At 38.7% G+C, this 72,089-nt stretch overlaps 1 protein-coding gene across 38 annotated transcripts; it reads left to right on the top strand.

Moving 5' to 3' along the window:
* Positions 1-5,275: 5,275 nt before the first annotated feature.
* ZDBF2 (zinc finger DBF-type containing 2) lies at positions 5,276-55,885 on the top strand. 38 transcript variants are annotated; one of them, XR_013519071.1, is made up of 8 exons: positions 5,276-5,517; positions 10,056-10,108; positions 11,153-11,231; positions 12,366-12,474; positions 26,918-27,045; positions 45,927-51,631; positions 51,990-52,143; positions 52,562-55,885. XR_013519071.1 is itself a non-coding variant. In XM_078328300.1 (8 exons), exons 5-8 carry the CDS (start codon positions 21,689-21,691, stop codon positions 52,951-52,953), a joined length of 6,279 nt encoding a protein of 2,092 aa, XP_078184426.1. In that variant the 5' UTR covers positions 5,276-5,517; positions 10,056-10,108; positions 11,153-11,231; positions 12,366-12,474; positions 21,637-21,688; the 3' UTR covers positions 52,954-55,885. The 38 variants fall into 38 exon arrangements, 36 of the variants coding, with proteins under 36 accessions (XP_078184426.1, XP_078184425.1, XP_035161328.3 ...); XM_078328300.1 differs by lacking the exon at positions 51,990-52,143 and adding an exon at positions 21,637-21,742; XM_078328299.1 differs by lacking the exon at positions 51,990-52,143 and adding an exon at positions 21,640-21,742.
* Positions 55,886-72,089: the final 16,204 nt, after the last annotated feature.

Here is a 72,089-nt window from a genome sequence, read left to right on the forward strand (position 1 = left end):
CAGAGTTTCACTATGTTGGCCAGGATGGTCTTAATCTCTTGACCTCATGATCCACCTGCCTCAGCCCCCTAAAGTGTTGGGATTACAGGTGTAAGCCACGGTGCTCACCCAGCCTGCATTTTTTCATCAACATTTTTGTTCCAACCATCAGTAAGATAAGGACATTTAACACTACCATCTTTCCCTCTACCATGCAAATGAAACTTTTGTCTGTCTTGCAGGAGAAATCAACAAGACAAATGGAGTTCACATTAATTTTATTCTGAATTATTTATTTATTTATTTTTGAGACGGAGTCTTCACTCTGTCACCCAGGCTGGAGTGTTAGTGGCGCGATCTCAGCTCACTGTAACCTCCACCTCTCTGGTTCAAGCGATGCTCCTGGCTTAGCCTCCCGAGTAGCTGAGACTGCAGGCGGAAGCCATCACGACCAGCTAATTTTTTATTCTTTATATTTAGAAGAGACAGGGGTTTACCACGTTGGTCAGGCTCATCTCAAACTCCTGAGCTCAAATGATCTGTCTGCCTCGGCCTCCCAAAGTGCTGGGATTACAGGCGTGAGCCACGGCGCCTGGTCCACATTAATTTTAAAATAATGATTTGGATGGGGCATATGCGTGAATCTCTTTATGCTTAAAGAAAATGTTTTACTTTTTAAAGAGCTAACGTGGAAGGCTTAGGAGGTAAAAGCGTTATAATGACCTCACCCGACGGTGAATAGGTAGAACAAAGTACACAGTAATAGAATTTGGGAAAAGAAATGGCCCATACTCTAAGCTGATGAAATCTAAAGTCTTTTATGATTCAGCTATGAGATCTTGCTTTTCCCAATAGCCTTTCCTTAAGACATTAGCATAATGTTAGCCTTAATGGCTTACAAAATGTTAGCATTATTGGAGTGCTTTCTAGACACAAAAGAGCTGGTTTTGTGTCCCTTAAAAGAGGAAGAAGATGAAATAACACATACATAGCACCTTTTTTCTCCCTGGACCAAATATGCTTGAGGAGGAAATGGGGTACATACAAACCCAATCCTGATCTCTAAGCTCCTCTAAAGGTGTTTAGATGTGTAATATGTTTAGATCTGTAATGGGTTAATACAGAATTGAGGAGGAAATTACAACTTGTGGAGCTTAACCTTATGGATAACTAAGCTCTCCCACAAAATGTGCCCATTGCCACTAGAGGGAAATTTTGTTTGTGTGGATTGCTGATCTGATGCAGAATGGCACTCCCTTTGATGTGTTATGATAGTATCATGTTGGAAGAAAAATTTTGCCAACTAAACTATAACACAATAATTTCTTGTAATTTAGTGTTTTTCTTTCCTTTTTTGTTTTTCTCGAGACAGGGTTTCACATTGTCATCCAAGCTGGAATGCAGTGGTGTGACTGTGGCTTGCTGCAGCCTCTACATCCTGAGCTCAGGTGATTCTCCTGCTTCAGCCTCCTGAGTAGCTGGGACTACAGGCATGTTTCCCAAGTTGATCTTGAACTTTTGGGATCAAGTGATACTCCCACCTCAGCCTCCCAAAGTGCTGGGACTACAGGTGTGAGCCACTGCACCTGGTCTATTTTTATTTCATACTCAGTAAAAGAGCACTCTCAGACTTTGATACATTTTTATCCTTTTTATGCATCGATCTTGTGCATGCATAAAAAGGGAAATACAAGTAAGATTGGTTTAGGGATTTCAGAAACTAATTCATATTCAGAACTCAACTTTCATTTAATTTTAATTTTTTTTTTTTGAGATGAAGTCTTGCTTTGTCACCCAGGCTCAAGTGCCTTGGCGCGATCTCAGCTCACTGCAACCTCTGCCTCCCGAGTTCAAGTGATTCTCCTGCCTTAGCCTCCCAAGTAGCTGCGATTAGAGACACATGCCACCACACCAGGCTATTTTTTTTTTTTTTAAGTAGAGTTGGAGTTTTGCCATGTTGGCCAGGCTAGTCTCAAACTCTTGACCTCAGGTGATCTGTGCTGGGATTACAGGCATGAGCCACTGCGCCGGCCAAGAACTCAACTTATATGAATCGATTTTTTTTTTTTTTTTTTAAGATGGAGTCTCACTGTGTCGCCCAGGCTGGAGAGCAGTGGCGCCATCTCGGCTCACTGCAACCTCTGCCTCCCGGGTTCAAGTGATTCTCCTGCCTGCCTCTGGAGTAGCTGGGACTACCAGTGCCCCCACACTTGGATAATTTTTTGTATTTTTAGAAGAGACGGTGTTTCACCAGGTTAGCCAGGATGGTCTCCATCGCCTGATCTTGTGATCTGCCTGCCTTGGCCTCCCGAAGTGCTGGGAGCACCCAGCCATGAGCCACCACGCCATGAATCGCTTTTTGAACCAGTTGCCCATGGCTGTGGTTTTCCACCAAAGGTGTATGTGATGCATCTAACCTTACGAGTGTTCCAGCCAGACGCAGTGGCTTGTATCTGTAATCTCAGCACTTTGGGAGGTGAAGGTGGGAGGATCCCTTGATGCCAGGAGTTTGAGAGCAGCCTGGGCAACAAAGTGAGAACCTTGTCTCTACAAAAAATAAAATTAGCCAGTCATAGTAGCACAAACCTGTGGTCCCAGCCACTTGGGGGACTGAGGCAAGAGGATCGCTTGAGCTTGGGAGACCGCGGCTGCAGGGAGCAGTGTTTTAAGCCACTGCACTCCAGCATGGGTAACAGAGGGAGACCCTTTCTTTTCTAAAAAAAAAAAAAAAAAAAAAAAAAAAAAGAAGAAAGAAAAGAAAAAAGAAAGCATGCTGCACTATTGTATGCAGGATTTTCTTTTCTTTTTAAAAATTTATTATACTTCAAGTTCTGGGGTACATGTGCAGATTGTGCAGGTTTGTTACATAGGTATACACATGCCATGGTGGTGTTTTGCTGCATCCCTCGCTCCATCATCTACATTAGGTATTTCTTCCAATGCTATCCCTCCCCAATCCCCCCACCCCCTGCTATTCCTCCCCCAGCCCTTCACACCCCAGGCCCGTGTGTGATGTTCCCCTCCCTGTGTCCATGTGTTCTCGTTGTTCACCCACTTATGAGTGAGAACAAGTGGTGTTTGGTTTTCTGCTCTTGTGTCAGTTTGCTGCAATGGTGGCTTCCAGTTTCATCCACGTCCCTGTGTATGCAGGATTTTCTTCCAGGCCAGCTTACCTTATTTTGCAAGTTTTGATGCTGGCGCCTGCTTGATCTCAACTGAATATATCAATTATGAGTTTTCTTTCTCTTTTCTTTCCTTTTTTTTCTTTCTTTCGTTCATTCATTTGTTCTTTATTTTTAGATGGAGTCTTGCTCTGTCGCCAGGCTGGAGTGCAGTGGCACCATCTCGGCTCACTGCAACCTCCACTTCCCAGATTCAAGTGATTCCCCTGCCTCAGCCTCCTGAGTAGCTGGGACTACAGGCACGTGCCATCAGGCACAGCTAATTTTTTGTATTTTAGTAGAGATGGGGTTTCACCATGGCCAGGATGGTCTTGATCTCTTGACCTTATGATCTGCCCACCTTGGCCTCCCAAAGTGCTGGGATTACAGGCGTGAGTCATGGCGTCCAGCCGAATTTCGAGTTTTCATGTAAAACATTCAGGACTTGTTTTCCTTCTTCAATGGTGTTATTGAATACAATCTATAGGAGTTGTAATTGACTAACCAGGCTATCAAGAATAATATCCAAGTTATTTCATTTTTTTGGGGTGCAATTAGGCTTATTATTTAACTGTTCAGATATGGGTTCCCAAAATCCATCAAGAATGAATGTGCTTGGTGAATAACTCATGGCTCCAGGAAGACTACTAGTTCTTAGCCAGTACCATCTCCTTTTCCAAGGGCTGGAGAAATCTTTTTGGTCCTAGGAAAATCTTCTTTTCCAGAAAAATCTTCTCATTCCCTAGGAAAATCTCTCTCCAAGTTTGAGTAAGTTTTGCCTGTTAATTCCCTTCCTCCTAGGGTTGTGGGTTTTATTAAACAATGCGCTTATCTCAGTGAAATGAGAACAACCTGAACAGCAACATCCACGTTGTAATACGTGGAGGTAATGACAGCCAGGTCTGTATTGCCACCTGGTCAACATGAGTTTGTTAGATGCATCCTCATTTCACAGATGTTAAGCTGTGGGAAAAAACGTGGTTTAGCATCTGTGAAATACAGAACATGTATAGTGGTTTTTCTTTAATTCCAAGGTTGGGATGTGGGAAAAAAAACTTGCCTTAAAAGAAATCTATACTTTTTGGTATGTTAAATCTAAGGGAGGTTATAAATCGAATGGTTGCAAGAGCCTAAAGCGAGAGAAAGCGAGAGAAAGATGTAGCAGGGGAAGAAAGAGCTGAGAAATACGGAAAGAATGGAAACAATGGATGTAAAAGCAATGGGCAAGTTTTTTTTAAAGGGATAAAATCACAAGCTTATTAAAAAGGGCAATGACAATTACAGTTACAGCCAAAGAGCAAAGTAGCTCATTTTAAGATTATTTTTACATTAGATATAAGCTTCGCAGCAGGGCTCCTCTCCATTTTAGATAGTAAAATTAGGTATTTCAGAAGCTCTTATCGCAGATTATAATTTCATATTCACTAGTGTGATTCATTTAAGTTAGTGACCTCCGTTACACGTAAACTGTTTTTCCTCACGACTATATTCGTAGTGGACAGCGCAGTGAATATAATTTCATGAGCCAATGTTGTTTGTTAATATTTGTAACCCTTTCATGTGCAGGGTAGATCTTTGAATATCTAACTTCCTTAAGCCTGTTTTCTCAGTAGTCAAAGGGGGGCTAATTCAGGATTCATTCAGAGTTACTCTGAAATGATATGCAAGAATGTATATCAACCTTAAACAGTGTCTAGCACAGAGCAACGTTCATTGAACAGCAGCTTTTGGGAGATGCACCTCACTCTGAAATAAGCGTGGAAACAGCAAAAACGACTAGCTCTCTTAGCCCCGTTTTTTTTCTACATTCGTATGTTGCTTTGAATTGGCAAGCAGTTTTTATTTGGACCCTCAAACGCTAAAACCTTGGTCTCTAACTGTGCTATGAGTCTAGTCCTTTTCTTTGGATCGTGATGGATTTCCCGAGCTTCGGAGTGGGGCCCTGACCAAGGAGGAAGTGTCCGCTTTAAGAGCTCCTGAGAGGAGGAAGGGGCTCCTCCGCCGGGGTGGGAGAGCGAGGGGGTGGGCGGGCAGGGGGCGGACCCGCCGCTCCTGCGTCAGAAGGGGTCCGGTTTTCGCACCTTCCCTGACGTCAAACCTCCATCAGGGTTGCAACGCCACGTTGCCTTGGATGCATGCGTGAGTCCAGTCGCGAGTCGGGGCGAGCGTCCTGCGAGACGCGCTCCCGCCCAGCTTCTCCCTCCCGGCCGCAGGGACCGAAGGCGCCTATTTTTGGCTCTGCGGGCAGCGGGGCCGCGGCGCTCGGACGGCCTGGGGTTCGGGAGGCGCCACGGAACCGGAATCGGAACGGAGAGTGCCCGGCGCGGTCCTCGGTCTCTACCGCGGCCCGGAAGGAATCCGGGCGGCCTCCGCGGAGGTGAGTGCCGCGGCGGGGGCGGGGCGCGGCCGGGGCGACGCCCGCGGGCGGGGCCTGCTCGCCGGGCGCCCGGGGCGCCTTCTTTCTCCCGGGGGACGCCAGAACGGCTCGCCGGGCTCCCGCGGCCGCTTCGCAGGTCCTCGGCTTCCCCTCATCCCGCGTCCCTTTCTGCCCCTGCTGAGTGAGAGGGTTCGGCGGCTCCAGGCCGGGATCGAGGTGGTGGGTCGAGGGGAGGAGGTGGGGCGCGGGCTGCATTGCGCTTCGGTCGGGGCCCTGGGTCCGAGGGGCCGGCGGACGAGGCCTCGGGCCCGGGCTTGGGGAGGAGGAAGCCTGCGGGGTCGGATTGAGGGCCGGAAACCCGCGGAGTCTTGCCTGGGCACCTGTGGGGCCGAGATCCCGAGCCACCTGTCTACACACCCCTTTCCCCCAGTGCCCTGCGTTGGGTCCAGCTGGCCCCAGACCTAGGCCTTTCCCAGCCGCTGGCGATGCTAGTTTATTTGGAAACGTGTGATTTTTTTGTGTCAATGATCGTTTTACTACTGCCGTGCAACAGTTGTGTAAATCTGGTCTTGTTACGCCATCGTTTTTACTTGCTCCTAAGAAGGCCGTTTCTAGCTCCTGCGATGATCCCACGCTTTGATTCTGGGTAGCTCGTGGAAGAGATGCATAACAAGATACTGGTTCTCAGGGGACCAAAACGCCACCCCCCCAATCTAAAGGAAATAGCTTGTTTTTGTTTTTCTTTTTTACAGCAATTTGCTGTGTGTGGGGAGGGGGAGGGACGGCGGAGACAGCCTGTGGCGATTTCATCCTCGAGAGAATCTGCTCACAATTTTGGGGATATCTTTCCCTTCTCTTTAATTAATACACAAACATACATGCGTGTGTCACATAAGGGTCGTTTATTTGTCTGCTTTTTTCACTTAATGCATGGAAGATCTTTTCTATATCGTTTGAACCCAAAGCGTAGAAGGCAAGAAAGCAACTCGTTAGAGAGTTGAAACAAGTATCACTGCAGTGGCCAGTGATTTGGATAGAAAGAAATAAGCTGAATTCAGAAACCAGTAACAACTGGTTTCTAGAAAATATTGTTTAGAAAATATGTCATCATAATTGCAGGCAGTGTGTCTTCAAACTGCATTTTTTCAGCCTGTGCGTAAATTGTGAAATTAATTTAGTGGGTCATGACTAGCATTAAAAATCTAAAAAATTAAATAAGATCGCATAGAAAATATCAGAATGCTTTACATGTAAAGAGAGTGTTGTTTTGTGAAAAATGTTTTGACTGTGCGTGTGTACCTGTGCGTGTGTGCTCGGTTGTAATTCAGAGTGTATTGGTTACTGTGTGTCGTGTTAAATAATCTTGGAAGTCACTAACGCAAGGTATTGTCAGCACTCAGATGAGCAATGATGCAATTAAACATTAGGTTTTAAAATTTGGAATAGTGATGTTGAATGCAGCAAATAAGAGTCCTAATGATTTGTTTTCACCTAACATTCAAACAAGCAGTATTCCTGAAAATACAGAGAAGTGGTGTCGAAGTCGTTAAGAGATTATAGCATAAATTGCTCAAATTGACCAGTGGTCACAACTCAGTTAATGCTGGTTATTGGTGTGAGACCTGCTCAGGGGTATCTCTTTTATCTTAACCTTAGTTCCCTGATTTGCTAAATGGGAATTAATCATGGCAGCTACGTTATAAAGCTGTTTTGGTTTTTAGATGAGATAATGCACAGGAATCTGTTGACAGAGATCCTGGCTCAGATTAAGTACTAAGTATTAGCTATTATTATTTTACTAAGACTGAATAGAGATGTCTAGGATAATGCTTGTCACCAGAGGAAAGCCAGCATAGCGTGGATAATTGAAAAAAGTGGAAAATTGAAAATCAGTAGTGTTGTGTGGAGGAACTGATACTGAATTGGTGTGGTCTTTTTTGTCATTCGGCCATTGTTTTGTCATTGTTTCTCAGTTGTTTCCCTATTGCTGGAAAATTTAGACTGTCTTATTCAGAAAACCAAATGCCTTTCTATTGTCTTTCCATATGTTTTTTTAAATTAAGTTGATGTGTCTTTTGTCAGGTACTTGAAAAATCTGTTTTATGAGGATTGTGGGTTTTGTTAGTTGTTACTACAGTGCCACACTCAGTTTGAGAAATACACGACAACCCCAAAGTCATTTCAGAAAATTTTTTTTACCGATGTTTACCTCTGCAGCTGGTGCAGATCTCAGGTGTGCAAGAAATATTTCTTAACAACAACAACAACAACAAAATGCTGTTTTCTTTTTATTTTGAGACATTTCTGCTATGACATTTCAGTCGCATTCCTCATTTCTGCTAAAGTCATCTGGGTAGCTCAGAAATCTCTGTTCACTCCCCGGGATAGGTTTGTGCAATTTTAAATGTCACCTAAACGAATAAAATAAGAAGGTGAACATAGTCATTTTAAAAATAGCATTATTATTTTTAGGAAAAATAAATATTATGCTTCAGATTCATAAAAAGGCTATATTTGCAAACATACTTAAGTGGGTATGACAACTGTGAAAGATTGGGGAAAAATGTTTAACATTGATCATAATTCTGCTCTCAGATTTGAAACTGCCTTCAGATTTTTGTTCTCCTTTAGAGGAACAAAAATGGAAACTCAGGGGTGAATTACAATATAGTTTATTAAAAGACGTGTCTTGAGACTTTAGCTAACCTGTCCCCCAATAAAAGCAGCAACACCCATACTAAAAATACCAATGAAACAAAAAAGCCCGACTTGACCTTAAACATATATACATTTATATGTTTTAAGTTAAATATTAAGATTATGTGTGTATTTAAATTATCTTGCTGGTTGACTTTCAGGTTAACTCACCAACTACTGGTTCTTGTCAGGGCTTTTATCTTACACTGACATGATGAAATACTATGCAATCATTAGTATTAAAATCATTCTATTTTAGTTTAATTTATTTTCTTCTATTTTATAATAGCATTTTATAATGGCATATAAAGGTGCTCATTATATGTGGTTCAGTGAGAGATGGTGGCTATAGAATAGAATGTTCTATACCATCCCATTTTTGTAAAAATATGTTTAGAATAAAGAAGACTATAACACAGGTTAATGGTGGGTGGTAGTATTATAGCTGATTTTTATGCTCTTTATAATTGTACTATTATAAATGTTTTACTTTTGTAGTAAAAATAAAATCATTTTTTAAAGAAAAATGTGTGTTTTCGTATTTTGTAAACATACATGACTGTGCTTTAAGGGATGCTGACTCTTAGCTTGGAGATTTCCGGCATTAACTAATTCTCCGGCATTTCGGAAATGGTGCAGAGTAGTTAATAGTTACTTTCCTTACCCTTTGAAAAGCTCCTTTGAGTAGAAGAGTATCATTGTTTCAGAATTTTCTTAAACCACTCTAGAGTATACCTCTTTACAAAAAAACTTCCACCGTGCCTAAAGGCACAGTCTAAATTCTTCAGTTTGCTTTTGAATACTAACAGGTCAAAATCCAATCCACTTTCTGTAGTTTTTTGCCCCATGAATACGTAAAAGTATTTGTTAATAAAAAATAAAATATTGAAAAAAAATTCTCAAGTGCAACCTTAGATTTGCTGAGTTTGTTAATTTTCTTGCTTTTGTACCCTGGCTTGTTTGTTAATTGGACTATCATTTCCCAGCCTTTGAGTGAGTAATTCCTACCCATTTTTCAGTATCTGGTTAAAAAACCATACCCACAGTGGCATCCCTGGCCACTCTAGCTAAAACTGAGTTTTGCAGTTGAACTCATTAGCAGTTCTCATTTTTACTGAGGCATTTCTTAGGCAGCACCTCATTCTTTGGCTCTAATTTCCCAATTTCATTTTAAATTTTTTGAGGGCAGGAAAACTTGTCTCATCTTTGTCTCTTAAAGTTTCTAGCATGGAACTCTGCGCAGGGTGGGTGCTTACTAGTTATTCTTTGATTATACTGTGGTGTCACTGGCTCTTTTGAGCCCAAGTGTTGGAAATTTTTCTTAACCAGTGATCCTGGATAAGGAGCAGTATTTTGCCCACAACAATACGGAGGAATAAAAAACATGCTTCTGCTTAATAGTGTATTGATAGAGATAGGTGATAAAAGAATTGACAGTATTTTTCATTAAAACTAATGTGATACCTGAGCCTCTGGAAGTTTCTCATGAAGCTAATTTTGTTTCGGTTTGACAGCATTTTTGTTCTTAACCTTACTTACCAGAAGCACAATTGCGCCTTCTATTCTTTTACAGCTACTGTTCCAGGAACGCAGGGACCTTCAGTGTTTGATGGTGGGTTAGATGGGCCATCACAGTTACTGCATCAGAACTTTAGGAGGTCATGTGTGAGGTTCAGTGAGTTGTAGTATGTAAAGTGCTTTGGGTTCAAAAGTTAATATTTTTTCTTATATTATTGGAAACATGTCCCTTTTCAAAATATATCCTGGTATACTTATTTGGTCTGTGGTAGATACTTATGGAACCTAACTCTTTTAAAAAATGATTTTATTTTAATTTACAGATATTTGCCAGAACTAATACAGCTGATTAAATACTTGACCTTTTCTGCTCCAGGTAAATAATTTGTTACTTTATAAAAATATTGGGTTCTGGTAGAATTCAGAGTTTGTATAAAAAGACCTATTTAGGCATCCAAAGTAATATAATTCCAGACCCTAAAAAAGTGATCTCTTTAATAGGTAAGTTTATTACTTTATAAAAAATGATGACTTATGTTATTGAGTTGACTTATAGCAGAATCACCTTGAGCATTTTATTTTATTATATTTTATTATATTATTATTATTATTTTTTGAGACAACGCCCCAACTCTTTTGCCCAGGCTGGGGTGCACTGGTTTGATCTCGGCACACTGTAACCCCCATCTCCTGGGTTCAAATGATTCTCTTGTGTCAGCCTCCCGAGTAGCTGGAACTATAGGCATCTGCTACCACACCCAGCTAATTTTTGTATTTTTAGTAGAGACAGGATTTCACCATGTTGGCCAGGCTGGTCTCGAACTCCTAACCTCTGGTGATCCACTTCCCTCGGCCACCCAAAGTGCTGGGATTACAGGCATGAGCCACCGTGCCCTGCCCCCTTGAGCATTTTAAATTTACTTCATAATGTGTGTCCTGGGTTCCCTCAATCCCTGGGATTTGATTTGGTAAGTTTCTGATGAGGTCCTCGCATGTTAATTTTTAAAAATGCCAACACATGCTTCTGGTTCATTGCAACTCAGTGTGGCACTAGAGATGACAGATGACGGGAGTGACAGGTGATAATGCCACAGGAGTTAAGGTCCATAGGATTAAAGATTTAAAAATATTTAAGTACTTAAATTTTGTGTGTATGTGATATTGGACTAATGCTTTACTTTTGTACTTTAGTCAATGAATGTTTTAATCATATTTTCAGTAAATTCCCCCAAAGTTTGTTATTTTAGGATTTTTAAAAGTTTACATTTAAGCTCTAGGTTCTCTTAGCTTGAAATTTGCCTTATGTGTAAGTACAACTTAAAAAACTTTGTTCTGTTTTATTGCTGTAGGTTAATAAGTGAATTAGTGGAAAAAAGACTAAATTTTAAGTAAGTAATGTCTTATATATTTTTTGTGTCAGAGGCTGGTTTAATTGATTAATTTTCTCCATAAATGTGAGAAGTCGGAAAATCAGTATTTCTCATAATAAAAAGTAATAGGTAAGTAAATGTTATGCTAGCATTTTGACTTAATGAAGCCTTTTTTTCCATCATCTTATTGGTTTTAAGGCTGTGATTTCATGTTTCAGTTATTGATTTTAATGATTAAATTTTTCCCATTGCAGAAATATTCATAATACATTATAGAATGATTGTTATATATCTTCCAGCAGCTGAGAATGCTTTAACTATTTGAAATACAAAATTATTTGCAATTCTATTTTCAGCTTAACAAAGCAGCAAATAAACTGCATTAAATTTTTTACTTAAAATCATCATAAATTATATGTACATTGTGTCAATTCATACATTGGCTGAGCATGAAAATTACCAGGGGAATTTTGAAAATTCTGAATCCTAGGCTCACCTCAGCTCTACTAAAATTTTGGGTATTCAGCCTGGTTTGGGAACCATGCAGTCTGTAATGTTGAAGGATTATGCTTTTAGGTGAGCGGAAACTGGAAAACGATTTATTTGTAGAGAAATCTCAAACACTAGTAGGAAAAAAATCCTTCATATTTATCTGGCATATATAATTGGCAGAAGAAAAATGTTTTGTGTTTCAGAGGCTAAATTAGTTGTTCCGATCTTTAGCTACTGTGTTGGATAGATTATTAAAAAATCTGCCTCTGTGAGCTGAGCAGAAAATGCCATGTGGGGCCTTTACTCTCATGATGACAGAGAATGAGACGTCGTCACATAATCTGGGATTTTATATGGAAACATGATGGGAAAATTAATGAGCTCCATTAGAGTATAGTAAATATACCATAACAATAACTTAGAAGTAATTGATCTTCGCAAATTGAATATTGTAATCTTTGTTACTGAATCAATATCTAATATCTCTAATAAGTGATTAGAAAAACTAATCTAAAAAACTAAATATTTAGTCATTTAGTCTTCAAATATTGGCAACAATCTGTTCTTTCATAAGCTGTATAGTTCTTGTTTCTGCTTCAGGCTCACTTATTTATTCAATGGCTCATGGCAACCTCATATATTTTCCTAATTCTTAGAAGTAGGAGCAGATAGGACCCAAGAGTGAATTTCTGTTTTCTGCTAATTATGATAGCCATTTTCCTCATAAGAGTAAGGAATTATTATGATTTTGGACATTTTTCTTTTTTTCAGTTTGAGTATTGAAAGACTGTAGCCGTCTGACTTCAGTTATTTATTCAAGATGCAGAAAAGACAAGGATATTGCAGTTATTGCCGTGTGCCATATAATAACCTGGAACAGGTGAGAGGTTTCTATTAATATGATAATATCTCAAAGGACCTAGTTGTGACTTTCTCTGACATTTTATTAAATTTGTTTATTTATTTATTGAACAGATTGTGTTGGGAATCAGTTAGTTGGCAGATACTGTGTAAAGTTCTAGGGATATGACCATGAACAAAAACAAGCCTTTTTTCTCAGGAAGCTTATACTCTAGTGTAGTAAGACAGAAGATAAATAGTATGTAAATTTAGTACATAATAAGTGAGATTATTATAAATGTTCTGAGGAAAACAAAATAGGGAAGAGGTAGGGTAGCCAGGTAAGGCCTTTTTAAGGAAGTGACATGAGTAGAGATTTGGAGTTCAGGTTTCAGGTTTGCATTTATCTGGGGAAAGAGTTTCTAGGTAGAAGGAAGAGACACAGACCCTGAGGCTGCTGCGTGGTTGGCACACTAACAAACAGCCAGGAGGCTGGTGGCTGCATGGATGTTGGAAGGTAGGTGATAAGTAATAGGCAAAGAATTCTATATTTTAGATGCAGGGTGTATATAGGCTTGTTGGCTACATGGGTATATTGCAAACTGGTCGGGATTAGGCTTCTAGTGTATCTATTACCCAAATCAGAAAAGTTGATTCTTTAAGACATTGCAGGCTTAGGTAAGGACCTTGAATTTTATTTCAAGTGAGATGGGAGAGCATTTCAAAGTTCTGAGCATAGGGGTGAAATAATCTACTTTGTGTTTTAAAAGGTTCATTCTGGCTGCTGAGGAAAACATAGTTGGTATAGAGATTTAAAAATTTTGTTATTGTGATATAACTCATACACCATAAACTTGACCCTTTAAAGTGTGTAATTCAGTGATGTTTCAGGATGTTCACAAAGTGGTACAACCACTGTCTAATTCCAGAACATTTTCATTACCCTAAAAGGAAACTGCACCCATTGAGCAGTAACTCACTCCTCCCTTCTGTCACCAGCACCTGGCAACCACTAATCTATTCCTATCTGTATAGATTTGCTTATTCTGAATATTATGTGTAAATAGAATCAAACATTGTGTGGCCTTTTGTGTCAGGCTTCTTTAATTTAGTGTAATGTTGTCACTGTTCATCCATGCTGTAACATGCGTTACTACCTCATTCCTTTTTATGGCTGACAATGTTCCATTATATGGATATATCACATTTTGTTTCTTCATTGAGCAATTTATGGATATTTGGATTGTTTTCACTTTTTGACTGTTATGAATAGTGCTGCTATGAACAGAAGTCTACAAGTTTTTTGCGTGGACATATGCTTTCACTTTTCTTAGGTTTACATGTAGAGTGGCATTTTTGGGCCATGTGGTAACTGTGTTTAACTTTTTTGAGAGGGTGCCTGCCTCATCATTTGTTAAAGTGGCTGTACCTTGCCACCAGCAATGTATAGAGTTCCAGTTTCTCCACATTCTTGTCAGCACTTGTTATTGTCTGTTTTTTTTTCTTTTTTTTGTTATTGTTATAGCCATTTTAGTGGGTGTGAAATAGTATCTCATTTTGGTTTTGTTAATGACATATAATGTCTTTTCATGTGTTCGCTGGCCATTTGTATGTCTTTTCCTATTTTCAATTGTGTTTTCTTTTTACTGTTCAGCTGTAGAAGTCTTTATATATTTTGGATACTTGACCTTTATCAGACATATGATTTACAAATACTTTCTCTATTTTGTGGATTGTCTTATTACTTACTCTTTTTTTTTTTTTTTGAGACAAGGTCTTGCATTGTTGCTCAGGCTGGAGGGCAGTGGTGCAATTATGGCACACTGTAGCCTTGGCCTTTTGGGCTCAAGCAGTTCTTCTGCCTCAGCCTTCCAAGTAGCTGGGACTACTGGCATGCACCACCATACCCAGCTAATATTTTATTTATTTTTCACGATGTTTCCCAGGTTGGTCTCAAACTCTTGGACCCAAGCAATTCTCCTGCTTTGGCCTCTGAAAGTTTTGGAATTATAGGTGTGAGCCACCACACCTGGCCTTCTTTTTACTTTCTTGATGGTATGTTTTGATGTACAAAAGTTTTAAATTTTGCTATGTTTTGCTTATGGTTTTTGGTGTCAAAAGGGCTGCCTAATCTCAGGGTCAAAGATTTATGCTTATGTTTTCTTCTAAGAGTTTTATAGTTACTCATACATTTAGGCCTTTTATCTGTTTTGAGTTCAGTTTTGTATAGGGTCTGAGAAAGGGGTATACTTTTATTTTTTTGAGTCTGTAAAATTAACTATTTCCTAGAAATCCTGTTAAGATTTATGCTTATCAGAGCTCTCCCTATGTTACTCATATTGGATTTGTATATATATATGTATTTATATTGATTTGTTTACTTTATTTTTTGCTGTAATTAAACAGTACAGTGTGATATTTTGATACATGTATATAATGCATAATAACCAAATTGATAATTTGCACAATAACCAAATTAGTGATTTGCATACTCATCACCTCAAACATTTATCATTTCTTTGGGTTGGAAACATTTAGAATCCTCTCTTCTAACTGTTTGGAAATTTATAATCAATTGTTGTCAACTATAGTCATCCTACAGTGCTATCTAGGACACTAGAACGTATTCCTCCTATCTAGCTGTAATTTTGCATTCATTAATTATCCTTTCCCAATTTCTCTCCCCTGACTTCTTCCCAGCTTCTAGTAATTACTATTCTATTCTCTACTTTTATGAGCACAACTTCGATGAAAGGATTTTCTTTTTTTATGGCTGAATAGTATTCCACTGTGTATATTTACCACACTTCCTTTTGTGTGTGTGTGTGAGATAGAATCTTGCTCTGTTGCCCAGGCTGGAGTGCAGTGGCATGATCTTGGCTCAGTGCAACCTTTACCTCGTGCGTTCAAGTGATTAACCTGCCTTAGCTTCCCGAGTAGCTAGGATTACAGGAGTGCACCAACATACTTGGCTAATTTTTGTATTTTTATTAGAGATGGAGTTTCACCATGTTGACCAGGCTGGTCTTGAACTCCTGACCTCAGGTGATTTGCCACCTTGACCTCCCAGGGTGTTGGGATTACAGGCATGAGCCACCACACCTGCCCCTTTTTTCTTTGTTGATGGACACTTAGATTGATTCCATATATTAGCTATTATAACAGTGCTGTAATAATAAACATGAGGGTGCAGATATCTCTTTATTGGTTTCTTTTCCTTTGGATAAATACCTAGTTAGTGGCATTGCTGGATCACATGGTAGTTACATTTTTAGTTATTTGAGAACTCTTTTTCCATAATGACTATAATAATTTGTATTCCCACCAATGATGTGTAAGAATTCCCTTCTCTGCATCCTTGCCAGCATGTCATTTTTTGTCTTTTTGATAATAGCTATTCTAATTGAAGTGAGATGATATCTCACTGAGGTTTGATTTACACTTGCTTAATGATTAGGGATGTTGAGCGTTTTTTAATATACCTGTGGGCCATTTATATGACTTTTTGAAAGATATCTTTTCAGCTCATTTGCCCATTTTTAAATTGGATTTTTCCTTTTGTTGTCATTGAGTTGTTTGAGTATCCCATATTCCAGATATTAATCATTATTTGGATGAATGGTTTGCAAATATTTTCTCCCATTCTTTAGGTTGTCTGTTCACTCTGTTAATTGTCCTTTGCTGTGTAGAAGCTTATGAGTTTGATATTATCCAGTTTGTCTATTTTTGCTTTGTTCCCTGTGCTTTTGAGGTCTTTTCCACAGGATCTTTGCCTAGACCACTGTCCCAAAGCATTTCCCCTGTGTTTTCTTCTGGTAGTTTCATAGTTTGGGGCTTACATATATGTTTTTAATACATTTTGAGTTGATTTTTGTATGTGGTGAGAGATAGGGGCCTAGTTCCACTTTTCTGCATATAGATATCCAGTTTTCTTGGCTTCATTTATTGAAGAAGCTGTCCCTTTCCCAATTTATGGTACTAGTGCCTTTGTTTCATATCTGTATATTTTCAGAATTTCCTCTTATTATTGACTTTTTGTTTTATGCCATTGTAGTCAGAAAAGATACTTGATATAGTTTCACTTCTTTTAAATTTGTTGAGACCTCTTTGTGGCCTGATATGTGGTCTATCCTGGAGAATGTTACATGTACTGATGAAACAAGTGTATTCTGTAGCTGATGGATGAAATCTGTAAATATCTGGTAGGCTCATTTGATCTAAAATACAGTTTAAATCCAGTATTTCTTTGTTGACTTTCTATCTAGAAGATCTGTCCAATTCTGAGAGTGATAATCAAATCCTCAACCAGTCTAATAGTATTTGCTTTATTTATATCTAGGTGCTCTGGTGTTGAATACATATATATTTATAGTTGTTTTATCTTCTTGCTAAGTTGATCCCTTTATCATTATATGATGATCTTTGTCTCTTTTCACAGTTTTTGACTTAAAGTCTGTTTTATCTATTATAAATAGAGCTACTCCTGCTTGCTTTTGGTTTCTGGTGTATGGACTGTCTTTTTCCATCCCTTGGCTTTCAGTCTATATGTGTCTTAAAAAAAAATAGGCAGGAGTCTCACCATGTTGTTCATACTGGCCTTGAATTCTGTGCTCAGGAGATCCTCCTGCCTCAGCCTTCTTAGTAGCAGGGACTACAGCCGTTCCCTCTGCCGCGCCCCCCCCACATAAAAATATGTGTCTTTACAGGTGAAGTTAGTTTCTTGTAGGCAGTGTATTGTTAGGTTATAATTTTAAAAATTGATTCAGCCCAACTGAATCTTTTAAGTGGGGGATTTAATTCATTTAAACTCAAGATGATTATTGATAGGCAAGGAATTGGTTCTGTTATTTTGTTAATTGCTTTCCAGTTGTTTTGTATGTGCTTTGTTCTTTTTTTCTCTCTTATCATTGCAGTTTGGTGGTTTTCTATAGTAAGTAGGTTTTGATTCTTTTCTCTTTCTCCTTTGCACATCTGTTCTACCAGTGAGTTTTTATATTTTTGCATGTTTTCACCACAGTGACTATTATCTTTTTTGCTTACCAGATGTAGGACTCCTTTGAACATTTCTTGTAAGGCTGGTCTAGTGGTGATGAATTCCTTCAGTTTTTGTTTCTCTGGAAAAGACTTGATTTTTCTCTCATGTCTGAAGGATAGCTTTGCTGGGTATAGTATTGTTTGGCTGTTTGAGTAGTTTTAGCACTTTCACTATATCATCCCATTCTTTGGTGGCCTGTAAAATTTCTGCATAGAAATCTGCTGTTAGTCTAATGATGATTCCCTTATATGTGACTGGATGCTTTTGTTGTTTTTTGTGTTCCATCTTTGGTCTTTGACCTTTGAGAGTTTATAATGTGCCTCAAGAAGGAACTTTTTGGGTTAAATATATTTGGGATTCTTTGAGCTTCCCGTATCTGGATGTCCATATACTTGGGGAGTTTTTGGCTATTATCTCATTAAATAGGTTTTCTGTGCCTTCTTGTCTTTCCCTCTGGATTCCCATAATACAAATATTTGTTCACTCAGTGGTGTCCCTTCAGTCCTGTAGGCTTTGTTCACCTCTTTTTCATTATTTCTCTCTTCTTGCCTGTGACTGGGTAATTTCAAATGACTGATATAGAAATATTTCTTTCTTCTACTTTATCAAATCTGCTGTTGAATCTCTCTATTGTATTTTTTTATTTTGTTCATTTAATTCTTCAGCTGTAGGATTTCTTTTTCATTCTTTTCATGATTTTTATCTCTGTTGAATTCTTGTTTATATTGAGAATGGTTTTTCTGATTTTGTTGAATTGTCTATGTGTATTTTCTTGTCTCTCATTGAGTTTCCTTAAGATCATTCTGATTTTTTTTCAGAAATTAGTTGCTTTCTTTTCATTGGGTTTTGTTATTTTATACTTTCAGTTCTGGGGTGTTTATTGGGGTTTTTAATGAGAACGTTTTGTTCCTTTGGTGGTCTTATATTTCTTTACTTTCTTTTTTAATGTTTCTTATGTCCCTGCATTGATGTCTATGGATCTGGTGGAACAGTCACTTCTTCCATACTCTCTGGAGTGGCTTTTATATTGAATAACTTTCACTTGCAGTTGGGGTTTAGTGTGCTAGTTGGGAGAGTGTGGTTACTCTGTTGCTAGATAGCAACTCTGTTGCTATATAGTCTTCATTCATTTTCTTTAGCTGTGTTCACCATCAGCAATGGTGTAGGCTTCTACAGTAGCCTACACTGTAGAAGATTGTGGCGATGGCAACAGCATAGTTTGTGAATGTCCTAGATGTCAAGGGCTTCTGGGGATCCACCTGTTCTTGTTTTCATTACAATGAGGAGACTTAGCTGAGTAAATCCCTCTTGGTGTTAGGTCTGACATGGCCTAAAAGCAGCTTTTGTAGCACTGTGTTCCAGGTGCAGGTGCTTGGAGTAGCTGTGGGACCAGGGTCCTAGGCTCATAGGCTTATGAACCTACTGTTGCACCTGGATCTTGGGGTACAGATTTGCTCTTAGGTACGGTTAGATGTAGGTTGCCCACAGAGCCCGGACCTGTAACTTTCAGGCATGTACTAGAAGCTGGGGTCCAGGGAGTCAGCTGGACTGAGATTCTACCCCTGAAAGGCAGGCACAGCACTGGCCTGACTTCAGGGAAAAATAGTTGCTCTGGAGGTTTGATCCTAGGGAGCACGGTATGGGCTACAGGGGTGGGGTCTGTAGGTATCCACATATTAATGGGGGCTGGCTGTTGGGATTCTCTTGCTTGCCTCCTTGCTGTAGGAAGAAGTTCTTCCTGGTTCCCAGCTGATCCCGGTTGGGAATGCGGTGGTGGGGGCCTGGCATTCCCTTTTGTTCTCTGTGTTGCCATTCTGAGTTCTGTGCTCACCCTAGTTTCTGTTTCTCCTTTGATACACTCCGTTGCCCTTCTTCAGTTGTTTTCATTAAAATATAGTTGTCCATTCATTGTGCTGGCCATCTTTTCCCAAGTTTATTTTTTTGTTTGTGATATCCAATAGTCCCAGCACCATTGGTTGAAGACTATCCTTTCCCCATTCAGTTGACATCCTTGTTGAAAATCAGTTGACCATAAATATAAGGTTTGCTTCTATGCTTTCAATTCCATTTTATTTTATTTTGAGACAGAGTCTCGCTGTGTCACCAGGCGCCAGGCTGGAGTGCAGTGGCAGGATCTTGGCTCACTGCAACCTCTGCCTCCTGGGTTCAAGCAATTCTCCTGCCTCAGCCTTCTGAGTAGTTGGGACTACAGGCGTGCACCACCATGCCCAGCTAATTTTTGTATTTAAGTAGAGACAGGGTTTCATCATGTTGGCCAGGATGGTCTCGATCTTTTGACCTCGTGATCCACCCGCCTTGGCCTCCCAAAGTGCTGGGATTACAGGCGTGAGCCACTGCGCCTGGCCTCAATTCCATTTTATTTATCTATGTATCTGCCTTGGTGCCAGTGCCACATAGTCTTGATTATTGTAGCTATGTAGTAAAATTTGAAATCAGGACATTTGAGCCCTCCAACTTGGTTCCTCTTTTTCAAGATTGTTTTGGCTATTCTTGGTTCCTTGTATTTCCATATGAATTTAAAGATCACCCTGTCAGTTTCTGCAGAAAAACAGCTGGAATTCTGATAGGGATTGTATTGAATCTGTAGTTAGATTCATGGGGAATATCCATCTTAGTATTAAATCTTCTAATCCATGAATAGGGGTATTTACATTTATGTAGAGCTTTTTAAAAATCTTTCAACAGTGTTTTGTGATATTCAATGTACAAGTTTTACACTTCTTATGTTAAATTTATTCCCAAGCATTTTGTTATTTTTGTTGCTATTGTAATTGTTTTCTTAAGTTCATTTTGGATTGTTCATTGCGAGTGAATGGAGAGCTTCGATACATTTTTAAATATTGATCTTGTATCATACAACCTTGCTCACCTTGTTTATTAGTGCTAATAATTTTTTGTAGATTCCTTAGGATTTTCTGTGTACTAGATTATCTTGTCTCCAAATAGTTTTACTACTTTTTTCCCCCATCTGGATGCCATTATTTCTTTTTCTTGCTCTTGCAAGAACTTCTAGCATGATCAGTGTTAAAGTAGTGAGGATGGACATCCTTGTTTTGTTCTGGATCTTGGGAGAAAATGTTCAGTCTTTTACCAATAAGTTTGATGTTAGTTGTGGGTTTTAGCTTTCTATTCCTAATTTGCTAAGTGTTTAATCATGAAAGGGTATAGGCTTTTGTCCAATGCTTTTCTTCATCTATTAGATAAGTATTTTTTTTTCTTTACTCTATTGATATATTACTGTATTCATCAGCCCAGGCTGCCATAATAAAATACCATAGACTAGGTAACTTAAATTAGCAATCCTCAACCTTTTTTGGCATCGGAGACTGGTTTTGTGGAAGACAATTTTGCCACAGATGGGGTGGAGGGGTGTTTTGGGATTTGAATCATCAAACATTAGATTCTCACAGGGAGTGTGCAACTTAGATCCCTTGCATGCACAGTTCACAATAGAGTTTGCACTCCTATGAGAATCTAGTGCCGCTGCTGATCTGACAGGAGGTGGAGCTCAGGTGGTAACACTCCCTTGCCTGCGGCTCACCTCCTGCTGTGCGGCCCAGTTCCTAACAGGCTACGGACAGATACCTGACAGGCCTTCTCACTGTGTCCTCCTGTAGCAGAGAGAGAGGGTGATTTCTCTTCCTATTTTATAAGGCCAACAATCTTATTAAATTTGGTCCCTGCCCTTATGACTTCATTTAAGCTAAATTACCTCCTAAAAGCCCTGTCTCCAAATACAGTCACATGAGGGGTTAGAACCTCAACATGTGAATTTTTGGAGGGATGCAGTTCAACCTATAGCAATTAGATTGATTGGTTTTCAGATGTTAAACTAATCTTGCATTTGGGGATAAATCCCATTCGTTCATGGTGTAGAATCCTTTTTATATGTTGCTGGACTTGGTTTGCTCTTAATAATTTGTTGACGATGTTTGCAGCCTTGGATTTCAAGGCTGTGGAGAACTATAAAAGCAGTCAAGTAATATGGGGCCCATATCTAGTGAAGTATTTTAACAGAAACATGGAAGCGAAAAGAAACAAAACAACTGCCACCTAGAATTCTCTACTCAATACGTATATCTTTTAATAAGGAAGGTGAAATAAAACTATTTTCAGGAAATAAAAATTAAGGGAATTTGTCACCAGCAGACTCTCACTAAAGGAAAAACTAAAAAGGAGTTCTTCAGGCAGAAGGAAAATGATTCCCGATGGAAGCTCACAGATACAGGAAGTAATGAAGAACAGTGGAAAGGTAAATATGTAGGCAATCTAAGTGAATACTGTCTTGTGGGATGAACAACAATGGCATATAAATTGGGAGGGGAGTAAGTGATGTTAATTTCTGAGAACTTTGCATTGTTTATAAAGAGAATAAAAGTAACAAGTCATTTTAGACATTGACACTCAAGAGTTGCTCATTGTAATCTCTTACCAAAATAGACTACAAAAAATCTATAACCAACTATAGAGTTAACAGTAAGGGAAAAATTGAAATAATGAAACCCTTTCTACAAGAATACAAGAAAGGAGAGGAAAAGGGATAATTGTATAGGCAAGAATAATAACAGATTGAAAAAGTCAAATACAACTCTATCAATAATATATTAAGTGGAAATAGATTTGATACTTGAATTACAACTGTATTCAATATTTTGTCAGAGATCCTAGTCAAGGAAATATGGAAAGAAAAATAAATAAAAATAATAAAGATTGGATAAGAAGAAATAAAACTATTATTATTTATATACAACATGATTGTGGAGATGAAAACTCAAAAGATAGCTAGGTAAACCATCAGAATCAATAAGTGAGTTTAAAAAGGTTGTTAGACCAATGTAAAAAGGAAGTGTATTTTTATATAGGGATACCATGCAGAAAATGAGATTCAGTTATTTACAATAGCATCAAAGAACATCAAATTCTAGGGAATAAACCTAAGAAAATGTAAGATATTTAAGGGATAATTGTATAGGCAAGAATAATAACAGATTGAAAAAGTCAAATACAACTCTATCAATAATATATTAAGTGGAAATAGATTTGATACTTGAATTACAACTGTCTTTAATATTTTGTCAGAGATCCTAGTCAAGGAAATATGGAAAGAAAAATAAAAATAATAAAGATTGGATAAGAAGAAATAAAACTATTATTATTTTTTCTATGAAAATTCAAAGAAATTTTCATGTTCATGCTTTGGAAGAATCAATATCATAAACCTGTCAATTCTGCCTAGATTGTTATATTTATCCAATGTAATTCAATCAAAACTTCAGAAAAGTGTTTTTTTTTTTTTTTTTTTTTTAATGAGAAACCAATTCCAGAAATAAATGTGGGAAAGTAAGAGGCTCAGAAGAACCAGGATAGTCTTAAGAACAAAGTGAATAGATGTCCTCTACCAGATACTAAACTTTTGAAACTACAGTCTTTAAAATAGTACAGTCTTGCTGCAGAGTTAGAAGGACCATGGAAATAAGCCAGGAACTTGAGAAACAGACACATATATGGATGTCTGATTTGTCACAAAGGTGGCGCTGTAGAGCAGTGAGAACAGGACTTTCTTCAATAAATGATACTGGGTCAATGGAATATTCATATGGAGAGGAAAATGAAACTTTATTGCCGAATCACCCTGCCTATAAAAATCAGTTAGAAGTAGATGTAAATGTCGTGGGCAAAATAGCAAACCTTCTAGAAACAGGAGAAAATCTTTATGACTTTGATGGTAAAGAGAGGTTTCTGGCCACAAAAAGGACTGACAAAAAAAGATAAAAACTGGGCTGCAATAAAGTTAAGAAACAATGGAAGATGATTAAGAAAGTGAAAAGCTGCAGAGAGGAAGATGGTACTCAAAACACATATAATTGAACAAAGAACTGGTGTTCAAAATAAATAAGGAATTTTTACAAGTCCATAGGAAGAGACAGAACATCCATTTGAAAAACAGAGAGACTTGAGCAGACCCAACATAAAAGAGGATATCCAGATGGCCAGTAAATAGGGAAAGCTATCACAAAAATTACAGAGTAAGACCATAGTGATATAACCATAAAAAACTGTGCAATAGCTAAAATTAAAGAGACTGACAATACTAAGTGTTGATAAGGAGGTAGGAATATCGCTGGTAGGAATATAAATTGGTACAGCCACTTTGGAAGACTGGTTGGTAATGAGTACTAAAGCTGAACATATGCAAATTTTATGACCCAGAAATTTCACTCCTAATTACTCAACAAAAATGCACGGACATTGGCACCAAAAGACATTTAAGAAGGTTCTTCACAGCATTATTAGTAATAGCCAAAAGCCAGAAACAATGCAAATGTCCATCAAGAGTAGAATGAATAAATAAATATGGCATATTCATACAATGAAATATGCAGAAAAGAAAATGAACAAATTCAGCTAATATGGATGAATATCACATATATAATATTGAGTAAAATAAGTTAAATGAAAAAGCATACGTATTGTATGACCCCATTTATATACATTTCAGAAAAATTAAAAACTATAGTACTTAAAAGTTAAGTAGTAGTTTACTTTTGGGGAAAAGGGAAGGGATATTAGATTGGGATGGACATTACAGGGATTTCTGGGTGCTTGTCAACTTTTCATGGATGGTAAGAATGTGTTTACCATGTGATAGTTGATTGAGCTGTGTGCATATGATTTGTGTACTTTATGTATGTTATACATCAATTCAAAAAATCTAAAGGAACTACACTTTATGGGATGTAAATGAAGTTTTCTGTTCACATTGCCTTTTTATGAGAGGACAGGGTTGGATTTTATTATTTATTTTTGTAATTTCAACTTTTATTTTAGATTCAGTGGAGATGGCACATGTGCAGGCTTGTTATGTGGGTATATTGTGTGATGCTGAGGTTTGGGGTACAAATGATCCCATCATCCAGGTAGTGAGCATAGTACCCGATAGGTAGTTTTTCAGCCCTTGTCCCCTGCCCTGTCTTCCCTGATCCAGTAACCCCAGTGCCTTTTATTCCTATCTTTATGCCCACATGTACCTCATGTTTAGCTCCCACTTAAAAGGGAAAACATGCGGTATTTGATTTTCTGTTCCTGTGTAAATTTGCTTAGGATGATGGCCTCCAGCTGCATCCATGTTGCTGCAAATGACATGATCTCATTTTTTATGGCTGGGTAGTATTCCACAATGTATGTGTACCACATATTCTTTATTCAGTGAGGTTGAATTTTAACTGGATATTTATTTGTTTCCTTGTGCATTTGTCCCCTTTAACCACCAGGCAGTCTAACTCTGGCGATCGGTCCTGGACAGTGGAGAGTTTTGCAGCAAGATTTTGAAAGTGTCATAATTTAGATTGTTCCTGGGGCTAGGAGCACTAGCATGGACCTCTGAAGTCAACATGGAAGAAAATAATTGCAAGAGTTGTAATAGTAGCCAGGAGTTAGCAACCTGTTTTAAGTTCTTTGAGCACCTTTACTGAGATACATATTTTCTAAGTATTGTTAAATTAAAATGCACTATTAAATTGTAAATAACGTGTTAGAACTATGCCATTTGCTAACATGATACAATGAAAGAGAAGCTTTAGATTCAATTCCTGGCCTTGCTGTTGGCTCAGTATAAAAATTTGGGCAGTTTACTCTAATTTCTTTTTTTTCTTTTTCTTTCTGTTTTTTTTTTTTTGGAGACAGAGTCTCACTCTGTCACCAAGGTTGGAGTGCAGTGATGCAGTCTTGGCTCACTGCAACCTCTGCCTCCAGGGTTCAAGCAATTCTCCTGCCTCAGCCTCCCAAGTAGCTAGGACTACCTGCATGTACCACCACGCCCAGGTAATATTTTAATATTTTTTAGTAGAGACAGGGTTTCGCCATGTTGGCCAGGCTGGTCTCAGACTCCTGACCTCAGGTGATCTGCCCACCTCAGCTTCCCAAAGTGCTGGGATTACAGGTATGAGCCACTGCGCCCAGCCCAGTTTACTCTAATTCTTTGTGCCTTAGTCTTTTCATGCTAAATGGGGACAATATCCTTACTCAATGAAAAGTCAATGAAGATTACTGTGGAAATGGAATAGCACTGTGTTTGGTACAAGGTGCTCTGTAGGTAGAATTTTTCACATTCTCCTTGCTAGTCTACTAAGTAATATTAGCAAAGGAAAAATCTTTCTAACTTTGGAGAGAATTACAAAACTGAAAAATTTAGTGTGTTTATTTTAATTTTCTGTTTAAGTTAGGATTTTTAATCTCGGAAAGAAAATAAAGGGGCATTTTCTGTCAGTTGATCTTTGACCTCTTTTAATACAATAATCCAACCCTGTTCTCTCTCTTAACAGATTTTTATTTTTAAAAAGATCTACTCATTGAAAAATATACAAATTTATAAGAAAAATTGAAAACTACCTATAACTGTACCATGCTGATGTCAATATTAGTAAGGTTTGGCATACAGTAGTCCCCCCTTATCTGTGGTTGGTTTCAGTTACCCACAGCCAAACGTGGCTTAAAAATATTAAATGGAAAATTTCAGAAATAAATGGGCAAGTAAATTGCACGTCATTCTGAGTATCGTGATGAAATACTTTGCTGTCACTCATTGTCCCACTCAGGAAATGAATCATCCGTTTGTCCAGCATATTCCTGCTGTACATACCACCTGCCCGCTAGTCACTCAGTAGCTGTCTTGGTTATTAGATCGACTCTTGCGACTGTTGGCTATCACAGTGCTTGTATTCTCGTAACCCTTATGTTACTTTTATTGCAGTATATTGTTATAATTGTTTTATTTCATTATCAGTTATTGTCGTTAATCTCTTACTGTGCCTAGTTTATAAATTAATCTTTATCATAGGTACATAAGGAAAAACGTAGTATATAGGTTTGGTACTATCCACCATTTAAGGGATCCACTGGGGGTCTTGGAACAAATCCCCTGCGGATAATAGGGGACTACTGTAATTTCTTCCATTTACTTGTCTGTATGTTTTTAAACTGTAGTTTCAGATGAAACCATACATGTGACTTTTGCATCCCTCATTTTTTCTTAATATGTAACATTTCTCCATGTTGTTAAAATTCTTTGTATTATTTTAGATAGCTGTATAGTATTATGTCTTAGAGCCTATTATAATTGAAGTATTTTACTGTTAGAAACTTAACGAGGTTTCCAGTTTTTGGTTATACTATGATAGCAGCATCTTTTTGCATGAATCATTTACTTTTAAGACTATTTCCTTAGGTTATATTTTTTAAAAATCTCATTATTTTACCTAAGGGAAAGTAAAGTAGTTTTATGGTTTTTAGATGCAAATTTCAGAATTGCTTTATAGAAAAGATATCAGTTCATAATTTTACCAGGAGTGTATAAGTGAATCCATTTTGTCAAGCCCTCACTATTGAGTACTACCCATTTGAAAATATTCCATTTCTTTTTTCTTTATAGCATTTGTTCAGTGCTCAGCACAGGAGTCTGACCAGACAGAGTAGACGTCAAATATGTACCAGTAGTTTGATGGAACGTTTCTTACAAGATGTACTGCAGCACCATCCATATCATTGTCAAGAGAACAGGTAAAGTAGCTGATTGGAATAATACTTATACATAAGTACATATTACAGTAGGTGTTTGTGTTCATGTCCCATCAATACTTTAAAGTGAATCTTTGAGTCAAGGAATATCAAGTGAAATTTTAGTAACTTTCATTTGCAATGTTAAATTTTTCTTAGCTTAAGTAAGAAATTTCACTACAGAAAATAGGGACTACACTATGTTTTTTTTCTCTAAGTAAAAGTCTTAGCCTAATAAATAATTATATATCATTAAGATGTTTTGTAAGTATGTTATAGGACTAAGCAGGGGGAAAAGGAAGAAGAAATAGTTTTTAAAAGATTAGTAACAAAAGCTGGTGACGATAGCAGAATAAGGACATCAAGTCAAAACTGAGTCAATTCCACATTAATAAAAACTTTTGCTAATTCTGAGTAAAAGGGATATCAAAAGAAATTGCCTTTTTAAATAATCTGACTGTATCTTGTTAGCTATTATTGTATCAATTTTAGTTGTTTTTAATAAAAATAATTATTTTGATAACATTTAGGAGTTAATGCCCTATGTTAAAGAAAAACATTGGTAGAAAATCAGATTAAATACTATAGTAAGTTTGTAGCTCTAGCTGTACAAGATAAGGTAAAAATAGATTATTAGCACATCTCTGCAGAATTAGCTGAGAGGTATACCAGTTAGTAGAAAAAGGAATAAACTTCTCTGTTTTGCAGATCACTAACGTGTACCTTAGAAATGGCAAAAATATTTTAATGAGGAATACTTACAGGAAAACAAGATGGTTTCTTAGCTGGTGGGAAGATAGAATCCTATCCTGGGGTCAGTGTAAATTTCCAGGTTTTTTTTCTTTTGAGACAGAGTCTTGCTCTGTCACCCAGGCTGGAGTACAGTGGCACGATCTCAGTTCACTGCAACCTTCACCTCCCAGGTTCAAGCAATTCTTCCTACCTCAGTCTCCTAAGTAACTGGGATTACAGGCACCCGCCACTGCACCTGCCTAATTTCTTTTTGTATATTTACTAGAGACCAGGTTTCACCAGACACTCAAGAGTAGTCCCAGATACTCGAGAGGCTGAAGCAGGAGGGTCACTTGAGCCCAGGAGTTTGAGACTACATGAGCTATAATCACACCACTGCACTCCAGCCTGGGCAACACAGTGAGACCCACAAACAAACAAAAAACAGCTAAACTATTGAGCTAAAAAGAAAACATATTTAAAAGAAATAGAATCTATGAAATTTGGCCAAAATAAAAATGTCATACTTTTAAATACTTCCATTAAGAAAAGAATTCATAAACACCAGGGCCACACAATTTAAGATGAAAAAATAACAACAAAATTGCTCACATAAGAAGGTAGATGAAATATATTACGAAAAGGAAAAAATTAAGGTGAAACAAAAATGAAGCAAGAGCTGATTTTCAGGAAAGCTAAAACAATAGAAAAACAATGTCTAGACAAGGGGGAAGAGAAAGAATTTTTTAAAAAATCATAAATCCTATAATTTAGAAAGCTTATACGTATATAATAAAATACTAGTGGCATGGGATTTTTAAAAAAGGAAACAAAACGGTATTCAAAACGAGAAATATGTACACTTATATACACAAATACGAGAACTTAGGTTATGACACAGGTGGTGACATTTTATAGCAGCAGCATAATTAGAGATACAAGAAGTACTTGCCAGGCACAGTGGCTCACACCTGTAATCCCAGCAACCTTGGGAGGCCGAGGTGGGTGGATCACCTGAGGTCAGGAGTTCAAAACCAGCCTTACTAACATGGTGAAACCCCACCTCTACTGAAAATACAAAATTAGCTGGGTGTGGTGGTGCATGCCTGTAATCCCAGCTACTTGGGAGGCTGAGGCAGGAGAATTGCTTGAACCCGGGAGACGGAAGTTACAGTGAGCCTAGATCTTGCCATTGCACTCCAGCCTGGGCAAAAAGAGTGAAACTCCGTCTCAAAAAAAAAGAAGTCCTGCCTCATACCACATATTAAAACAAACTCCAAGATGATTACACATATTTCAAAGAAAAAACAAAGGCATAAAGAAAAAGGTATAAAAGGAGCCATAAACAGAAATTCTCCTTACATCTGATTAAATAAAAAATTTTCATTTCTGTATGATAAAGAATAACATAAACAGTTAAAAGACAAACAATAGGTTCTGAAACAAAATCTCTAGCACATTTAAAATGCAAAGGACTATTATTGATACTCAGATATTGCTAACAAATCCAAAATATACAAATAACAATAGAAAAACGGGCAAAGTATATTAACAAACATATCATAGAATAAAATACGGCCAATGAATATACAAAAAAGTTCTACCTGAAAATAGATTATACGGGATTATCAGTGTGCATATCTACGTGTTTTTGGCCTATTATGTTGGGAGGGAAAAAAGAAGCTGATAATCCCAGTGTTAGCAACAGTTACAGGAAATAAACATTCTCTTTTGCTGCTGGTGTGAGTATAAATTAATAATAGCCTTCTAGAAAGTGTCTAGCAAGGATTTCAAATGTCCACAAACAATTTGAGCAACAAAATAAATAAAAAATAACAAATTAAAACCCATAGAATAAAAGAAATATGCATGACTCTCCAATGATATACATAAATATTAAATTCTTGAATAAATAAAGGAAAGAACAAGTAAAGCTCTTCTTCTTTCTTTCCTTTTTTATTGTACTTTAGGTTCTTGGGTACATGTACAGATCATTTAGGATTGTTGCATAGGTACACACATGGCAATGTGGTTTGCTGCCTCCATCCCCCCATCACCTACATCTGGCATTTCTCCCCATGTTCTCCGATCCCCGCCCCACCCCTCACTTTCCCTCCCTTGGTCCCCCCAGCAGACCCCAGTGTGTGATGCTTCCCTGCCTGTGTCCATGTGTTCTCATTGTTCAACATCCACCTATGAGTGAGAACATAAGGTGTTTGATTTCCTGTTCTTGTTTCAGTTTGCTGAGAATGATGGTTTTCAGATTCATCTGTGTCCCTACAGAGGACATGAACTCATCATTTTTTTATGGCTGCATAGTATTCCATGGTGTATATGTGCACATTTTCCTTGTCCAGTCTATCTTCAATGGGCATTTGGGTTGATTCTAGGTCTCTGCTATTGTAAACAGTGTCGCTATGAACGTATGTATGCATGTATCTTTACAATAGAATGATTTATAATCCTTTGGGTATATATGCAGTAATGGGATTGCTGGGTCAAATAGAATTGCTATTTCTATGTCCTTGAGGAAGCACCACACTGTCTTCCACTATGGCTGAACTAATTTACACACCCACCAACAGTGTAAAAGTGTTTCTATTTCTCCACACCCTCTCCAGTCTCTGTCTCCAGATTTTGTAATGATCACCATTGTAACTTGTGTGAGATGGTATCTCAATGTGGTTTTGATTTGCATTTCTCTAAAAATCAGTGATGATGAGCATTTTTTCATATGTTTGTTGGCCTCACATATGTCTTCTTTTGAAAAGTGTCTGTTCATATCCTTCTCCCACTTTTGGATGGGTTTGTTTGTTTTTTCTTCTAAATCTGTTTTAGTTCTTTGTAGATTCTGGATATTAGCCCTTGTCAGATGGGTAGCTTGCAAAATTTTTTTCCCATTCTGTTGGTTGCTGGTTCACTCTAATGATTGTTTCTTTTGCTGTACAGAAGCTCTGGGATTTAATTAGGTTCCATTTGTCTATTTTGGCTTTTGTTGCTAGTGCTTTTGCTGTTTTAGTCATGAAGTCCTTGCCTATGCCTGTGTCCTGAATGGTTTTGCCTAGGTTTTCTTTTTTTATGGTATTAGGTCTTATACATAAGTCCTTAATCCATCTGGAGTTAATTTTAGTGTAACGTATCAGGAAGGGGTCCAGTTTCTGCTTTCTGCACACCGCTAGCCAGTTTTCCCAGCACCATTTATTAAACAGGGAATCCTTTCCCCATTGCTTGTTTTTGTCAGGTTTGTCAAAGATGAGATGGTTGTAGATGTGCAGTGTTGCCTCCAAGGCCTCTGTTCTGTTCCATTGGTCTATATCTCTGTTTTGGTACCAGTACCAGGCTGTTTTGATTGTGGTAGCTTTGTAGTATAGTTTGAAATCAGGTAGCATGATGCCTCTGGCTTTGTTCTTTTTGCTTAGAATTGTCTTGGCTATGCAGGCTCTCATTTGATTCCAGGTGGTTTTTTCCAATTCTGTGAAGAAGGTAATTGGTAGCTTGAGGGGGATAGTGTTGAATCTGTAGATTACTTTGGGCAGTATGGCCATTTTCACGATATTGATTCTTCCTACCCATAAGCATGGAATGTTTTTCCATTTGTTTGTGTCCTCTCTTATGTCCTTGAGCAGTGGTTTGTAGTTCCCTTGAAGAGGTCCTTTACATCCTTTGTTAGTTGTATTCTTAGGTATTTTATTCTCTTGGTAGCAATTGTGAATAGGAGTTTGCTCATGATTTGGCTCGCAGTTAGTCTGTTATTGGTGTATAGAAATGCTTGTGATTTCTGCACGTTGATTTTGTATCCTGAGACTTTGCTGAAGTTGCTTATCAATTGAAGGAGATTTTTGGCTGATAGGTGATAGCGTCTTCTAAATACACAATCACGTCACCTGCAAATAGAGACAATTTGACTTCCTCTTTTCCTAATTGAATACCCTTTATGTTTTTTTCTTCCCTAATTGCTCTGGCTAGAACTTCCAATACTATATTGAATAGGAGTGGTGACAGAGGGCATACTTGTCTAGTTCCAGATTTCAAAGGGAATGCTTCCAGGTTTTTTTTTTAATTTTACTTTTAATTAATTCATTTTTTATTTCATTTTAGGTTTTGGGGTACATGTGAAGAACATGAAAGATAGTTGTATAGGTACATACGTGGCAGTGTGATTTGCTGCCTTCCTCCCCTTCACCTATATCTGGCATTTCTCCCCATGCTATCTGTCCCCAACTCCCCACCCCCTGCTGTCCCTCCCTTATTCCCCCCAACTGACCCCTGTGTGTAGTACTCCCCTCCCTGTGTCCCTGTGTTCTCATTGTTCAACACCCACCTATGAGTGAGAACATGGTATTTCCTTTTCTGTTCTTGTGTCAGTTTGCTGAGAATGTTCTCCACGTTCATCCATGTTCCCATAAAGGACACGAACTCATCATTTCTGATTGCTGCATAATACTCCATGGTGTATATATGCCACATTTTCCCTGTCCAGTCTATCATTGATGGGCATTTGGGTTGATTCCAGGTCTTTGCTATTGTAAACAGTGCTGCAATGAACATTCGTGTGCATGTGTCCTTACAGTCCAACACTTTATAGTCCTTTGGATATATATACCCAGTAAGGGGATTGCTTAGTCAAATGGAATTTTTATTTCTAGGTCCATGAGGAATCGCCACACTCTCTTCCACAATAATTGAACTAATTTACAATCCCACCAGCAGTGTAAAAGTGTTCCTATTTTTCCACATCCTCTCCAGCATCTGTTGTCTCCAGATTTTTTTAATGATTGCCATTCTGACTGGCGTGAGATGGTATCTCAGTGTGGTTTTGATTTGCATTTCTCTAATGACCAGTGACGATGAGCATTTTTTCATATGATTGTTGGCCTCATATATGTCTTCTTTTGTAAAGTGTTTGTTCATATCCTTTGCCCAGTTTTGAATGGGCTTGTTTGTTTGTTTTCTTGTAAATCTGTTTGAGTTCTTTGTAAATTCTAGATATCAGCCCTTTGTCAGATGGGTAAACTGCAAAAATTTTTTCCCATTCTGTTGGTTGCTGATTCACTCTAATGACTGTTTCTTTTGCTGTGCAGAAGCTGTGGAGTTTGATTAGGTCCCATTTGTCTATTTTGGCTTTTGTTGCTAATGCTTTTGGTGTTTTGGTCATGGAGTCCTTGCCTACTCCTATGCCCTGAATGGTTTTGCCTAGATTTTCTTCTAGGGTTTTTATGGTGTTAGGTCTTACGTTTAGGTCTTTAATCCATCTGGAGTTAATTTTAGTGTAAGGTGTCAGGAATGGGTCCTGTTTCTGCTTTCCGCACATAGCTAGCCAGTTTTCCCAACACTGTTTATTAAACAGGGAATCCTTTCCCCATTGCTTGTTTTTGTCAGGTTTATCAAAGATTGTATGGTTGTAGATATGTTGTATTGCCTCCGAGGCCTCTGTTCTGTTCCATTGGTATATATCTCTGTTTTGGTACCAGTACCATGCTGTTTTGATTACTGTAGCCTTGTAGTATAGTTTGAAGTCTGGTAGTGTGATGCCTCCCGCTGTGTTCTTTTTGCTTAGAATTGACTTGGCTATGTGGGCTCTCTTTCGGTTCCATATGAAGTTTAAGGTGGCTTTTTCCAGTTCTGTGAAGAAGGTCATTGGTAGCTTGATGGGGATAGCATTGTAATCTATAAATTACTTTGGGCAGTATGGCCATTTTCATGATATTGATTCTTCCTAACCATGAACATGAAATGTTTCTCCATCTGTTTGTGTCCTCTCTTATTTTGTTGAGCAGTGTTTTGTAGTTTTCCTTGAAGAGGTCCTTTATGTTCCCTGTTGTATTCCTAGGTATTTTATTCTCTTTGTAGCAATTGTGAATGGCAGTTCGTTCTTGATTTGGCTCTCTTTAAGTCTTTTATTGGTGTATAGGAATGCTTGTGATTTTTGCACATTGATTTTGTATCCTGAGGCTTTGCTGAAGTTGCTTATCAGTTTCAGGGTTTTTGGGCTGAGACGATGGGGTCTTCTAGATATACTGGTATTTTACTCTCTTTGTAGCAATTGTGAATGGCAGTTCGTTCTTGATTTGGCTCTCTTTAAGTCTTTTATTGGTGTATAGGAATGCTTGTGATTTTTGCACATTGATTTTATATCCTGAGACTTGGCTGAAGTTGCTTATCAGTTTCAGGAGATTTTGGGCTGAGACGATGGGGTCTTCTAGATATACTATCATGTCGTCTGCAAATAGAGACAATTTGGCTTCCTTCTTTCCTATCTGAATATCCTTTATTTCTTTTTCTTGCCTGATTGCTCTGGCTAGAACTTCCAGTACTGTATTGAATAGGAGTGGTGAAAGAGGGCATCCTTGTCTAGTGCCGGATTTCAAAGGGAATGCTTCCAGTTTTTGCCCATTCAGTATGATATTGGCTGTTGGTTTGTCATAAATAGCTTTTATTATTTTGAGATACATTTCATCAATACCGAGTTTATTGAGGGTTTTTAGCATAAAGGGCTGTTGAAATTTGTCAAAGGCCTTCTCTGCATCAATGGAGATAATCATGTGGTTTTTGTCTTTGGTTCTGTTTTTGTGGTGAATTACGTTTATAGACTTGCATATGTTGAAGCAGCCGTGCATCCCCTGGATGAATCCTACTTCATCATGGTGGATAAGCTTTTTGATGTGCTGTTGCAATCGGCTTGTCAGTATTTTATTGAAGATTTTTGCATCTATGTTCATCATGGATATTGGCCTGAAGTTTTCTTTTCTTGTTGAGTCTCTGCCGGGTTTTGGTATCAGGATGATGTTGGTCTTATAAAATGATTTGGGAAGGATTCTGTCTTTTCGGATTATTTGGAATAGTTTCAGAAGGAATGGTAACAGTTCCTCTGTGTGTCTGGTAGAATTCGGCTGTGAACCCATCTGGACCAGGGCTTTTTTTGTGTGGTAGGCTCTTAATTGCTGCCTCAACTTCAGATCTTGTTATTGGTCTATTCATGGTTTCGACTTCTTCCTGGTTTAGGCTTGGGAGGAGGCAAGTGTCCAGGAATTTATCCATTTCTTCCAGGTTTACTAGTTTATGTGCATAGAGTTGTTTGTAATATTCTCTGATGATGGTTTGAATTTCTGTGGAATCTGTCGTGATTTCCCCTTTATCATTTTTTATTGCATCTATTTGGTTGTTCTCTCTTTTCTTTTTTATTAATCTGGCTAGTGGTCTATTTTGTTGATCTTTTCGAAAAACCAGCTCCTGGATTTAATTGATTTTTTTTTTTTTTTTTTGGGACGGAGTTTCGCTCTTGTTATCCAGGCTGGAGTGCAATGGCGCAATCTCGGCTCACCGCAATCTCCGCCTCCTGGGTTCAGGCAATTCTCCTGCCTCAGCCTCCCGAGCAGCTGGGATTACAGGCACGCACCACCGTGCCCAGCTAATTTTTTGTAATTTTAGTAGAGACGGGGTTTCACCATGTTGACCAAGATGGGCTTGATCTGTTGACCTCGTGATCCACCCGCCTCGGCCTCCCAAAGTGCTGGGATTACCGGCTTGAGCCACCGCGCCCGGCCTATTGATTTTTCTTGAAGGGTTTTATATGTCTCTGTCTTCTTCAGTTCTGCTCTGATCTTAGTTATTTCTTGTCTTCTGCTAGGTTTTGAGTTTTTTTGATCTTGCTCCTCTAGCTCTTTCAATTTTGCTGATAGGGTGTCAATTTTGGATCTCTCCACTCTTCTCTTGTGGGCACTTATTGCTATATATTTTCCTCTAGAGACTGCTTTAAATGTGTCCCGGAGATTCTGGTATGATGTGTCTTCATTCTTGTTGGTTTCAAAGAACTTCTTTATTTCTGCCTTCATTTTATTGTTTGTCCAGTCAACATTCAAGAGCAAGTGTTCAGTTTCCATGAAGCTGTGCAGTTCGAGTTAGTTTCTGAATTCTGAGTTCTAACTTGATTGCACTGTGGTCTGTGGTCTGAGAGACTGTTTGTTACGATTTCTGTTCTGCATTTCCTGAGGAGTGATTTACTTCCAATTATGTGGTCAATTTTAGAGTAGGTGTGATGTGGAGCTGAGAAGAATGTATATTCTGTGGATTTTGGGGTGGAGAGTTCTGTAAATGTTTATGAAGTTTGCTTGTTCAAGGTCTGAGTTCATGTCCTCGATATCCTTGTTAATTTTCTGTCTTGTTGATCTGTCTAATATTGACAGTGGAGTGTTAAAGTCTTCCACTATTATTGTGTGGGAGTCTAAGTCTCTTTGTAAGTCATTAAGAACTTGCCTTATGTATCTGTATGCTTCTGTATAGGGTCCGTATATATTTAGGATCATTAGCTCTTCTTGTTGTATTCATCCTTTTACCATTATGTAATGTTCTTCTTTGTCTCTTTTGATCTTTGTTGCTTTAAAGTCTATTATATCAGAGACGAGAATTGCAACTCCTTTTTTTTGCTCTCCATTTGTTTGGTAAATCTTCCTCCATCCCTTTATTTTGAGCCTTTGTGTATCCTTACATGTGAGATGAGTTTCCTGGATACAGCACACCAATGGGTTTTGTTTTTTTATCCAATTTGCCAGTCTGTGTCTTTTGATTGGTGCATTTAGTCCATTTACATTTAGGGTTAATATTGTTATGTGTGAATTTGATACTGTCATTTTGATTCTAGCTGGTTGTTTTGCCTGTTAGTTGATGCTGATTCTTCATTTTGTTGATCCTCTTTACCTTTTGGTATGTTTTTGGAGTGGCTGGTACTGGTTGTTCCTTTCTATGTGTAATGCCTCTTTCAGGAGTTCTTGTAAAACAGGTGTGGTGGTGACAAAATCTCTGAGTACTTGCTTATTTGCAAAGGATTTTATTTTTCCTTCACTTATGAAGCTTAGTTTGGCAGGATATGAAATTCTGGGTTGAATGTTCTTTTCTTTGAGGATGTTGGATATTGCCCCCCCACTCTCTTCTGGCTTGTAGGGTTTCTGTCGAGAGATCTGTTGTGAGTCTGATGGGCTTCCCTTTGTGGGTAATCCGACCTTTCTCTCTGGCTGCCCTTAGCATTTTCTCCTTCATTTCAACCCCGGTGAATCTGACAATTATATGCCTTGGGGTTGCTCTTCTTGAGGAATGTCTTTGTGGTGTTCTCTGTATTTCCTGGACTTGAATATTGGCCTGCCTTGCTAGGTTGGGGAAGTTTTCCTGGATAATATCCTGAAGAGTATTTTCCAGCTTGGATTCATTTTCTTCGTCACATTCAGGTACACCTATCAAATGTAGATTAGGTCTTTTCACATAGTCCCATATTTCTTGGAGACTTTGTTCATTCCTTTTTGCACTTTTTCTCTAATCTTCCCTTCTCGTTTTATTTCATTGAGTTGATCTTCGACCTCTGATATCCTTTCTTCTGCGTGGTCAATTCGACTGTTGAAACTTGTGCATGCTTTGTGAAGTTCTCATGTTGTGTTTTTCAGCTCCAACAATTCACTCATATTCCTCTCTAAGTGGTTCAGTTTTATTATTTCATCAAATCTTTTTTCAAGGTTCTTAGTTTCTTTGCATTGATTTAGAACATGTTCTTTTAGCTCACGGAAGTTTCTCATTACCCACCTTCTGAAGTCTGATTCTGTCATTTCATGACACTCATTCTCATCTAGCTTTGTTCCCTTGCTGGTGAGGAGTCGTGATCCCTTGTAGGGGAGAGGTGTTCTGGTTTTGGATATTTTCCTCCTTTTTGTGCTGGTTTCTTCCCATCTTTGTGGATTTATTCACCTGTCGTCTTTGTAGTTGCTGATTTTCAGATTGGGTCTTTGTGTGGACATCCAGATTGTTGATGATGAAGTTATTTCTGTTTCTTAGTTTTCCTTCTAACAGTCTGGCCCCTCTGCTGTAGGACTGCTGAGGTCCAGTCCAGGCCCTGCTTGCCTGGGGATCACCTGCAGCAGCTGCAGAACAGTAAGAGTTGCTACCAGTTTCTTCTGCTATCTGTGTCCCAGAATGATGCCAGCCAAATGTTAGTCTGATCAGTCCTTTGTGAGGTGACTCTTTGGATATACTGGGGTCAGGGAGCTGCTTGAGGAGATGGTCTGTTCTTTAAAGGAGCTCAAGTGCTGAGCTGTGAGCTTCGTTGTTCATTCAGAGCTGCTAGGCAGGTACATTTAAGTCTGCTGCTGCAGAACTCATAACCCCCCCTTTTTTTTTTCCCAGGTGCTCTGTCCCAGGGAGTTAGGGCTTTATTTATGAGTATCCGTTATGCTGCTGCCTTTTTTTTCAGGGCTGCCCTGCCCAGCAAGGAGGCAGCCTAGTCACTGTGTGCCTGCAGAGGCTTTGCTGAGCTGCTGTTGCCCTGTGAACTTCTCTGCAATCCTGTTTGTATGGGTGTGGTTAGAACTGCCTCCGTTGTGGTGGCCTGCCTCCTTAATGCGGACTCTCTCTGTTATGGTGGGTTTCCTCGGCAATGGCGGGTTTCCTCAGCAACGGCACGATGCCTCAGTGGACTACCTCCGTAGGGATGGAGTGCCTCAGTAATGGCAGACACCCCTCCCCCACCCAGCTGGTGCATCCCAGGTTCAGATGTGCTTGCCGGGAAACTCTCAGCCCTGAGTGTTTCCAATTGCTGTTTTTGTTTGTTTGTTTTTGTGGGGGTGGGACCCGCCGAGTGTGATCAGCTGGCTCCCTGCCTCAGAGCTTTTTTTTTTTTTTTTTTTTTTAAAAGTTGAATGGTTGACTCTCTCCCAAGTGTTCCAGTCGCCTGCTGAAAGGGTGCCAGGATCTGTGTGATTTCCCATGCGGCCACCAACTGCGCCGGCTGAAACAATGGCTCTGAGATTCGTGGTGCTTTTTTTGCCGGGGAATCTCCTGGCCTGACTCTCAGTTTCAGTCCCGTTTAATCAGATGAATGGGCTAATCTGCCTGCCCAGAGCTCCAATTGCCAGCTTAAAAGGGCAACCAGACGAGTGTATTTTGTATGGAGAGCTGCTGTGCCGACACGCTGGCAAAACAGCTGTGCCAACCAAAACAGCCACGCTGGCTACCCATGTGGCTCCTCTGCCTGGGTGTCTCCTGGTCTGTAGGCAATAAAGATCCATCTGGAAATGTGGCGTCCACTCACCCTCTGCGCTTTTACTGGGAGCTGCAATCCTGAGCTGTTCCTACATGGTCATCTTGCTCCCTGCTTCTAGTTTCTTTGTCCATTCGCTATGATATTGGCTGTAGGTTTGTTGTAAATAGCTTTTATTATTTTGAGATACATTCCTTTCATACCTAGTTTATTGAGAGTTTTTAGCATAAAGGGCTGTTGAATTTTATAGAAGGCCTCTGCCTCTATTAAGATAATTGTGGTTTTTGTGTTTGGTTCTGTTTATGTGGTGGATTACATTTATAGACTTTCATATTCACAGCCTTGCATCCCTGGGATGAAGCCTACTTGATCATGATGGATACGTTTTTTGGTGTGTTGTTGCAGTTGGTTTGCTAGTATTTTATTTAAGATTTTTGCATTCATGTTCATCATGGATATTGGCCTGAAGTTTTCTTTTTTTGTTGAGTCCCTGCTGGGTGTTGGTATCAGGATGATGTTGGTCTCATAAAGTGATTTCGGAAGGATTCCCTCTTTTTGGATTGTGTGGAATAGTTTCAGAAGGAATGGTACCAGCTCCTCTTTGTACATCTGGTAGAATTCAGCTGTGAACCTGTCTGAACCTGGACTTTTTTGGTTGGTAGGCTATTAATTGCTGTCTCAACTTTAGCCCTTGTTATTGGTCTGTTCAAGGTTTCAACTTCTTCCTGGCTTTGGCTTAGGAGGGTACAAGTGTCCAGGAATTTATACATTTCTTCCAGGTTTACTGGTTTATGTGCATGGAGTTGTTTGTAGTAATCTCTGATTGTAGTTTGTATTTCTGTGGAGTCAGTGGTGATACCACATTTATTGTTTTTTATTGCATCTATTTTATTCTTCTCCCATTTCTTTTTTATTAATCGCTATCAATCTTGTTGATCTTTTCAGAAAACCAGCTCCTGGATTTATTGATTTTTTTTTTTGAAGGGTTTTTTTGTGTCTATGTCCTTGAGTTCTGCTCTGATCTTAGTTATTTCTTGTCTTCTGCTAGCTTTTGAGTTTTTTTGATCTTGCTTCTCTAGCTCTTTCGATTTTGATGATAGGGTATCAGTTTTAGATATTTCCTCTCTTCTCATGTGGGTATTTATTGCTATAAGTTTCCCTCTAGACACTGCTTTAAATCTGTCCCAGAGATTCTGGTACGTTGTGTCTTCATTCTTGTTGGTTTCAGAGAACATCCTTACTTCTTCCTCTTTTCGTTGTTTATCCAGTTGACATTCAGGAGCCAGTTGTTCAGTTTCCATGAAGTTGTGCAGTTCTGAAGTTAGTTTCTTAATTCTGAGTTCCAATTTGATTGCACTGTGGTCTGAGAGACTGTTTGTTATGATTTCCATTCTTCTGCATTTGCTCAGGAGTGATTTACTTCCAATTATGTGGTCAGTTTTAGAGTAGGTGCCACGTGGTGCTGAGAAGAATGTATATGCTGTGGATTTGGGGTGAAGATTTCTGCAGATGTCTCTTAGGTCGGCTTGGTCCAGATCTGAGTTCAAGTACTGGATATCCTTGTTAATGTTCTGTCTTGTTGATCTGTCTAATATTGACAGTGGAGTGTTAAAGTCTCCCACTGTTATTGTGTGGGAGTCTAAGTCTCTTTGAAGGTCATTAAGAACTTGCTTTATGTATCTTTAAATGTGTCCCAGAGATTCTGGTACGTTGTGTCTTCATTGGGTATGTATATATTTAGGATTGTTAGCTCTTGTTGCATTGATCCTTTTACCATTATGTAATGTCCTTCTTTGTCTCTTTTGATCTTTGTTGGTTTAAAATCTATTTTATCAGAGACTAGGATTGCAACTCCTGCTTTTTTTTGCTCTCCATTTGCTTGATAAATCTTCCTCCATCCCTTTATTTTTAGCCTATGTGTGTCCTTGCACATGAGATGGGTTTTCTGAATACAGCACACTTATGGGTTTTGACTTTTTATGCAATTTGCCAGTTAAAGCTCTTCTTGGCCAGGTATGGTGGCTCATGCCTGTAATTCCAGCACATCGGGAGGCCAAGGCAGGGGGATCACTAGGTCAAGAGATTGAGACCATCCCGACCAACATGGTGAAACCCTGTTTCTACTAAAAAATACAGAAATTAGCTGGGTATGGTGGCGTGCACCTGTAGTCCCAGCTATTCGGGAGGCTAAGGAAGGAGAATTACCTGAACCTGGGAGGCGGAAGTTGCAGTGAGCCGAGATTGCACCACTGCACTCCAGCCTGGCGCCTGGTGACAGAGTGAGACTCTGTCTCAAAGAAAGAAAAAAAAGCTCTTCCTCTTGGTACAATTTTGATTAAAGGATCATTAATGGTTGCATGAAATAAGTGGGTAAAAGTAAGATAAGAAAGAGGATAGTTACATAGTCTCAAAGTCCTTCCCCATATGATCCTTATTAATTACAACAGGAAAAACAGTAACTTCACAGTGGAGTAACTGGGCAGCCGGTACCTTAATCAAGTGGTTCAAGCTAACATCACCCAAATGATATGGCAACATTATGTGTCTCCTGATTCCATACACTAAGAAGGGCACAACATCAATTCTAAGATATTCGTGCCCAAAATGTATGACTGAAATTTAATCATAAGAAAATATCAGGCAGACACAAATTGAAGGCTATCCCATAAATTAACTGGCCAGATCTTTATAAATAAAGCATCAAGGCTTAAAAACAAAGAAAAACTGAGGAACTATTTAAGGTGTAGGAAAACGAAGAAGATATTGACAACAAAATGCAGCGTGTGATTCTGGATTGGCTCCTGGTCCAAGAAAAGGACGTGAGTTAAGACAACTGGCAAAATTTAAACAAGGTCTGTAGATTAGCTGTTCGTATGATATCAGTGTAATTTCTTAGTTTTTTGGTTTTTGTATTTTTAAAATGGGCTCCCTCTGAGCAGGATTCAGGGAGTTTTTGCTAACACTGGGATTATCAGCTTCTTTTTTCCCTCCCATCGTAATAGACCAAAAACGTGTAGATATGCATACTGATAATCCCATATAATCTATTTTCAGGTAGAACTTTTTTGTATATTCATTGGCCGTATTTTATTCTATGATATGTTTGTTAATATACTTTGCCAGTTTTTCTATTGTTATTTGTATATTTTGGATTTGTTAGCAATATCTGAGTATCAATAATAGTCCTTTGCATTTTAAATGTGTTAGAGATTTTGTTTCAGAACCTATTGTTTGTCTTTTAACTGTTTATGTTATTCTTTATCATACAGAAATGAAAATTTTTTATTTAATCAGATGTAAGGAGAATTTCTGTTTATGGCTCCTTTTATACCTTTTTCTTTATGCCTTTGTTTTTTCTTTGAAATATGTGTAATCATCTTGGAGTTTGTTTTAATATGTGGTATGAGGCAGGACTTCTTTTTTTTTGAGACGGAGTTTCACTCTTTTTGCCCAGGCTGGAGTGCAATGGCAAGATCTAGGCTCACTGTAACTTCTGTCTCCCGGGTTCAAGCAATTCTCCTGCCTCAGCCTCCCAAGTAGCTGGGATTACAGGCATGCACCACCACACCCAGCTAATTTTGTATTTTCAGTAGAGGTGGGGTTTCACCATGTTAGTAAGGCTGGTTTTGAACTCCTGACCTCAGGTGATCCACCCACCTCGGCCTCCCAAGGTTGCTGGGATTACAGGTGTGAGCCACTGTGCCTGGCAAGTACTTCTTGTATCTCTAATTATGCTGCTGCTATAAAATGTCACCACCTGTGTCATAACCTAAGTTCTCGTATTTGTGTATATAAGTGTACATATTTCTCGTTTTGAATACTGTTTTGTTTCCTTTTTTAAAAATCCCATGCCACTAGTATTTTATTATATACGTATAAGCTTTCTAAATTATAGGATTTATGATTTTTTAAAAAATTCTTTCTCTTCCCCCTTGTCTAGACATTGTTTTTCTATTGTTTTAGCTTTCCTGAAAATCAGCTCTTGCTTCATTTTTGTTTCACCTTAATTTTTTCCTTTTCGTAATATATTTCATCTACCTTCTTATGTGAGCAATTTTGTTGTTATTTTTTCATCTTAAATTGTGTGGCCCTGGTGTTTATGAATTCTTTTCTTAATGGAAGTATTTAAAAGTATGACATTTTTATTTTGGCCAAATTTCATAGATTCTATTCTTTTAAATATGTTTTCTTTTTAGCTCAAGAGTTTAGCTGTTTTTTGTTTGTTTGTGGGTCTCACTGTGTTGCCCAGGCTGGAGTGCAGTGGTGTGATTATAGCTCATGTAGTCTCAAACTCCTGGGCTCAAGTGACCCTCCTTCTTTACTCTCTCAAATATCTGGGAATATAGATATGTACCACTATGCTTGGCTTATTTTATTTTATTTAGACAGAGTCTTGCTTTGTCATCCAGGCTGGAGTGCTGCTGGGTCTACAGGTGTGTGCCACCCTACCTGGCTAATGTTTTAGTAGAGGTGGGGTTTCACCGTGTTAGCCATTTTGGTCTAGAATGTCTGACCTTGTGATCTGCCTGTCTCAGCCTCCCAAAGTGTTGGGATTACAGGCGTGAACCACTACGCCTGGTCACCTAATTTATTTTTAAAATTTTTTGTAGTAACAGGATCTCATTATGTTGTCCATGCTGGCCTCAAACTCCTGGCTTCAAGTGATGCTCCCAATTGAGTTTTCCAAAGTGGTGGGATTACAGGCATGAACCACCACACCTGGCCAAAAGAGTGGGTTTTAAGCCTTAGTGGTTAGATTTTTAGAGAGCTTTTTTGTTATTGTATAGTTACAAATGATAAGTTACATGTGGATTATGATTTAATTGTTAAACAGGTACACACACAGATATAGATGCAGATCAAAGCATCCAGATGGTAGTTCATGATTTTCTTGGGATTTTGCCAACTGTATGATTTTATGATTCTACCTTCTTTTCTTTTCTCCCTTTTCTTTCTTTTCTTAATGTTGCAAAATCGGTTTTATTTTGAGAATGTTGTGATAGTCCTTAAGATGAATGAGTATTGTCTAGGGTTCTGGAAAACTAGAGTAAAGTGGGTTGGCTGCAATGTCATTGTTCAGAAGTATGAAAAATTGGGATTTTTTTTTTTTTTTGCTACACCACAATACTTTTGATGCAGGATAACTTTTTTATTTTCCAAATTTAAAATTAGTCGTCAGGTAATAAATTTATATGGGAAAGATAGTAACAGCAATACTTATGCTAAAAGGAAATTGCATATGGCAAATGACATCTCAAATTGGAACAATTCAATATATTTTAAGGTATTATTCTATTTTTAATTTTTATAGGCTACTTTATAAACAAAGTTTTAGATTAATGGAAACATTGAGGAAATAGTGCAGAGTGCACCTGTAATACCGTCTCACCCAGTTTTTTTATTATTAACATTAACAGGGTATATTTGTTATGAGTAAGGAACTGCTATTAGTAAAGTCCATGGTTTATTTAGACTTCTTAGTTTCTACTTAAACTTAGTTTTCTTAAACGAAGATTTTCTTAGTTGTACTTTTTTTCTGTGTCAGAATCCCATCCAGGATACTACATTGCATTAACTTGTAATGTCTCTTAGGCCCCTCTTGGCTGTGACGGTTAAATCTTTTTTTTTCCTTAAGCAAGTCTAGATGTGATGATACTTATCACTTTGAATTGTTATTTTTTTTAATGTGTCTGTCTTCTGCAGCTACTTAATGGTGTTAAGAGGCAGCTTATCTTTTTTTGAATTTGCCTTAGTACCTAGCACAGTGCCTGAAATGTAGTAATAAGTCCTTAGTCCTTAGTAGATGGTTGTTACGTGAATGAATGTTTGCCTGACTTTAAGGATTAAGGCCATGGCAATATCATTAGGTCAGCTGGTTATATACGTGAAAGAGCAGTCTCTAAAATGCTTTGGTTAAGCATGTTGTCTTGATACCGGTGGAAGAGATTCAAAGACTGATTTTATAATGAAAGATTTGAGTCTTTTTAAAAATAATGGAATTTAAATTTTTGAATGGGAAATCATAGACATAGACATCATTCATAGGGCACATTCAAAAGTAAGTCTTAAATTGCTCCCATCCTATAATCACTACCCTAGAGGCAACAAGTGGTGTTACCTCTACACTTCTACAGTTGTATGTGCCCTTCTCCAGATACTCTAAATACATTGTTTTTCTTCCCTTCTGTTTCACATCAGTGGTAGCATTCTGCCTATTCTTGCTTTTCACTAAAAATGTTTATAGTAGTTGCTTTTTATTTGTATGGATAGAACTGCTTTATTATTATTAAAAACCATATTGTATTTCATTAAGTACCATTAATTATTAACCAGTACCCACTTGCTGAGTATTCAGGTTGATTCTAGTCATTTGCTATAACCCCTCCCTCCCACCAAAAGTAGCAGTAAATATTCTTGTACATCCTTCATTAAACACATGAGAAAACCAAAAGTGGAATTACTAGGTCAGAGCATATATACATTCTTAATTTTAATAGACATTGCCAAATTGCTCTTTGTAGAGGTTTCAAATCTACATAGAGGTTAACCAGTAACCTTCACAGAGGTTAACTGATTTATACTCCTATGAACAATGTATTAAAGTGCCTATGTCTTTACACCCTCAGCAAAACAATAATGTTTAGAATAATAATAGCTAACATTTGTGAATGCTTACTATGTGCCAACCTGTTTTTTCGTTTTAATGCTCTTTACATGTAACAATTAATTTAGTCATCAAAAGTCTCATGAGGGAATGAGATTCCATTTTTTTGGAGGAAGAAACTGAAGCATACAAAGTTAAGTAACATATGTCAAACTTTTTGCTATTTACTACTCCGGTAATCTGATAACTGAAAGATAATATATGGTTTTATTTATTTATTTGTTTGTTTGTTTATTTTTTCAAGTTTAGGAGCCATTTGTACTTAAGTAGCAATTGGTGGAGCCACCTCTACCTTCTGCAGTAATTCCCACCCTGTAGTCCATGCAGTGTTCAGCCTGGGGTGACAGCCTGGATTCCTTATCCTTTAAGGATAGTCCAGAATAGAAAGAAAATAACATTTATTATGCCTTTATTTCAATATTTTAAACAGATGTTAGAATGTGCTTATGAGTTTCCCCCTTTTCTTTTTAGTTCAGCACAAAATGAGACAAATTTGAATACTGGGTCATCGTCTGAAGTGGTGCATTCGAATGACGATTTTTCTGAAGAAGAGGAAGAGGATGAGAATGAGGTTAAGGATGAGGATGCTACTGAAAAGAGACCCTCCGAGGCTTCTGAGCCTATTGAAGAGTTGCATTCCAGACCCCATAAATCTCAGGAAGGCACAAAGGAGGTTTCAGTTCGACCATCAGTTATTCAAAAACTGGAGAAGGGACAGCAGCAGCCTTTGGAGTTTGTTCATAAAATTGGGGCCAGTATGGAAAAATGTAATCCAGGAGATATTGCTCAGGCTACAAATAATGGAAGCAACTTGGTACGCCCACCAGTGATTTGTAATGCTCCTGCTAGTTGTTTACCTGAAAGCTCTAATGGTAGACCAGTTACAACTAATTCAACTGGTTTACCACCAGCAGTTCATTTGGATTCAGCTAGCAAATGTGACCCAAACAAAGTGGACAACTATCTTGAACAGCCAGACAGGGCCTCTAGAAATCCTGTGCCATCATCTCATCTGGAAAATTCTTCAGTTTTGCGTCAGAAACCTAAAGAATCAAATAGGAAATCTTTACGTGTAAATTCGGATAAGTTGGTTTTGCGGAAAGATGTAAAATCTCAGGGTAAAACTTTGTCAGCTGGCTTGAAATTCCATGAACGTGTGGGTACTAAGGGCTTATTAAAAATTAAGTCTCCTTCCAAATTAGCAGTAAACCCGAGTAAAACTGACATGTTTTCTAATAAAGGAATCTTTGAAGATACTATTCCAAAGCATCGTGAGAAATTCTTTTCTAATATGGATTGTACCCAAGAAGAAAAGCATTTGGTTTTTAACAAGAAAGCCTTTTTGGATCAGAAGTGCTCAGTGAGTTCTGCCATGAAGTTTGCTTGTAGCTCTCTTCAGTCAGCATCTGATCAGCCCCGAGAGTCTGCACAAGATTTAAATCTTTGGAAAGAAGAGCGAATTGACCAAGAAGATAACTATGAATCTAGAGAATCAGAAATGAGTTTTGATTGCAGTTCCTCTTTTTATTCACTGACTGACCAATCTAAAATGAATGCCAAAGAAATAAACCTTTCCAAGAAAGTACGTGCTGCTGTACCATATAAGAATAACAAATCTTCTATTTCTGAAGTAAGTTCTGATTGCGACGATGTTCTTCAGTTGGCTACCAACCAATCCCAAATAAGTCTTCAGAATACAATGCGTATTAGCCTGGTTGACCAAAGCTATGAATCTAGTAGTTCTGAAACAAATTTTGATTTTGATGCTTCACCTCAGTCCACTAGTGATGATTACCCTCAACAATCTGTAAAAGAAGTAAACCTTCCTAAGGAAGCACACATTGGTTTGGTTGACAAGAACTATGGTTCTAGTAGCTCTGAATTAAGTGCTGATTCTGTTTTCCCACTTCAGTCAGTGGTTGACCAGCCCTCAGTGGCTGTCACAGAAACAAAACTTCGGAAGAAAGCTCATACTGGCTTGGTTGACAACTATGGATCGAGTTGTTCTGAAACAAGTTTTGATTGTGATGTTTCTCTTGATCATCCGCGAATGACTGTCAAAGGAAGAAACCTGAAAGGTAGACAAGTTCACCTAAAACATAAGAAGCGTAAACCCAGTAGGGCTAAAGCACATCTTGGTTGTGATGTCTCACTTGGGACAGTTGCAAATGAATCCCAGAGGGCTGTTGTGAAGATGAATCTTCTGAAGGAGAAGAATGCTGACCTTATGGATATAAACTATGAATCCCAGGGTCCTGAAATGGGTTTTCACGCTGATGCTCAATTAGTGGCTGACCAATCTCAAGTAGCAGTTACAGAAATAGACCTTCAGAAAGTGGATGTTGACCTTGAGAATAAGAGTGTTCAGTCTAGCAGTACTTCTCTAAGTTCTGATTCTCCAGCTTCTCTTTATCATTCAGCCCACGATGAGCCTCAAGGAGCTTTGGATGAAGTAAATCTTAAAGAGTTAAATATTGACATGGAAGTTAAGAGCTACGATTGCTCCAGCTCTGAACTGACTTTTGATTCTGACCCACCTCTTCTGTCAGTTACTGAGCAGTCTCAGCTGGATGCCGAAGGAAAAGAACGGCACCTTGACCTGGAAGATGAGAGCTGTGAGTCAGATAGTTCTGAAATAACATTTGATTCTGATATTCCTCTTTATTCAGTAGTTGACCAGCCTGAAGTAGCTGTTTATGAGGAAGAAACTGTTGATCTGGAAAGTAAAAGTAATGAATCTTGTGTTTCTGAAATAACTTTTGATTCTGATATTCCTCTTCATTCAGGAAATGATCACCCTGAAGTAGCTGTTAAAGAAGTAATTCAGAAAGAAGAGTACATTCACTTAGAAAGGAAGAATGATGAACCCAGTGGTTCTGAAATAAATTCGGACTCCTATGCCCCTCTTCATTCAGTGACTAATTCTCCTGAAGTAGCTGTTAAAAAGCTATATCCTCAAAAAGAAGAGCAGGTGCACTTAGAAAATAAGGAAAATGAACCTACCAATTCTGAAGTAAGTTTGGATTATAATATCATGTTTCATTCAGTGACTGGACATTCTGAAGATCCCATTAAAGAAATAAACCTTCACAAAAAAGAGCACATGTACTTAGAAAATAAGAGTGTTTTTGAAACAGGTTTGGATTCTGGTATCTCTCTTCAGTCAGCGATGCACAAACCTGAAGTAATTGTCAAAGAAACATGGCTTCAAAGAGAAAAGTATACTGAATTCCAAGATAGAAGTGCTGAATTCAGTGGTTCAAAAACAAGTTTAGATTCTGGTGTCCCTCATTATTCAGTAACTGAACCTCAACTAGCTGTTAACAAAAAAAACAGAAAGAAGCAATGTGTTATAGAAAACAAGAATGATAAATGTAGTGGTTCTGAAATAATTCTGGATTCTAATATTCCACCTCAGTCAATGACTGACCAACCTCAACAAGCTTTTTTGAGGGAAGAGTATGTTAATCTGAAGGACAGAAACAGCAAATCAAGTGATTCTAAAATAACTTTTAATTCTGAACAACTTCAGGAAGCAGTTAAAAAAATAGACCAATGGAAGGAAGAGGTTATTGGCCTGAAAAATAAGATTAATCAACCTAATACTTCTAAATCAATACATGATTCTGATGTTTCTGTCCAGTCTGTGGCTGACCAACCCCAAGTAGCTATTAAACATGTAAACCTTGGGAATGAAAACCATATGTACTTGGAAGTTAAGAACAGCCAACATAGTTGTTCTGAAATGAATGTGGATTCTGATTTCTTGGTTCAGTCAGTAGTCAGTCGACCTCAAGTAACTGTTTTAGAGCAGGAGCAGATTGAACTAGAAGATAAGCACAATCAATGTTGTAGTTCTGAAGTAAGTTTTGATTCTGATGACCCTCTTCAGTCAGTAGCTGACCGGCTGAGAGAAACTGTTAAAGAAATAAGCCTTTGGAAGGATGAAGATGTTGACATGGAAGATAGGAGGGATGAAGCTAAGGGTTTTGAAATTATGTATGATTCTGATGTTCTTCAGTCAGTGGCTGCCCAACCTGAAGAAGTAGTTAAAGAGGCTGGACTTTGGAAAGAGCATGCTGACTTGAAAAATAAGATTGTCAAACCTACTGATTCCAAAATAAATTTTGATTCTCATGAACCCCTTCAGTCCATGACTAGTAACATTCAAGGGGTCAATCAAGAATTAAATCTTTTGGTGGAGGAACATGTTTGTCTGGATGAGAAGAGCTATGCACCCCGTGATTCTGAAATAATTTATGTTTCAAATATCCCTCTTCAGTCAGTGATTAAACAGCCACACGTTTTGGAAGGGGAGCATGCCAATCTGGAAGATAAGAGCAGTGATTCTTGCAGTCCTGAAGAAGGTTCTGATTTCAGTGACTCTTTTCAGACAGTAGCTGATGGACTTCAAAAATCTGTCAAAGAAATAAATCTTTGGAAGGAAGACCATATTTACCTGGAAGATAAGAGCTATAAACTAGGTGATTTTGATGTAAGTTGTACTTCTCATATTCCTGTTCAGTTTGTGACTGATCAATCTTCTGTGTCTGTTGAAGAAATAAACTTACAAAAGAAGGATCATAATGATCTAGAAAAGAAGAACTGTAAAACCTGTGGTTCTGAAATAAAATGTGATTCTTGTGTTCGTCTTCAGTCAAAAGTTGATCAACCTCAAGTGACTTACAAAGAGGCAGACCTTCAGAAGGAAGAACATGTTGTCATGGAAGAAAAGACTGATGAACCTATGGATTCAGAAATGATGTATGATTCTGATGTTCCTTTTCAAATAGTAGTTAACCAATTTCAAGGGTCAGACAAAGAAACACAGCTTCCAAAGGTGGTACTTGTGAATGTGATGCCCAGTGATGGTGATTATGAAGTAATTTCAGATGATACTCCCCTTCAGTTAGTGACTGACCCACCTCAATTGACTGTCAAAGATATCAACTGTATAAATTCAGAATGTATGGATATAGAAGATAAGAGTTGTGACTCTTTTGGCTCTGAAGTCAGATGTAGTTGTAAAGCCTCTTCTCCCTCAACGACAAGCCAATGCAAAGAGACTTTCAAAATAATAAACCGGAAGAAAGACTATATTATTCTGGGAGAGCCAAGTTGTCAGTCTTGTGGTTCTGAAATGAATTTTAATGTTGATGCCTCTAATCAGTCCATGACTTATGAGTCACAAGAACCGGATAAGAAAATGGTGAAATATATTGACTCAGAAGATAATAACTGTGGATATAATGGCTCTAAAGGAAAATTTAATTTGGAAGATACTTCTCATCGAAAGACTCACCGAATGCAGAAAGCTCACAAAGAAGCCAACCTTTGGAAAGATCCAAGAAATGCTAGCCTAAAGAGTAAGAGCTGTCAATCTAGTGCTTCTGCAGTGGATTTTGGTGACTCTTCTAAGTCAGCGCTCCATAGAAGGGCTGATAAAAGAAAACTTTCAAAGTTAAAACATGGAGATCTAGAAAGTGTGAGCCGTGAACTGGTTGATTTTGAGATGAATTTTCAGTGTGCTCCCCCTCTTCCGTCTGATACTCATCAGCCTCAAGAAACTGTTAAGAAAAGACATCCTTGCAGGAAGGTATCTTTTGACCTGAAAGAAAAGAACTGTGATTCCCAGCCAAGCTCTGTTCCTGAGGTTGATTCTGTAAGGAACCTGAAAAAAGCAAAGGACATCATAGAAGAAAATTCTGATGAACCAGTTCTTGAAGCCTTACCTCATGTACCTCCTTCATTTGTGGGGAAAACATGGTCTCAGATAATGAGAGAAGATGACTTAAAAATTAATGCTCTTGTGAAGGAGTTTAGGGAAGGCCGTTTCCACTGTTACTTTGATGATGACTGTGAGACCACAAAAGTTTTTCCAAAGAAGAAAAGGGTTACCTGGGCTGACTTGAAAGGTAAGGAGGACACTGCACCAATTCAAGCTCTGTCCGAGAGTGATGATACTGTACGTGGTAGTTCAGATATTGATGACTTGTCAGTGGCCTTCGATCAACCATGCCATCATCATCCTCCAGCAGAGAATCCTTCTACACAAAAGTGGCCTGTGGCTTCTGAATGCCAGACAGCGAACATCAGCCATAGTACTCAAACCAGTTGTAAGAATTACCCAGTGTTGAAAAGAAAAATAATTAGACAAGAGGAAGACCCACCAAAAAGTAAGTGTTCACGTTTACAGGATGACAGAAAAACCAAAAAGAATGTCAAAATTGGGACAAAAGTTGAGTTTCCTGCATCGTGTACTAAAGTTTTGAAGCCTATGCAACCCAAAGCCTTAGTTTGTGTTCTTTCTTCTTTAAATATTAAACTGAAGGAGGGTGAAGGCCCCCAGTTCCCTAAAATGAGGCATCATAGTTGGGATAATGATATTCAGTTTATATGCAAATATAAACGGAATATCTTTGATTATTTTGAGCCCTTGATTAAGCACATTGTAGTTAATGTAGTAGTACCTCCCCTGAATGTAGTAGTACCCGAGGTTGAGAGGCATAACTGGGTTAAAATTCATTTTAATAGGAGCAACCTAAACTCCAGCGCAGGAGATAATGATGCTGATGGACAAAGCTCTGCTTCAGTGCCTTTAATGGCAGCGCCAGCAAGATATGGATTTAATTCACATCAGAGAACCAGTGACTCTTCTCTGTTTCTGGAAGAATCAAAGGTTCTGCAGGTTCGTGAGGTTCCAAAGAAAAGTAATTTCCAGCTAACATTTTTAAATCATGATGTTGTAAAAAATCATTTAAATTATCCAGAATCAGTTAGAACTAAATTTTTGGGAAGTAAAAGTAAAAAGAAAATTCATGAAAAGAAGGTGACAGCTAGTGGTAGAAAGCTAGGTTTTCCCAAAAAGGTTAGTAAACCAATTATTTCTCAGAAAAAAACCAGAAAAGCTTCAGAGAAACAATCACCTTCAATTTGGACCAAACCAAGTGAGGTAATTAGAAAGTATATGTCAAAATACTCAGCCTTTTTATATCATAGATGTCAGTCTAGGTATGCTTTTTTTGGAATGTATCCAAAGAAGGAAACTGTTATCAGTAGGCTAAAGAAGGCAAAGAGAACAGCTAACGTGCTTTCACACTCCTCAGTTCCACCAGCTGGTGCTGAAGAACTGTCAGGCGCTATCGCAAATCCTCCTCCGAAGCTACCTGTGCATTCTTCTAGACGTGCATGTTCTTCTAGACCTGCGCCGCCTTCTAGACCTGCGCCACCTTCTATACCTGCGCTTTCTTCTAGACCTGCACCTTCTTCTAGACCTGCGTGTTCTTCTCGACCTGCGCGTTCTTCTCGACCTGTGCGTTTTTCTAGCCGCATTGCGAAAAGGGAGGAGGAGAAGAGGAGTGAAAAATGCCAGAGCCAAAAGAAAACTTCTTCTGGACCCGTGAGAGCATATAATCTGAGAAGTTCATCTTGTTCACAACCTTGTGAAAGAATGATGACTCGGCTAGCAAACAAATTGAGAGGTAATGAGGTAAAATAGAAGTTTTATTTGTGTTCAAGCCAGTTGAGGGTTCAGTACTTTAATTGAAATATATTTGGTACTTTGTGCACACAGCTTTCCCAACTTTGGTGAGAAAACTAAACTTGAACTATTTTGCTATAAATATTATTTTTCAGAATTTTTATATTCATTTAAAATTAGTGTTTAGAGTCCTTTCATTTTAAGATTCAAAATGAACCTTACATTTTGTTCAACATTTTCTGTAGAAGACCTTCATCTTAATTTATGTCACAAAATAATTTAGTAGAGTATGTAGAATTTTGTCCCTCAAATCATATCCCACTTATTTTTTTATGATTATCTCTCTCATGCCAGCAAATTTAATATTGTTAGAATAAATATAGCAAATTTAATTAATGCTATATTATTACTTTTTAAAAATCAGAACAAACGCATACGTGCCTATATTCTTTGTGTTTTAGAGTGGCATTGTCAATATAGTATTCTAATTGGACAATTATAAAGAAGGAACTATAATGAATTATGTCAGCTTTTGAGTGGGGTTGACTTAAATGAACACAAACAAAATATAATTTATCTTTTTTAAAGCATTCCAGAAAATGAGATTCCATAATCTTTAATACAGTTTTTAAAAAATGGCCTGGTGATTTTTTTATGCATAACATGAACTCCTGCTTCATTTAAATTGGATCTGCAAGGCCAGACACAGTGGCTCATGCCTGTAATCCCAGCACTTTGGGAGGCCAAGGTGGGCAGATTACCTGAGGTCAGGAGTTCAAGATCATCCTGACTGACATGGAGAAACCCTGTCTCTACTAAAAATACAAAAAACTAGCAAGACGTGGTGGGGCATGCCTGTAATCCCAGCTACTTGGAAGGCTGAGGCAGGAGAATCGCTTGAATCTGGGAGGCGGAGGTTACGGTGAGCTGAGATGGCTCCGTTGCACTCCAGCCTGGGCAACAAGAGTGAAACTTCGTCTCAAAAAAAGTAAGAACAAATTTAAAAAATTTGATCTGTAAGTCTCTACTTTATCATTTGGACACATGCACACATACAGTCTCTGTAGGTTTTTTGGATTAGCCTTTTAGATCTTAATGGGGAAAATAATTTCACCCGTGTGTTTAGGCATTCCCCCTCCCGCTCTTTGTTTAACCACCTTTACTCCCCCCTCCACATGAAGAGTTGGTGGTTTAATATGAAAATCCAGGTTACTTTGTGGCCTTATCTCTTAAAATGGTTTAGACATCACCATATCATTTTTTAATAGCTTGAACTGAAATTATTGGCTTGGTAATATTTGGGCAGGCCATTAATTCTCATTAGAAAATTACTTAATATTTCAAAAAATTGAATAAAACTGGTAACCTCTGTGGAGGCCCATTTTCCAAGTGGAAACCTGTATTTATACATTAGTTTGTCCTAAGCTTGTTAACAGATTTTTAACAGTTCAAATAAAAGATGTTAATGAGATGCAGTTTGAGTCTGGGATAGTCAGAATATATCCAGAATCTTTAGTCAGGTGGACTGTTTGAGTTGGTATAGAGGCATTGAGTTGTCATTCATTCATGTTGAGCCAAGATCCTGGATCTTCTATCGTTAATGTTAAGGGGAAACATGAATTCCAGCTATATTGTATGACTGCCATATTTTATTGAAACTAAGGTCAATGTTAAACCATTATCTTGATTTCAGGATTTAAAATGTGTTACCTTAGAAATAATGAAGTGTAGTATAACAGTTTGTTTCTAAATGTGGTTTTATTTCAGGGGCCATTATTTAATCTGTGTATACTATGATGGAGTTCCGTTGTGATTTCTGTACTTCTAAATTTAAATAGTAATTATGTTTAAAAAAAAAGACAAATGTTTGTGTTTTTAGTTGCAAAGCAGCATATATCACATTTCCTTCAACCTTGCCTCCTCATATACAAATATATTTTCACTTTTAAAAGATCACTGTGAGCCACTATTTCAAAATAATCCTCCAATTTTAATTTAGGAACAGAGCTTTGTCCTATTGACTAGGAAACAAAAAACAGCTGATACATAAAAAACTCTACTTGTGGGTATTGGTGTCTTTTTCCCCTATGGAATAGACACATAGTTCCCTTAAATATCATTAATAGACATTCTTCATTCTTTCAGTGTAAGTTTAAAAGCAAGAGCTCAAATGGAAATAGTACATATGATATGTCATAGCTGTTGTAATTACATCATGCAGAGAGAACAGCTCTTATAATTCAAATAATCAAAATTTCAAGTTATAAAAATGTTACCATTTTCACATTGGAAGCCCTTCTAAGTACCATTTTCAGTGGGGGCAGGGAGAAGGCTTATATTTAAAATTTATATTACCAAACATAAAAGTACAGTGCAGTACTGATGATTTTGTTCAAATTTTTTCAAATGCTTACTAAGTTCTTGTAATCATGATTATTTTAGACAAGCTTGAAATTGTAAAACTTATAATTTAAGTTAAAGAAATGAATTACTTTCAGAATTTGGTAGGATACAAGATGTGCCCCTTTGTCTAAATAAATGTTGGCTTAATTCGCAGATTAGATAAAACAATTGATGTTTTTGTGTATTCAAGAATGCATTAAATTCTTTTAATAGTAAAAAGTCAAATTACAACCATAATGAGTATTTTATTAATCTTGTTCTTGTTCAGTATCTTGCATAGATTTTTATTGTAATTGTCCTGAGTTCTACAGTATGTGGACAATATTGTGTGAAGTGTGTTTTTGCATTTGTGCATTTAAATTATTTATGTAACTAGGGCTCTGAGTAATACTTTTTTTTTGGTTAAAGAAAAGCTATATTTAAATATTCAAATAATTATATATTTCCATGTAAAACTAATGTGAAGACTAATGTATTTTTTATATTGCAATGTAACAGCTAAACTTGTTTTTGATGTTATCAAGATAAAATTTATTAAACCTTGAAATTTGTCTCTGTTCTTTTTTCACGTTAGAAACTTTTCTGGGAATACTTGAAGAATAAGAGAATAATGGCCTGAGCGATAATAAATGAGAGAATGTAAATGTTGATGTCAGTGAGAAAATAGTTTAACCAAAGATATACAGATTATATTCCATGCAGTAGTTATTTCAAGGGATCAAAATTAAACTATTTATTCCTCTGGTGGAGTGGTGAATTAGCAGCTTTTCACTTTGTGTACCTGTATTGAAAGGGCTCGTGGTGGGGCTCAGTGGCTCATGCCTGTAATCCCAGCACTTTGGGAGTCCGAGGTAGGTGGATCACGAGGTCAGGAGATCAAGACCATCCTGGTTAACACAGCAAAACTCCATCTGTACTACAAATACAAAAAATTAGCCTGGTGTGGTGGCACGTGCCTGTAGTCCCAGCTACTCTGGAGGCTGAGGCAGGAGAATCACTTGAACCCAGGAGGTGGAGGTTGCAGTGAGCTGAGATCATGCCACTGTGTTCCAGCCTGGGAGACAGAGCGAGACTTCATCTCAATAAAAAAAAAAAGAAAAAAAAGCCCCATGAACAAGAACAAGATTGAGTTCATGTTTGACACCTACTGGGAAGGTAGAACTTGGGAGCCTTTACTACCACAGCATGTGTTATAAAAGACAAGAAAACATGGGAAAGTGCATGTGTCAGTGAGGTAGGTGCCTTTGGCCCCAGTAGTATTGACTTCCAGAGTTTGTTGGCCTGGATGTTATTGTCAGGATGAACAACATCCTAATTTTTTTTTCTTGAGAAAGAGTCTCCGTCATCCAAGCTGCAGTGCAGTGATGCAATCTCAGCTCACTGCAACCTCTTCCTTCCAGATATAAGTGATTCTTCTGCCCCAGCTTCCTGAGTAGCTGGGATTATAGGCATGTGCCACCACACCCAGCTAATTTTTGTATTTTTATTTTTGTAATTTTTTAAATTATAGTTTAGTTCTGGGGTACATGTGTAGAACACGCAGATTTGTTACATAGGTATACACGTGCCATGGTAGTTTGCTGCATCCATCCTCCTGTCATCTACATTAAGTATTTCTCCTAATACTATCCCTCCCCAATCTGCCCACCCCCTGCTATCCCTGCTCTAGTCCACCCCACTACAGGCCCTGGTGTGTGATGTTGCCCTCGCTGTGTCCATATGTTCTCATTGTTCAACACCCACTTATGAGTGAGAATAAGCAGTGTTTGGTTTTCTGTTCTTGTGTCAGTTTGCTGAAATGATGGATTCCAGCTTCATCCATGTCCCTGCAAAGGACATGAACTCATCCTTTTTTATGGCTGCGCTGCATAGTATTCCATGGTATGTATGTGCCACGTTTTCTTTATCCAGTCTATCATTGATGGGCATTTGGGTTGGTTCCAAGTCTCAGCTATTGTGAACAGTGCTGCAGTAAACGTATGTGTGCATGTGTCTTTATAATAGAATGATTTATAATCCTTTGGGTATATACCCAGTAATGAGATTGCTGGGTCAAATGGTATTTCTATTTCTAGATCCTTGAGGAATTGCCACACTGTCTTCCACAATAGTTGAACTAATTTACATTCCCACCAACAGTGTAAAAGCATCCCTATTTTTCCACATCCTCTCCAGCATCTGTTGTCTCCTGATTTTTTAATGATCACTGTTCTAACTGGCATGAGATGGTATCTCAATGTGGTTTGGATTTGCGTTTCTCTAATGACCGGTGATGAGGAGCTTCTTTTCATATGTTTGTTTGCTGCATAAATGTAGTGTCTGTTCATATCCTTTGCCCACTTTTTGATTTTTTTTCCTCATAAATTGGTTTAAGTTCTTTGTAGATTCTGGATATTAGCTGTTAGTCAGATGGGTAGATTGCAAAATTTTTTTCGCATTCTGTTGGTTGCTGATTCACTCTAATGATAGTTTCTTTTGCTGTGCAGAAGCTCTTGAGTTTAATTAGATTCCATTTGTCTATTGTGGCTTTGTGGCCATTGCTTTTGGTGTTTTAGTCATGAAGTCCTTACCTATGCCTATGTCCTGAATGGTATGGCCTAGGCTTCCTCCTAGGGTTTTTAAGGTGTTGGTCTTATGTTTAAATCTTCAAACCATCTGGAGTTAATTTTTGTATAAGGTGTAAAGAGGGGATCCAGTTTCAGCTTTCTGCATATGGCTAGGCAGTTTTCCCAACACCATTTATTAAATAGGGAATCCTTTCCTTATTGCTTGTTTTTGTCAGGTTTATCCAAGATCAGATGGTTGCAAATGTGTGGTGTTATTTCTGAGGCCTCTGTTCTGTTCCATTGGTCTATATCTCTGTTTTGGTACCAGTAACATGCTGTTTTGATTATTGTAGCCATGAAAAACCTCAATAAAATACTGGCAAACCAAATCCAACAACTCGTCGAAAAGCTCATCTATCACGATCAAGTCAGCTTCATCCCTGGAATGCAAGGCTGGTTCAACATACACAAATCTGTAAACGTAATCCATTACATAAACAGAACTAAAGACAAAAATCACATGATTATCTCAATAGAGGCAGAGAAGGCCTTCAACAAAATTCAACAGTCCTTTATGCTAAACTCAATAAACTAGGTATCAATGGAACATATCTCAAAATAGTAAGAGCTATTTATGACAAACCCACAGCCAATATCATACTGAATGGGCAAAAACTGGAAGCATTCTCTTTGAAAACTGGCACAAGACAAGGATGCCCTATCTCACCACTCCTATTCAACATAGTATCGAAAGTTGTGGCCTGGGCAGTCAGGCAAGAAAAAGAAATAAAGGATATTCAATTAGGAAAAGAGGAAGTCAAACTCTGTATTTGCAGATGACATGAATGAAAATGTATATTTAGAAGACCTCATCGTCTCAGCCCAAAATCTCCTTAAGCTGATAAGCAACTTCAGCAAAGCTTCAGGATACAAAATCAATGTGCACAAATCAAAGGCATTCCTATACACCAATAACGAACAGCCAAATCAGGAGGGAACTCCCATTCACAATTGCTACAAAGAGAATAAAATACATAGGAATAAAACTGACGGGATGTGAAGGACCTCTTCAAGGAGAACTACAAACCACGGCTCAAGGAAATAAGAGAGGATACAAACATGAAAAAACATTCCATGCTTATGGTTAGGAAGAAGCAATGTTGTGAAAATGGCCAAATTGCCCAAAGTAACGTATAGATTCAATGCTATCCTCATCAAGCTACCATTGACTTTCTTCACAGAACTGGAAAAAACCACCAGAAACTTAATATGGAACCAAAAAAGAGCCTGCATAGCCAAGACAATCCTAAACAAAGCAAAGCAAAGCAAAACTAAACAAAGCAAAGCAAAGCAAAACAAAACAAAACAAAGCTGGAGGCATCATACCTGACTTCAAATTTTTGTATTTTTAGAAGAGTCGGGTTTCGCCATGTTGGCCAGACTGGTCTCGAACTCCTGACCTCAGGTGATCCACCTGCCTTGGCCTCCCAAAGTGCTTGGATTACAAGCATGAGCCACCACGCCCAGCCTCTAATCTTTATAATAAAAAATCACTAGAGTGAAAATGTAAAATGGAAGTCCATTTTCAGCATAGGGTTTTTATGCAAAAAAAAAATAGTTGTTTTTGAATCTTTTCTGTGTTTATAATTTATTACATGAATGTTGTAATTTATTTCCATGTTTACTTATTTTAAGGTTAACATCTATGTGTGTGTGAACATCTTGAGCCCTTACTGAGTGCCAGAGATTGTTCTAAGCTTTAAACTTACCTCATTTGATCCTCAAAGGACCTTTATGAGTTACTATAATTTTCACGATATATTAGGTGAGAAGATTGTGGCATATTGCAGTTTATAGTTAATTATCATTCCCACCCCCAGTTGCGAGCCACTACTTACCTATTTTCTGTCTTTACAGTATACCCTTTTCAGGACAGTTTATATGAATGGTGTAGTAAAATACCAGTCATTTTGTGCTGGCTTCTTTCATTTACCGTGATGTTTTGTCTTTGTTGTAGCATGGTTAAGTATTTTGTTCTTTTTTATTGCTGAATAATACTAACACTTTGTAATGAAAATAACATCACAGCCCTGGTCTCTTGGTAGCAAATAAGAGAAAATCAGTAGGTTTGAGCCTAGCTGTTCCCCTTAGGCCTCTTCTATGTGTTATCCTTGGTAACTCCCCAGACCCAAAGCCAGACAGAACGATTGCCTTCTAGAGTTACTTTATTCCATGCCTGGATGCTTGTGCGTCCTCCCTTGGACTTTTTGTCCCTTTACTGCACTTCCTGGCATTCTTTTCACTGTGCTCTGTGCATTCTGATTTTCAGTGTCAACACATTACCCTGTGTTGTCAGTGCTTTCACAGTGGACTGCTGCCAGGTGATTGAAATCTCAGATTTTTATTCAAGTTGCCCATTATTCTAATCTCCATGAGCCACAGAACCAGGAACTGTTGATGGTGTACTGGTTGTGGTGAACACTGTTTTTTGAGAATTACCCTCTTACATAACCACAACACATACCATCAAAATCAGGAAATCAGCATAGATCTGATACAACTGTCTACTCCACAGACCTTGTTCAGATTTGGGGGATTATTTCAGAATGTTCTCTCCAGGTACAGGATTTGATCCAGGATCATCTACTGGCATGACTCTAATTTTTTCAGTATTGAGCAGTTCCTCAGCCTTTCTTTGCATTTTGTAGTATGACTTATTGAAGATAACCAGTTTTTTTGGTGGAAGCTCAGTTTATCTGATGTTTCTTCATAATCTGCTTTTGTAGGGGAGGAGCAGAAATTCTGTATTCTTAGTTTTATAAACTGGAGCCATGTTGAGAAATGCTAAGTGTATAATTGCTGAGAAATGCTGAGTGTATGATAGAATATATTGTTTGCTAAGAAGAATGATGGCAAGGAAAACCTAGCTGTCCCCCCCCCGCCCCCACAGTGGGAAACTATTTGGGGCATTCTAAAGTGACAAGACAGTATATAAATATCATATACCAGCTAAAACAATTCTTAAAGTGTCTGATATGTGACCCTGCCCTCGTGGCTTCCTTGTGGAGAATACTTTTTAGTTTGTCTGTGATCAGTGGTGAGCAGGCACCTGCTGCCTACCTAGTTATTTTTGTTCTCTGAGAAAATACTGAACACCTGTTTGTTAATTACCTGTTCAGAGAGAATATATACATGGGTCAGAGTCTGCCCAAGGCTCTTCAGCCCAGAATGCTGTCAGCCCCCTGAGGCTCTCGTCTTGGAAGGCTATTGCCCCCCCCCCCCCCCCCCACCCCACCGCCCTGGATAGTCCCATTTTGCTGTTCTGAGTTTCTTGCTTCCCAATTCCTTCAGTGCCAGCTGGGTGGGGGTCTCTGCGGCTGAACTGATCTTGGTAAGTGGCACCCAGACGTGAGACTCAAACCTGGGACGAAGGGTCGCCAGAGCAACGGAGAAAGGAGAAGCTGAGCTGAAGGTATCCCAAGTACTCTTGAGAAAAAATCCCCAGGGTAAGTTGGGGGAGCTAAGAAGGAGCCTGGGAACTTTTGAAAGAATCTCTCAGGTGAGTTAGTGGGAACCTGGAAGTAGTACAAGAACTCTTGGAAAAATCTCCCAGGGTTAGTTGGGGGAGCTCAGAAGTAGTCTGAGAACTCTTGAAAAAAATCTCCCAGGGTGAGCTGGGGGAGCTCAGTAGATAGTGTTAGGCTAACACGCATCAAGGATCAAACAAACAGAAGGCTTGTTTTGGTTTACTTTGTCAGTTGCTTAGAAGAGGGGGAATTAAAGTTAGTACTGACAGCTTAACACAGTTTCTTGATGTGGTTGAAAAATATTGCCCCTGGTTTCCTGAGCAGGGAGTGATGAGCATAGAAGAATGGGAAAAAGTGGGTACTACTTTTAAGGAAGGTACATGGAGAAGGAGCAAAGGACATTCCTATTCCGGTGTGGTCTGTTTGGGCTTTAATGCGTTCTGCCTTGGAGCTGTTTTAGACAACACGAAGAAGATTCAGGAGAGGAAGGGGAGTATGATGAAAAATGCAGAGAAATTATAGCGTGAAAGGATGAAAAATCAAATGAGGAAAGGTGTGCCCATCAGCACTCTCCCCCACCACCCCAGTATCTTGCTGAGGGATGGCCAGATCCTCTTGATAGTTCTCCATTAAAGAAATTGGAAGCTACCTCGAAAGTGAAATTAGCTGTTTCTGTTACCGTAGGTACTCCTAGAACTACGGTAAAGGGTTCCAGTCAGGCAGAAATTCAACAAGCAAGAAAAAGAAGCGTGGCAAGTTTGGTTGATGCCAATAGACTGGGATATTTTAACCCAAACTTGTTTATCTCCCTCTCAATTTTTACAGTTTAAGACCTGGACTGATGAGGCTAATATTCAAGCTAATATAAATGTTAATGTTCAACCTCCGATTAGTATTGCCATAGAATAGCTTACAGGAACTGGTGTATGGTCTCCTTTACAGGCACAGGCTACTATGGTTGATTTAGTCACAGAGCAGATTAGGAAAGTGTGTTTAAGAGCTTGGGAAAAAATTACATGAGCAAGCAAGCAAGCAAGCAAGCAAGCAAAAAAAAAAAAAAAATCCTCCTTTCGGAGCTGTTAAGCAGGGGTCGAAAAAGCCATATACTGACTTCGTAGCTGGACTGCAGGAAGCCATAACAAAGACCATTTCAGACCAGAGGCTCAGGATATTGTATTACACTTACTAGTGTTCAACAATGCTAATTCTGAATGCCAGGCTGTTTTACGACCACTTAAAGGGAAAGCTCGCTTGGTGGTTTACATTAAGGCGTGTGATGGAATAGGAGGAAATTTATACAAAGCTACCTTACTGGTACAAGCAATGGTAGGTTTAAAAATAAAGGAGATCCTGGAGCTTGTTTTAATTGTGGAAGGAGATGGTGAATATAGAACTCCACAAATGCAACTAAATTTAGCATGATTAAATTTTTTGAGTTTGCCAAGAAGAAAATTAATAGCTGAACAACACCTGAATAAATCCAAAGAAGAAAGTATAAGGCAATTTATCTGGTGGCGAGGTCCACTCACAAAGAATTGGGAAAAAGGTAATGTAATAATATGAGGTAGAGTATTTGCTTGTGTTTCTCCAGGTTCAAATCAGCAACCAGTGTGGGTACCATCCAGACCTTTAAAGCTTTCACAGATGGCTGAGGAAAACCTGAAGAAAGCAAGACAGCCTGTTGTGAGTAGCTTGATGACGTCCATGATGGCAGTTACCACCATTACAGTGAGTATTCCTGGAGTTGGGGTAGAAGTAAAAGGAAATTTCACATATTGGGCATAGATTCTTTTCCCTCCTTTATGACATATGATCGCTGGCTTTAGTATTCTTTATAATAATTTAGGAAATAAAATAATGTTTCAGCCATCAAGACCTTAATGCAGATGAAGAATGGTCCCCTAAGTGGTTATTTAGCATTGATTGTACAGGTCAGTCCTCTTGTAGTGACACGGAACTCAGATGGCAGATAAAAAAACTGTAACTATTCAGAATCTACATATGGAAACTAACAACCCTGTTGTCTAGAGAAATGGGGGATTAGTAGGACTATGACCAAAAATGTTATAGCTGATGATAAGAGCTGAATAAAAAGAACTTTGGGAAATACCTATGGCCCTAAAAACCAATGAAAGTCTGGGAAGGAAAACAGAGTATGAGGCCCTAATTCTTATTCATTGGAGTTTATAAGGAATAAAAGCTCTTTAGATTCAGAGCTGTGTTAAACCCCCTATATCTTTTGGTGGTGGGAGAGTTACAGATTGACTTTATTAACTCTAAAAGTGTAGTGAGACCGAAGGTAATTAGGAAAGAATAAAGCATCAGCTAGAAGGTCATGTTGGAAACATATCACTGGATATGAGAAAATTAAAAGAACAAGTTTTTCAGGCTTTTCAAGCACATCTAACTTTGATTTTAGAATCCAAGGTGCTTGAGGGATCTGCTGATGGATTGGCAGCCCTAAATCCAGTGACTTGGGTGAAAACACTCGGAGGATCTATGATTACTGTTGTGATTATGTTATTGATTTGTTTCTGTTTGTGTAGTCTGCAGGTGCAGATCCTGAATCCTCTGAGAAATAGCTCACCAAGATAAAGCTGCACTTGCTTACCTAGCTTTGTCAAAACAAGAAACAGGAAAATGTTGAGAAATGCTAAGTGTATAATTGCTGAGAAATGCTGAGTGTATGGTAGAATATATTGTTTGCTAGGAAGAACAATGGCAAGGAAAGCCTAGTTACCAACCCTCCCCACCCCCACCACCCCCACAGTGGAAAACTATTTGGGGCATTCTCAAGTGGCAAGGCAGTATATAAATATCATACACTGGTTAAAACAATTCTTTAAGTGTGGGATATGTGACTCTGCCCCCATGGCTCCCTTGTGGAGAATACTTTTTAGTTTTGTGTGTGATCAGTGGTAAGCAGGCACCAGCTGCCTACCTAGTTTATTTTTGTTCTATAAGAAAATACCAAACACCTGTTAATAATAATCACTTGTTCAGAGAGAAGAAATACATGGGTCAGAGTCAGCTTGAGGTCTTCAGCCTGGAATGCTATCAGACCCCTGAGGCTCTCAGCTCAGAAGGCTGTTGGCCCCCCGGATAGTTCCACTTTGCTGTACTGTTTGGGTGTCTGCTTCTCAGTTTCTTCAGCACCACCTGTGTGGGGGTCTCTATAACTGAGCCAGTCTTAGTAGAGCCATGTGATGTCAATTTGAGTAAATGTGGTGATAGAAGATACCCAGTGTTGGTGCTAAGGGAAAATGGTTTTCATAATCATATAGAAGTGGGGCTCTCACTGAGGTTGAGTTATCAACAAATAGTTATATTTTGTGGCATTTCTCATTTAACTCATAGATAAGACAATCACTTATTCATACATTTAACAAATACTACTTCTACCCCTGTTATGTGCTTTCCCCTGTGTGGGTGCCAAGGATCCAAGCAGCAACCAAACGGGCCTCTGGTTGCTCACCCTCATGCACTGATATATGTGAGGGGGAATTTCAGTAGTGGTAAGTCACTGGGCTTGTGACATAATTCTTGTGCTTTCAACAGATCATTCATAGACTCATAACTAACACAGGATACTGCTTTTTGGGATTGATAAGTTTCTCCACTTTCTGCCCTGAGATTCATTGCAAGCTATTTCTGATCATTGTCTGGAAAGATTGTTTTCCTGAGTTTGTGTATTGTGAAAAGGCTGTGTTGGTTTGGTGGACTGGGGTAGTGTTACATAGACTTTTTTTTTAATTGCATTTTGGGTTTTGGGGTACCTGTGAAGAACATGCAAGATAGTTGCATAGGTACACACATGCAGTGTGATTTGCTGCCTTTCTCCCCTTCACATATATCTGGAATTTCTCCCCATGCTATCTCTACCCAACTCCCCACCCCCTATTGTCCCTCCCCTATTCCCCCCAACAGACCCCAGTGGGTAGTGCTCTCCTCCCTGTGTTCATGTGTTCTCATTGTTCAACACCCACCTATGAGTGAGAACATGCGGTATTGCATTTTCTGTTCTTGTGTCAGTTTGCTGAGAATGATGTTCTCCAGGTTCATCCATGTCCCTACAACGAACACAAACTCATCATTTTTTATTGCTGCATAATATTCCATGGTGTATATGTGCCACGTTTTCCCTGTCCAGTCTATCATCGATGGGCATTTGGGTTGATTCCAGGTCTTTGCTATTGTAAACAGTGCTGCAGTCAACATTCGTTTGCATGTGCCTTTATAGTAGAACAATTTATAATCCTTTGGATATATACCCAGTAATGGGATTGCTGGGTCAAATGGAATTTCTATTTCTAGGTCCTTGAGGAATCGCCACACTGTCTTCCACAATGGTTGAACTAATTTACACTCCCACCAGCAGTGTAAAAGTGTTCCTATTTCTCCACATCCTCTCCATTATCTGTTGTCTCTAGATTTTTTAATGATTGCCATTCTAATTGGCGTGAGATGGTATCTCAATGTAGTTTTGATTTGCATTTCTCTAATGGCCAGTCATGATGAGCATTTTTTCATATGTTTGTTGGCCTCATGTATATCTTCTTTTATAAAGTGTCTGTTCATATCCTTTGCCCACTTATGAATGGGCTTGTTTTTTTTTTTTTTGTAAATCTGTTTGAGTTCTTTGTAAATTCTGGATATCAGCCCTTTGTCAGATGGGTAAACTGCAAAAATTTTTTTCCCATTCTGTTTGTTGCTGATTCACTCTAATGACTATTTCTGTTGCTGTGCAGAAGCTGTGGAGTTTGATTAGGACCCATTTGTCTAATGACGTTTGTTGCCAATGCCCTTGGTGTTTTGGTCATGAAGTCCTTGCCTACTCCTATGTCCTGAATGGTTTTGCCTAGATTTTTTTTTAGGGTTTTTAATGGTGTTAGGTCTTATTTTTAAGCCTTTAATCCATCTGGAGTTAATTTTAGTGTAAGGTGTCAGGAAGGGGTCTAGTTTCTGCTTTCTGCACATGGCTAGCCAGTTTTCCCAACACCATGTGTTAACTAGGGAGTCCTTTCCCCATTGCTTGTTTTTGTTAGGTTTATCAAAGATTTTATGGTTGTAGATATGTTATGTTGCCTCCGATGCCTCTGTTCTGTTCCATTGGTCTATATCTCTGTTTTGGTACTGGTACCATGCTGTTTTGATTACTGTAGCCTTGTAGTATAGTTTGAAGTCTGGTAGTGTGATGCCTCCCACTGTCTTCTTTTTACTTAGAATTGACTTGGCTATGCAGGCTCTCTTTTGGTTCCATATGAAGTTTTAGGTGTTTTTTTCCAGTTCTGTGAGTTAGGTCACTGGTAGCTTGATGGGGATAGCATTGAATCTACAAATTACTTTGGGCAGTATGGCCATTTTCATGATATTGATTCTTCCTAACCATGAACATGGAATGTTTCTCCATCTGTTTGTGTCCTCTCTTATTTTGTTGAGCAGTGGTTTGTAGTTCTCCTTGAAGAGGTCCTTTACATTCCTTGTTAGTTGTATTCCTAGGTATTTTATTCTCTTTGTAGCAATTGTGAATGGCAGTTCATTCTTGATTTGGCTCTCTTTAAGTCTGTTATTGGTATATAGGGATGCTTGTGATTTTTGCACATTGATTTTGTATCCTGAGACTTGGCTGAAGTTGCTTATCAGTTTCAGGAGATTTTGGACTGAGACGATGGGGTCTTCCAGATATACTATCATGTCATCTGGAAATAGAGACAATTTGGCTTCCTCCTTTCCTATTTGAATACCCTTTATTTCTTTTTCTTGCCTGATTGCTCTGGCTAGAACTTCCAGTACTATATTGAATAGGTGTGGTGAGAGAGGGCATCCTTGTCTAGTGCCAGATTTCAAAGGGAATGCCTCCAGTTTTTGCCCATTCAGTATGATATTGGCTGTTGGTTTGTCATAAATAGCTTTTATTATTTTGAGATACGTTCCATCAATACCAAGTTTATTGAGTGTTTTTAGCATAAAGGGCTGTTGAATTTTGTCAAAGGCCTTCTCTGTGTCAATGGAGATAATCATGTGGTTTTTGTTTTTGGTTCTGTTTCTGTAGTGAATTACGTTTACAGACTTGCGTATGTTGAACCAGCCTTGCATCCCTGGGATGAATCCTACTTCATCATGGTGGATAAGCTTTTTGATGTGCTGTTGCAATCGGCTTGTCAGTATTTTATTGAAGATTTTTGCATCTATGTTCATCATGGATATTGGCCTGAAGTTTTCTTTTCTTGTTGAGTCTCTGCAGGGTTTTGGTATCAGGATGATGTTGGTCTCATAAAAAGATTTGGGAAGGATTCTGTCTTTTCGGATTATTTGGAATAGTTTCAGAAGGAATGGTAACAGTTCCTCTGTGTGTCTGGTAGAATTCGGCTGTGAACCCATCTGGACCAGGGCTTTTTTTGTGTGGTAGGCTCTTAATTGCTGCCTCAACTTCAGATCTTGTTATTGGTCTATTCATGGTTTTGACTTCTTCCTGGTTTAGGCTTGGGAGGAGGCAAGTGTCCAGGAATTTATCCATTTCTTCCAGGTTTACTAGTTTATGTGCATAGAGTTGTTTCTAATATTCTCTGATGATGGTTTGAATTTCTGTGGAATCTGTGGTGATTTCCCATTTATCATTTTTTATTGCATCTATTTGGTTGTTCTCTCTTTTCTTTTTTATTAATCTGGCTAGTGGTCTATTTTGTTGATCTTTTCGAAAAACCAGCTCCTGGATTTATTGATTTTTTTTGAAGGGTTTTATATGTCTGTATCTCCTTCAGTTCAGCTCTGATCTTAGTTATTTCTTGTCTTCTGCTAGGTTTTGAGTTTTTTTTGATCTTGCTCCTCTAGCTCTTTCAATTTTGATGATAGGGTGTCAATTTTGGATCTCTCCACTCTTCTCTTGTGGGCACTTATTGCTATATATTTTCCTCTAGAGACTGCTTTAAATGTGTCCCAGAGATTCTGGTATGTTGTGTCTTCATTCTCGTTGGTTTCAAAGAACTTCTTTATTTCTTCCTTCATTTCATTGTTTGTCCAGTCAACATTCAAGAGCAAGTTGTTCAGTTTCCATGAAGCTGTATGGTTCTGAGTTAGTTTCTGAATTCTGAGTTGATTGCACTGTGGTCTGTGGTCTGAGAGACTGTTATGATTTCTGTTCTTTTGCATTTGCTGAGCAGTGATTTACTTCCAATTATGTGGTCAGTTTTAGAGTAGGTGTGATGTGGAGCTGAGAACAATGTATATTCTGTGGATTTGGGGTGGAGCTTTCTGTAAATGTCTATGAGGTTTGCTTGTTCCAGGTCTGAGTTCAAGCCCTGGATATCCTTGTTGATTTTCTGTCTGGTTGATCTGTCTATTGACAGTGGAGTGTTAAAGTCTTCCACTATTATTGTGTGGGAGTCTAAGTCTCTTTGTAAGTCATTAAGAACTTTCCTTATGTATCTGGGTGCTCCTGTATTAGGTCCTATATATTTAGAATCGTTAGCTCGTCTTGTTTTATCGATCCTTTAACCAATATTAAATGTCCTTCATTGTCTCTTTTGATCTTTGTTGCTTTAAAGTCTATTTTATCAGAAACGAGAATTGCAACTCCTGCTTTCTTTTGCTCTCTATTTGCTTGGTAAATCTTCTTCCGTCCCTTTATTTTGAGCCTTTGTGTATCCTTGCATGTGAGATGGGTTTCCTGGATACAGCACACTGATGGGTTTTGACTTTTTATCCAATTTGCCAGTCTGTGTCTTTTGATTGGTGCATTTAGCCCATTTACATTTAGGGTTAATATTGCTATGTGTGAATTTGATACTTCCATTTTGATGCTAGCTGGCTGTTTTGCCCATTAGTTGATGCAGATTCTTCATTTTGTTGATGCTCTTAAGCATTTGGTATGTTTTTGGAGGGGCTGGTACTGGTTGTTCCTTTCTATGTGTAGTGCCTCTTTCAGGAGCTCTTGTAAAGGAGGCCTGGTGGTGACAAAATCTCTGAGTACTTGCTTGTTTGCAAAGGATTTTATTTTTCCTTCACTTATGAAGCTTAGTTTGGCTGGATATGAATTTCTGGGTTGGAAGTTTTTTTCTTTAAGGATGTTGAATATTGGCCCCCACTCTCTTCTGGCTTGTAGGGTTTCTGCCGAGAGATCTGCTGTGAGTCTGATGGGCTTCCCTTTGTGGGTGACCCGACTTTTCTCTCTGGCTGCCCTTGCATTTTCTACTTCATTTCAATCCTGGTGAATCTGACGATTATGTGCCTTGGGGTTGCTCTTCTTGCGGAATATCTTTGTAGTGTTCTCTGTATTTCTTGGACTTGAATATTGGCCTGCCTTGCTAGGTTGGGGAAGTTTTCCTGGATAATATCCTGAAGAGTATTTTCCAGCTTGGCTTCATTCTCTTCATCACATTCAGGTACAGCTATCAAACATTGATTAGGTCTCTTCACATTGTCCCACATTGTTTGGAGACTTTGTTCATTCCTTTTTGTGCTGTTTCCTCTAATCTTGCCTTCTCGTCTTATTTCATTGAGTTGATCTTCGACCTCTGATATCATTTCTTCTGCTTGGTCAATTCGGCTGTTGAAACTTGTGCATGCTTCCCGAAGTTCTTGTGTTGTGTTTTTCAGCTCCATCAATTCACTCACATTCCTCTCTAAGTTGTCCATTCTTATTATCATTTCATCAAATCTTTTTTCAAGGTTCTTAGTTTCTTTGCATTGAGTTAGAACATGTTCTTTTAGCTCACGAAGTTTCTCATTACCCACCTTCTGAAGTCTGATTCTGTCATTTCATGACACTTATTCTCCATCCAGCTTTGTTCCCTTTCTGATGAGGAGTTGTGATCCCTTGTAGGGGAGAGGTGTTCTGGTTTTGGGTGTTTTCCTCCTTTTTGCTCTGGTTTCTTCCCATCTCTGTGGATTTATCCACCTGTCATCTGTATAGTTGCTCATTTTCAGATTGGGTCTCTGAGTGGATGTTTAGATTGTTGATGATGAAGTTATTTCTGTTTCTTAGTTTTCCTTCTAACAGTCTGGCCCCTCTGCTGTAGGACTGCTGAGGTCCAGTCCAGGCCCTGCTTGCCTGGGGATCACCTGCAGCAGCTGCAGAACAGTAATAAGAGTTTCTACCAGTTTCTTCTTCTTCTCTCTGTGTCCCAGAATGATGCCAGCCAAATGTCCGTCCGATCAGTCCTTTATGAGGTGATTCTTTGGATATACTGGGGTCAGGGAGCTGCTTGAGGAGATAGTCTGTTCTTTACAGGAGCTCAAGTGCTGAGCTGTGAGCTCCATTGTTCATTCAGAGCTGCTAGGCAGGTATGTTTAAGTCTGCTGCAGCAGAACTCATAAACCCCCTTTTTTTCCCCAGGTGCTCTGTCCCAAGGAGTTAGGGCTTTATTTATGAGTATCCGTTATGCTGCTGCCTTTTTTTTCAGGGCTGCCCTGCCCAGCAAGGAGGCAGCCTAGTCACTGTGTGCCTGCAGAGGCTTTGCTGAGCTGCTGTGGGCTCCGCCCTGTTTCCCTGTGAACTTCCCTGTAGTCCTGTTTATATGGCTGTGGTTAGAACTGCCTGGCAATGGTAGCCCGCCTCTGTAATGGTGGACTCTCTCTGTTATGGTGGGTTGCCTCGGCCATGGCACGGTGCCTCCGCAGTGGCGGACTGCCTTCATAGGTGTGGAGTGCCTCAGTAATGGCAGACGCCCCTCCCCCACCGAGGTCACCATTCTGTGTTCAGCTGTGCTTGCCGTGAAACTCTCAACCCCGAGCGTTTCCAATTGCTGTTTTTTTGTTTGTTTGTTTTTGTGGGGGTGGGACCCACCGAGCCTGATCACCTGGCTTCCTGTCTCCAAGCCTTTTTTTTTTTTTTAAGTTGAACAGTTCACTCTCTCCCAGGTGTTCCAGTCGCCTGCTGATAGGGCACTGGGATCTGTGTGATTTCCCGTGCAGTGACCCACTGCGCTGGCTGAAACAATGGCGCTGCCTGGGAGTCTTCTGGCCTGGCTCCCTGTTTCAGACCCGTTTAATCAGAGGAATGGGTGAATCTGCCTTCTCGGAGCTCCAATTGCCATCTTAAAAGGGCGACCAGACCAGTGTGTTTTGTACGGAGAGCCGCCACTCTGGCGAAAACAGCTGCACTGGCCAAAACAGCCATGGTGGTGACCTGTGGGGCTCCTCTGCCTGGGAATCTCCTGGTCTGTGGGCAATAAAGATCCATCTGGAAATGCAGCGTCCACTCAACCTCTGTGCTTTCACTGGGTGCTGCAATCCTGAGCTGCTCCTAAAGGGCCATCTTAGATCTTCTCCTTTGCTGGGAATTTCTTCCCCATACCGAGTCAGCACAGGTCCCTGTGCCCACCACCATGGGCCGCAGTCCCACTGTGCCCATCGTGTGCTCTGTCAGCTCATGCCCCACCTACCAGCTGCCGCTGCCCAGTGTTATGTAGACTTATTTGTCATAGCATAAAAATGACATCCTAAGGACAAGTTAGCATAGTCATCAGATGTTAAGTTTTTGAGTTGAGATTTTGTCAGCTTTTCTGACCTGGAAAAATAGAAGGTTTATTATTTCTTTGAGAGTTATCCCTGGTTATAGACAATTAAATAAGTAAATGGTGTTTATCCATTGAGCTAGATCTATTTTACTACCTGATTGGCTACCTGAAAATCTGAGATCGAATGTGGTTATTTCACTGTGTCCAATTACTGCTGTTTT

This window comes from Callithrix jacchus, chromosome 6 (genome assembly GCF_049354715.1).
Source record: "Callithrix jacchus isolate 240 chromosome 6, calJac240_pri, whole genome shotgun sequence".
NCBI classification, from domain to species: Eukaryota; Metazoa; Chordata; class Mammalia; order Primates; family Cebidae; genus Callithrix; species Callithrix jacchus.

Bases quoted from the DNA above. Each gene is read 5' to 3' on its own strand.
- ZDBF2 (XM_008999303.5), top strand. From the start codon at position 12,415: ATGCAGAAAAGACAAGGATATTGCAGTTATTGCCGTGTGCCATATAAT. The intron at 12,475-26,917 runs GTGAGAGGTTTC...TTTTCTTTATAG, and splicing joins CATATAATAACCTGGAACAG to CATTTGTTCAGTGCTCAGCA. The intron at 27,046-45,926 runs GTAAAGTAGCTG...TTTTCTTTTTAG, and splicing joins TATCATTGTCAAGAGAACAG to TTCAGCACAAAATGAGACAA.